At 38.1% G+C, this 72,089-nt stretch overlaps 2 pseudogenes across 2 annotated transcripts; one reads left to right on the plus strand and one right to left on the minus strand.

The window, feature by feature from the left end:
* The first annotated feature begins 8,838 nt into the window (after positions 1-8,838).
* Positions 8,839-52,887, plus strand: LOC308417706 (olfactory receptor 2D3-like; annotated as a pseudogene). Its single transcript has 3 exons — positions 8,839-8,897; positions 43,407-43,500; positions 51,982-52,887. The product of its transcript is annotated as an olfactory receptor 2D3-like (transcript).
* A 3,410-nt stretch (positions 52,888-56,297) lies between these two features.
* LOC308416276 (olfactory receptor 2D3-like) lies at positions 56,298-57,242 on the minus strand (annotated as a pseudogene). The gene has a single exon. The product of its transcript is annotated as an olfactory receptor 2D3-like (transcript).
* Positions 57,243-72,089: the final 14,847 nt, after the last annotated feature.

A 72,089-nucleotide genomic window follows, 5' to 3' on the forward strand; every position in this document is an offset into this window, starting at 1 on the left:
GAAATTCTCTTTCCTTGTAGGGTCTATGTGTGGTTTAGGTACGAGGGTTATTATAACCTCAAAAAATGAGTTGGGTAATATTCCATCTGATTCTATCTTTTGGAAGAGTTTGGAGAGTATTGGTGTTATATCCCCAATAAATATCTGATAAATTTCTGCACTGAACCCGTCTTGACCTGGGCTTTTTTTGATTGGTAGGCTTTTGATGACTTCTTCTATTTCTTTAGGTGTTATAGGGTTATTTATATGGTTTATTTGGTACTGGTTTAACTTTGGGATCTTGTATCTGTCTAGGAATTCGTCCATTTCCTCCAGATTTTCCAGTTTTGTGGAGTATAAGTTTTTGTAATAGGATCTGATCATTTCTTGAATTTCCTCAGTTTCAGTTGTTATGTCTCCACTTTCCTTTCTGATTTCATTAATTTGTATACTCTCTCTTTGCCCTCTAGTTAGTCTGCTAGGGGTTTATCAATCTTGTTGATTTTCTTAATGAACCAACTCTTGGTTTTGTTGATTTTTTCAATGGTTCTTTTTGTTTCTATTTGGTCTATTTCTGCCCTAATTTTGATTATTTCTTGCAGTCTACTTTTTTGGGTATATCTGCTTCCTTTTGTTTTAGAGCTTTTAGCTGTGCCGTCAGGTCGCTGATGTGAGCTCTCTCCAGTTTCTTTTTGGATGCACTTAGGGCTATGAGTTTTCCTCTCAATACTGCTTTCATTGCATCCCATAGGTTTGGGTATGTTGTGTTTTCGTTTTCGTTGAATTCTAGAAAATCCTTAATTTCTTTCTTTATTTCTTCTTTGACCCTGCTATCTTTTAAGAGAGCGTTGTTTAGTTTCCATGTGTATGTGGGTTTTTGTTGTCTTTGTTGTTGTTAAAGACCAGTCATAGACCATGGTGATCTGAGAGGATGCATGGGAGTATTTTAATCTTCTTATATCGATGGAGGCTCGTTCTGTGTCCAATTATGGGGTCATTTTTTGAGAAGGTGCCATGGGGTGGTGATAAGAAAGTGTATTCTTTTACTTTAGGATAATATGTTCTGTATATATCTATTAATTCTAGTTGGTTCAAAGTCTCTGCTAGTTTTGCCGTGTCTTTGTTCAGTTTCTGTTTCCATGATCTGTCCATTGGTGAGAGTGGGGTATTAAAGTCTCCCACTATTATTGTATGGAGTGATATATATTTTTTGAGATTTAGTAGGGTTTCTTTTATGAATGTGGGTGCTTTTTTATTTGGAGCATATATGTTAAGGATTGAGATTTCCTCCTGACAGATTTTTCCGGTAATGAGTAAAAAGTGTCCTTCCTTATCTTTTTTGATAAGTTTTGGTTGGAAATTTACTTTATTCGATATTAGAATAGCCACTCCAGCTTGCTTCTTGGAGCTTTTTGCTTCGAAGTTTTTTTCCCACCCTTTTACTCTGAGATAGTGTCTGTCTCTTTCTCTGAGATGAGTTTCCTGTATGCAGCAAAAGACTGGATTTTGTTTATGTATCCAGTCTGATAGTCTATGCCTCTTTATTGGAGAGTTGAGTCCATTTATGTTAATAGATATCAAGGAATAGTTGTTTCTGTTTCCTGCCATTATTGCTTTTTTGGGTTGAATTATGTCTGTGTTTTTTTCTTCTTTTAGTTTTCTTTTTTAGGAGTTTTCTTTTTTTTTACTATTCTGTATTTTCCCTCATTGTATTGGGTTTTCTACCCATAATTTGTTGTAGTGCTGGGTTGTGGTCAAATATTGTGTGAATTTTGATTTGTCTTGAAATATCTTCATCTCTTCATTGATGGTGATTGATAGTTTTGCTGGGTATAGCAGCTTGGGCTGGCACTTGTGCTCTCTTAGGGTGTGCATGATGTCTGTCCAAGCTCTTCTAGCTTTCATAGTCTCTGTTGAGAAATCGGGTGTGAGTCTGATTGGCCTGCCTTTATATGTTACCTGACCTTTTTCTCTTACTGCTTTTAGTATTCTTTCTTTGCTTTGGGCACTTAATGTTTTGACTATTATGTGTCCGGAGGTATTTCTTTTCTGGTCCAACCTATTTGGAGTTCTGAAGACTTCTTTTATGATCGTGGTCATCTCATTCTTGAGGGTAGGCAAATTTACTTCTATGATTTTGTTGAAGATATTTACTGTGCCTCTTAGTTGATACTCTTCTCCCTCTTCTATTCCTATTATCCTTAGGTTCGGTCTTCTCATTGTTCCTTGGATTTCCTGGACATTTTGGGTTAGGAGCTTTTTGTTTTTACATCTTCTCTGGCTGTTTTGTCTATGTTTACAATGTTGTCTTCTGCCCCCGAGATTCTCACTTCGATCTCTTGTAATCTATTGGAAATGCTTGCTTCTGTGACTCCTGATTTCTTTTTTTGGTGTTCTGCCTCTAGGGTTATCTCTTTTAATGTTTTCTTTATTGTGTCAATTTCCGTTTTAATTTCTCCATTCCATTCCTTTATTTATTTGGTTCTATTTTCCTCTAGTTCTTTGAGTTTTTTGAGTGTTTTTCTTCTTTCTTCTTTAAAAGCTTCTGAATCTTTTTGCTTTTTCTCTTTTTCTTGTTTATGTATCTCTATCAGCATCTTTAGGTATGATTTCAGGTCTGTGTCTTCTTTTTCTGGAGTGTTTGGAATTCCGATGTTTGCTGTAATGGGAGAGCTGGGTTCTGGTGTTGCTAAATTGTCTTGGTTTCCTTGGGATATACTCTTTCACATTCCTCGTGCCATTTTGTTGTCAGTGATATGTTCTTGCCTTTATCTTGTATCTGGTCTGTGTCCCTGGATCTCCACTGGTCCAGGTGTCAGATGGGCCATGCCCTGTTCTATGCCTCAGCGTCGTCTTGTGGGAAGAGAAGTTCCAAAGTTCTGTTCCTGGTTGCTGGCTCAGGCAGGACAAGGCTGGGCAAGGCAGGGGGTGCACTTTCTGTGTGCACTCCACAGAGATCTCTCTGCTACCCAGAAGCCCAGTTTTCCCACCCACCAGTTGCTCAGCCTCTACGAGCCGCCGTTCTGGGTGGCAGATAGGCCAGGCTCTGACTGCCCTCTTCTTTTTTAACACCTTTATTTTACAAAACAAAGATAAATGTGCAGATTTCAAGCATTTTTTGCGTAAAATTATACAATACATTTTTGTCAGTACTTTTTTCAGATTTTAAAATAATTTTTACATAAATCTATATAAATAGTCAGTACTTTATCTTTTCAAAGATTTGATACTATGCATTGAAAACCCAATAGTTACAATGAGCACAAAGTACATGCAAAACAAAATGTAACATAGAAATAGTCAAAGTTTTCTTGTTGTGTACAGATTTTTTGTTTTGTTTTGTTTTGTTTTCTTTATTTCTTGGGCTTCCTACAGTCTTTGAGTTTTTTCTGGTGCAGTGCGAGCCTCTGGGGTTATCATCCTATTATCGGTGACTACATGTTCTTTTGTGACTGGGTTATCTCACTCAGAATGATATTCTCTAGATGCATCCATTTTCTTAAGAATTTGGTCAAGTCATTGTTTCTGGTGGCTGAGTATTTTTCCATTGTGTAAATGTATCACAATTTTTGTATCCATTCATCTTCTGAAGGACATCTGGGTTCTTTCCAGCTTCTGGGTATTTTAAATAAAGGTGCTATGAACATTGTGGTGCATATATCTTTGTTGTGTACTAAGGTGTCTCTGGGCTATATGCCCAGAAGTGGAATAGCTGAGTCTTCAGGTAGTATTATGTCCAATTTTCGGAGGTATCGCCCGACTGATTTCCAGTGTGGTTGTATTAGTTTGCAACCCCACCAACAGTGGAGAAGTGTTCCTCTTTCTCTGCAACCTCGCCAGCATCTGTTGTCATCTGAGTTTTGGATCTTGGCCAATCTGACTGGTGTGAGGTGGAATCTCAGGGTTGTTTTGATTTGCATTCCCCTGATGGCTAAGGATGTCGAGCACTTCCTCAGATATTTCTCAGCCATTCGATATTCCTCAACTGAGAACATTTTTTTTATTTCTGTACCCCATTTCTTAATAGGGTTATTTGATTCTCTGTTGTCTAGCTTTTTGAGTTCTTTGTATACCTTAGATATTAGGCCTCTATCTTATGTGGAGTTGGTGAAGATCTTTTCCCATTCTGTTGGCTGCCGTTTTGTTTCCTGACAATGTCCTTAGCCTTACAGAAACTTTGCAATCTCATTAAGTCCCATTTGTTAATCTTTGACTTTAGAGCTTGAGCCATTGGTGTTTTGTTTAGAAAATTTTCTCCTGTGCCTATATGTTCTAAAGTTTTCCCTACTTTCTCATCTAATAGTTTCAGTGTATCTGGTTTAATGTGGAGATCTTTTATCCACTTACACTTGAGCTTTGTACAAGGAGATAAGAACGGGTCTATTTTCATTCTTTTGCATGCTGAGTGACAGTTGGACCAGCACCATTTGTTGAAAATGCTGTCTTTTTTTTATTGATTGTTTAAGGCTTCCTTGTCAAAAACCAGGTGACCATATACATGAGGGCTCATTTCTGGATCTTCTATTCTATTCTATTGATCCACATGCCTATTTCTATACCAGTACCATGCAGTTTTCAGCACAATTGCCTTGTAATATAGCTTGAGATCAGGGATAGTGATTCCCGCAGATATTTTCTTGTTGTTGAGGATGGATTTCGCTATTCTGGGTCTTTTGTTGTTCCATATGAAATTGCACATTGATCTATCCAATTCCATGAAGAACTGTGTTGGAATTTTGATGGGGATTGCGTTGAATCTGTAGATTGCTTTTGGTAGGATGGCCATTTTTAAAATGTTGATCTTTCCAATCCATGAGCAAGGGAGTTCTTTCCATTTTTGAGATTCTCCTCAATTTCTTTCTTTAGAGGTTTGAAGTTCTTGTCGTACAGGTCCTTCACTTGCTTATTTAGAGTCACATAACTCAAAACCATGAGTTTGCTATCTGGTTCTTAATTGGTATTGCTTAATCAACTAAAAACAGTGTATAATAGCAGCTATGGGACTGGATCTAAGTCTTGAATTCCCACATGTATTGTATAGGTACAATATATATCTCAAAGTAACAATACTAATCTTACCTTCAAATCAATAAGTAATTGTACTAATTAAAACTTTAAATCTGTGTGAAATAGATTCTATAACACTGTAATGATTATAACTTCAACTTTATATTAATAAAAGGATTTTTACCAATGTGAGACCTAACTTTAACTTAGTTACCAAATTAAGATTATGACTATACAATTGAACTTGGCTAATTCTTTCCGTTTAAATTATGACCATTTCCAAATTTCTTATAAAAACAATCTTAGAATAACTACCTTCTGTTAGGGGAAGGATGAAGAGAGTGGGGGGCATATGGCCCATGGAGGTGCGACGAGGCCTGAGGGCAAGGGAGATGCCTCTGAGGGGTCCATGTTGGGAATCCTTTCCCTGAGGGACCAGCCACACAACAGTAGAGTACGGAATAGAGTTTATTCAGGTCATGGGAGAGTTAAGAGGGTGGTAGAGGCAGAGAGAGAGAAGTAGAGGAGTAGAGGCCGGCCATGAGCACGTGGGAGAGAGGGGGGAAGGGAAATGGGAGAGCAAGGCTGCAAGAGCACAAGGGCAGGAGAGGCCAAGAGAGAGAGAGGAGGGGTCAAGCAGCTCCTTTTATAGTGTCAGGTCACTGGGGCGGAGCATACCTGGCCACTGCTGGGTAATTGAGGGGTGGGGTATACCTGGCTGTTGCTAGGTAACTGAGGGGTGGGGTTTACAGAATCCCAACATTCCCCCATTTTTGTTTAATTAAAAAAGAAAAATTAGAGGCGATGGTGGACCAGGAATAGGGTTGTTGTGATCTCTTGACTGCTTCATGCTTGTTTGGGGCGATGTTTTTAGAGTCCAGAAAAGTGGGGGTAGGGATGTTTGTCTAGTCTTAAAAGTTGGCTGTTCCCTTGTTGTCTAGGGTCTGTGGAACCATCTGAGGATAGGTCAGAAGTAACAGGTCCAGTGGAAGTGTCTGTGTCTGAGAGAGAAGGCTGAAGCATCTGTAGGTTGCTTCTCTGGAGCTGTTCTAGATGTAATAAGCACCTGGACTTGACAAGATGCTGGAACACACATATGTATACATTATAGGTAGAGATTAAGTACATTTGGTTTGGAAGAAAGATTTTTCAGGAGCAGTCCTAATGCTGCCATTCCTCCCCTTTTCTTATTATAAGAAGGAGAAAAAAGGGAGGGGGAAGCCGATGGTGAAAGGGGAATGGGGCGTCGAGTCTCATTGGCTACTTCCTGCTGTCTTGGGGCGTCGTAAGGGGGTGCAGCTGGCTTTCACCATCGGGATCCACCTGGCAGATGTTCACATCAGGCTCCTCTATGGACAGTGGCTGGTAGTCTTGTAACAGGAACTAATTAATTGTTTGATTAGAAATTTTTTGTCTGTCGTTGAAGTAGACAGAAGATTGATAAGGTTTGGAGAAAATTACTATAATGTGTCCCGGATATTTTAAAATGGCTTGCCATACCATGAAGAGGGATAGGGGAAAGGTGTGGAGTCATGGCAATGTCAGAGTCAGGGCAGCTGAATGTTGATAGTACTTACAGGAGGGACTCTGGCTGGATTTTTACAGTAGATCTTACTAACAACTTCTGTCTCCCACCTGGGATCTCATGGATCTTGTATGTGGTAAGAGCTGCAGGCTTCTCAAGAATCACCTTAAAAGGGTCCTGGTAGGGTCTAGTAATTGGATGACAACAGAAGAGTTTAGTAACAGACTCGGGGGTCTACCCGAGAAGCTGGTAAAGGAAACATGTTTGTGTTAGTAGGTTGACTGGATAGAAGAAGCAGAGGGGTTGCTAGCGAGCTTGGGTTCAGGCAAATGGGGGGGGTGGAGCAAAGGAAATAGAGGCTCCCAACTTAGCTAGATCTCTTCTCCAATAAAGGGACAGGACATGTTGGCACTACCAAAAGGAATGACTGAGAGGTACACCCCTAAAAATGTAAGTAAGTGCTGGAATCTGGTGAGGAAGGTAAGGTGTCTTCTTACCCGACAATAGGAAAATGGGAGGGAGAAGTAGGTCCCCAAAACTCCGTCAGAACCGAGTAAGTGGCCCCAGTGTCCAAGGGGAAGGAGATGGGCTGCTCACATACCATGATAGCTCCCCGTGGCTCCCTGTTCGTGATTTCAGTGGTCAGGTCAAGGGAGCCTGGGCCTCTTCAGTTGTCCATAGCCAAGCCTAGAAGGCTGGAGGGTTATTTGGGTGTGATGTCCCTCTGTCCTGCATGACACAGGGCAATCGACAGCCCAATGTTCCTCTGGATCATACTTAGGACACGGCCTCTTGGCTTGTGAGTTGCTGGAGCAAGCTTTTACCCAATGACCTGTTGACCACATCTGTAGCAGGGGCCTGGTGGTGTAGCTGTGGCTGGGGCTGGTCGGGAAGCCTTTGCCAGCATATGGTATTTGTGAGCCTTTTTACCTTTCCCATGGTACACTTTAAAGGCCAGCACCAAGACTTCTGCTTGTGGAGTTAGGGTTCCCCTCTCAAGCTTTTAAGCTAGTCTCTTATGTCGGGGTAGTTCTGGGAAAAGAAATAGGTCATTAGAAGTTGTTTACCTTTTGGGTTTTTAGGGTCTAAGTTAGTGTCTATCTGTTTGATGGATCTCGTCTGCATGCATTTTTTCTGCTCCCAAACTCGCTGGCTTTCCTCAGGAAGTAAATTATTAGTGAGTCTCATAGTAAAGCATAGAACATCAGACTATAAGATTGCGGCACAGAAGAAGACAGAAAGGGAGGAAAGGGGCACCGGCAGTGGTGCTGGAGGCCGGGTGGTGTGTCCATGTCCACATGTGAGTCTGGCTGTGGAGGGGAGTTTTGAAAAGCTTAGAATAACATGAATAGAAGCTGAGGTAGAGGTTTGGATTTTGCGGCAATGGCTCGTTGGCTGGATTGAGAGCTGTGGTGTCATTTGCCTTATTGCCTCATTGCTAAAAGGAGGTGGGTGGGGTTATAAGAACACAGAGAAGGATTAGAGCGGAGATAAATGCCTGTACACGGGGAACCTCTTTCCATTTACCAGATCTTTGGCAGTATGAGTGAAGGTCTCATAAAATTAATGATTCTAGGGTGCCATTTTGAGTCATTATCTAGCGGATACTGAGTCCAAACATTGTTGTAGAGGTGTACCAATTTAGATGTCTTTAGCTGAGGTGTCAGTGTTAGAGATTTGGAATTTTTTAGGAGACATCCCAGTGGGGAGCCTGGTGACCCGTTTTGAGACATTGAGTTGCCCATTGGGAAGGTACAGGGAGGGGGCTACAGAGCCATCCAATCCAGCGTCCCAGTGGATGAAACTCGGTAGAAAAGTTTTGCCTATGCGCAGGGGTCGCGAGTCATCACTCGGACTCCTGGTGGCTTCGCCAGATCCCGGATCTGGCAGAGAGTGCCCTCGCCAGGCCTGGACTTCGGCTGAGTGAACCGGCTGCTAAGAGCCCTGGGGAAGGGAAAAAGAGTGAAGGGCACTCCCGACGGGACCTTCTCAATGGTCAATGTCTGTCTGTCTCAAAACTGTGGCTATAGAGAAGTAACCCTCTTTGCCCGCAAAGGCTGGCCAGGCCTTTTTTGGGAAATCGGGGATATTTTCTGCCAACTGAAGTGATAATCTCTACCAATTTGCCGATGTTTGTGCGGGAATCTTAGCCATGATCTGGTATCAGGAAAAGTGGAACCATGTGGTGTGTGGCTGATCTATCTCAGCGGCCCACGTGGTGGGAGCTATTGGCACACATGGTGGAGTAGTGGCCAACAAGTGTCTAGAGCTTCAGTAATGGCGACAACTCACATGCTGGAAGTCTGTGAGTGGGGCAGCTGTGGCACATGGTGGTGGCAGCGGTAGCAGCGGCGGTGGCGGCGGCAGGGAGACGGTCACTGCAGCAGTGAGCGGAACGAGAAACAGTACGGGAACTCGAGGCAGTGGCGTCGGTTAAGAGGAATAGGCAACCGCAGTGCCAGCCATGCAGCCAAGGCTATGCCGAGCCTGATGGGGTGGGCCAGGGTGGCCGGCAAGGACTGGTCGCAAGAAAATCTAGGTCCCTATGCGGGTTTGGCTTAACTATCTCAGTAAAGAAAGAAAAATTTTAGATGTACATTTGAAAGCCACATTTGAAATCTAGAGGAATCCCACCCTTTAGAATAGGTAGTGAGCTTTAGGCAGATGTACTTATCTGGGTGGAGTCTTATTTGGTCTATTGAAGGTAGATCTGATTGTAGCTTATCAGTTTATAAGAGATAACAACATGAGTTAGCAACATAAACATTTTTAAGATGAGCCTTTATGGAGCAGAAGGAGCAAGAATTGTATGTAGTGGAAAAGGAAGTTTAACAAGAGGAAACATGAAGCATTAATGGAACCAGAGCTTACTTAAGAAAGTAATCATATATCTGAGCTACTTGTTAGAAAATAGAAATCTGTTGTTTTTTTTTTTTTTTTTTTTTTTTTTTTTTTTTTTTAGTTGTTAAACTGCAGTTACCTTAGCTGTCAATGCAGTCAGAAATCTGGCTTAGAATAAATAAAACTTTAATCTAGCAGGCAGAATGAGATTGAAAATAATAAAGGGAAACAAAACATGCACGAGACAGGCACACAGGTGAGAAAGTGCAGTTGGGGCACTGGAGGCACTCACATACAGGGAGGGGGTTTGGTACTGTGGCAGCAGGGCAAGGCTAGGTGTTCCAGCCAGGGGGCGGGCCATCCCGCCCCTCGGTGGGCGGGGAGTACCTGTGCTGCCGCCATGGCAGGTCTTGGGACCATGTGTGTGATCTGCTAGGCAGGCGGCTGCTTACTAGGAGGCCCACCTTCATGGTTTCCCTAGGGACGGCCAGCAGGGCCAGGGTCCCTGCAGAAACCCAATCGCCACCCTTCTGCTCACTGCCCCTAGGGAGCGGCCGGAGCCTGGGGCACTAGGCCCACAGCACATCAGCCTGCTCTGAAGCTCCTGCGGGAGCCGTGTTGCTGGCTGCTGCTCCTTTCAGGAAGCCCACCTGCGGGCAGGTTCTACTAGCTCCGGATTCCTGCCGCAGGCCCAAGCAACCAAGGCTGAACCTTCCGCAGGACCAGATGCCTGCCCACTGGGTCCCAGCGGACAAAAAGAGTCTGGGACAGAGACCAGGACGGAGAAAGCACACGTGGGATGGGAACAGCTAGGTCTAGCAAACAGTCTCAAGCAGAGGCTAGGGGCAGGGACAGACCTTCACACAGAACAGATAGCTAGGAAGGGAGTGCAGTTTATTGGTTTCTGATCACTGTAAATTAAGCTAAAGCATCCCAGGAAATAGGGACAAAGGCGGCTAAAACAATCCCATGGCTGAGGGTAGGTATAGCTGCCATGGGGGCGCAAAACTCGGAGGCTGTGCTCCATGGAGGCAGCCCATGGGTGAGAGTCGGATATCGGGTTAAAGCGGAGGCAGGGCTCCTCGGAGGAGGTGCTCCAGAATGAGATCCAGGCCTGGCCTGGGTCTAGTAAAGAGAGGAGGGGGGTCCCAAGGGAAAAAGTCCTAGAATGATGGTCAGTAAAAGCATCTGTCCTCAGGGGTAGTTCAGGAACACTTCCCTGGGACCTCTTGGATGCTTACTCTGACCGATGTGGGGAGGGAGCTTACCAGGTCTTGGGCTAGTGAGCATCGGGATGAGAACCTGCATTTTCTTGAGGCGCTGGCACCAATCCAAGGTTGTTAAAAGTCACAGAATGAAAGGAAAGAGAGATCTGGTTGTGAGGAAATCTAACATCCTCACACGGGGCACCAATGTAAGGAAAAGATAACGGGGCACCAATGAAAGGAAAAGTCACAGGGCACCAATGTTGTGAAAGGATAATGATCCGAGTCATGGCACCAATGTTAGGGGAAGGATGAAGAGAGTGGGGGGCATATGGCCCATGGAGGTGCGGCAAGGCCTGAGGGCAAGGGAGATGCCTCTGAGGGGTCCATGTTGGGAATCCCTTCCCTGAGGGACCAGCCACACAACAGTATAGTACGGAATAGAGTTTATTCAGGTCATGGGAGAGTTAAGAGGGTGGTAGAGGCAGAGAGAGAGAAGTAGAGGAGTAGAGGCAGGCCATGAGCACCTGGGAGAGAGGGGGCAAGGAAAATGGGAGAGCAAGGCTGCAAGAGCACAAGGGCAGGAGAGGCCAAGAGAGAGAGAGGAGGGGTCAAGCAGCTCCTTTTATAGTGTCAGGTCACTGGGGCGGAGCATACCTGGCCACTGCTGGGTAATTGAGGGGTGGGGTATACCTGGCTGTTGCTAGGTAACTGAGGGGTGGGGTTTACAGAATCCCAACACCTTCGCCTTCCAAAGTCGAGAGAATCAAGATGACAACTCTCATAACTTCTTCAACCTGAATATATGGGCATTGAGAATCTAGAAGATGGAGGGAAATGAGGAAGCCAACCAGGCCTCATGAAGAATGGTCACATCAATGTTTAGTGTAGTCTCTGATGTCAGTGATTTAGGTAGGCATTCTGATGACAAGCGACAAGCTTCACCATAGTTGTAAATTTTGTTTTATATATACATATATATCAAAAGGAAACATTTGTCTCTGTGGGCCTTCTAGAGTTATTTGGTTCACTCCACCACCCCAGCTGCTTATGTCCTGGGTGGATATGATTGCCCCAGTGTTTTGTTTTCACTTACTTTCCTCCACTTCCAGGTACAAACATGAGTCCACATCCATTACCTTATCAAGTAGTTTATATGTTAAATTCTCAATCTACACACCCTCTACACAATAATCTTACGAAAATATAAGCTAGACAAAGATGTTAGCTGCCCATTTATATGAGATAAATTACCCTCATAGAAACCCTTATAAATAATCATAACAACCTCATCAAGCTAGAGATGTGTTGAGCGCAACATACACATCAGATTCCATCTTCTTCTTCTGTCCATCTTTGCCTACTGACTCCTGTTCTGGTCCTCCAGCCTCTTTCCCTGCCTACCTCTTCAGGGTCTAATCATGTATAGCCTTAACATCAACCCACAGAGATATACTGCATACTGCATTTTGACTTATTCTTTGATTGTGAATAGATTCGGAGCTTCTGTTTTCATTCTTTGAATATACAATGTTCCCTCCTGTCAGTGATGCTGTATGATTGATATGTGCTAATATTTAACCCCCAGTATTACCTAAACATCATAATATAGAGTTCCTTTCTAAGAAGGTCTTTTAAAAGACCTGTCTAAATTCTTGAAATCTTCTAAAACAAAAATATATCTTTTAAACTGGCATATATTGTTTTCTGTCTCAGATTCTAATAGGTTTTCTTTTATTTTTTCTGAATTTCTTTTCATTATCAAATAAAAGTTTGACAATATTACATAATACCTCACTGTGATCTAGGTACTATTTGTTTATGCATGTACATGTCTGAAGTGAGTAGAGAAGAGGACTAGAATAGAGAGGAAGAATAAATGAGGCCTCTGGACAGTACACATTCTTTGTAGACTCACAAAGATCATACTTATCAGGATAAGTTCCCAACTCTGGAACCTAATTGTGAGTACAGTTTTGAAACCAACATGAAATTATTATAAATCTCAGGGTTGTAATCAACGTCATGCCTGAAAGACTAAGAAGAAGGTACTAGGAACCAGGAATGGGAGCTGTATGCAAAGATCACCAGGAAAGAGCTATGAATTGTTTGTTTGTGAGCAAGACATGAGAAAATGATTAGAGGGTATTATTCACCTAATTGCTGACCTCTGACATTCTATCCCAGGTATAACCTGGTGAACTGAGAGGCAGATTTACCCAACCCATAAACTCAGGAGACACTCTACATCAAATTGCTAACTGATCAGGTAGAGGATGCATTTGAAAGGGCCAAGAGAAGAAGTGTACCCTTTCACCCTCATCATGAATTTGTGCATTATACAGTGATTAGTTTCTGCATGTAATGCAGAGAATACAAAATTCCACCAATGGCTTTATCATAGTGTGACACCAGGTACAGAACAAATCTGCTTGATACTAAATGAATAGTATTGGTCAGAATTATTTACTCAGAGGAATGAGAAAGAAAAATATTTAACAAGACTAAATTAAGTAGGAAATAAACAAAACTATATTTCTGAGTCAGGTCATGAAACTTAAATTGGTAATTGTAATGTTTCTTTTACTACTCCCTTGTGAAATTGTTTCTGTTTTAGTCTCTATATGTCGCAATTTTGCTGTGGTGAACTAAATTTTTTTCCTGAGCATAAATCCACAGAATCTGTTTTGTTGATTTTTTTTTTTACATTCTTTTGCTTAGCATTAATATTCAAGGAAGTATTAATGTCTCTGTAGTTTCTTGATTTCAAATCCAATTTTCTCTGCCACTTGAATTTCTGCAGCCCTCTTTGTTCATGGAAGTAGAAACAATCAATAAGGTAGTATTGTAATTTTATCTCAGTCTTCTATGGGTATCTCCATTTTTTTTAAATAGGCATTTAGTGCTCTGGGCTTACACTTTAGAACTGCTTCATTATGTCCTATAAGTTTTTGTATGTTGTATATTTATTTTTATTCAATCCTAGGAAGTCCCTAATTTCTTTCTTAATTCTATCTTGACCCATTTTTCATACAGTAGTAAGTTGTTCAGTTTCTATGAGTTTGGTAACTATCTGTTATATCTAATTTCCAGTTCAAATCCATGGTGGTCAGGTAACTGTTTTATCTTTTGAGATGTGCTTTGTGTCTGAGTATGTTGTCAGTTTTGAAGAAAGATCCATGAGGTGCTGAGAATAAGATATTCTTTTGTATTTGAGTGAAATATTCTGAAATATCTGTTAGATCCATTTGGCTTATAATGTCAGCTAGCTTCAGATTTTGTTTGTTTGTTTAGTTTTTACCTGGTGACTTGTCCATTGGCAAGAGATGGTGAAGGTTGAAATGTGATTTATTTTGTAGTGGTGTTTCTTTTACAAACCTGTGTGCATTTTTTTCTCTTTTACAAACTTGAATGTTTGTATTTGGTGACCAGATATTGAGAATTGCGAAGTCTTCTTGGTGAAATTTTCCATTTATGAGTACTTAATGTCCTTTCATGTTTTTATGATTACTTTTTGACTTGAAGTTTATTTTCTCAGTTATTAAAATGGATACACCAGCTTGCATCTTAGGTGTCTTTGTTTCCAATATGTTTTTTTCCATCTTATTACTCTAAGGTAAACTTGTTCTCTGATGTTAAGGAGTTTTTCTTGGATGAAACAAAAATATGGATCCTGTTTTTGAATCTATTCTGTTCACCCATGCCTTTTTATTGGAGGAACTGAGACCATTGTTATTGAGAAATATCGATGAATAATTTTCTTGATTCCTGTCATTTGGGGGTGTTGTTAACCACTTCTGTGGTTAGTTTGAAGTTTTTATTCTAGTGTTTTTTGTAGGGCTTAATAGATATTGTTTAATTTTGTTTTACATCACGGAATATTTTATATTCTTTATATATTTGATGGAAAGGTTTGCTGGGTATAATAGTCTGAGTTGGCATCTTTGGTCTCATAGTCTGTAAAACATGTGTCTTGGCCCTTCTTGCTTTCACGGTCTCTACTCAGAAGTAAGATGTTCTTATAGTAACTTTTATGTTACACGCTCTTGTTCCTTTAAAGTTTTTGATATTTATTCTGCATGATCCTTATACCTTGATAGGCATCTCCTTCTTTAGGTTAAGGGATTTTTCTTCTATAATTTTGTTGAAAATATTTTTTGTATTTTTGACCTGGGTTTATTTTTCTTCCTTTATTCCTATTATTCTTAGATTTGTTCTTTTTATGTTGTGTCATATTCCATGGATGCATTCATCCAAAATTCTATTTTTAGATGTAACATTTTATTTAATTGATATATTCATTTCTTCTTTTGAATCATCAATGCAGAGGTTTCTTTCATCTCTTATATTCTGTTGGTAAGATTGTCTTTCATGGTTTCTGTTTGAGTTCCTAAATTTTTCCTATCTAGATTTCGCTCATTTTCTATTGTCTTTTTTGATCCTACTCTCACTCTCATATCTTAGGCAGTTTTATTCATTTTCTTCTACAATTTGTATTTTCATAGCTTTTAAAAAATGTGATCTTGCCTGCAGGTTGTTGGGAGCTCAGAAGTGCAGCAGGAGAACTCTCTACCCTAAGTGGAAGGGTGAGTCAACTTCTTCTGCCCACTGTATAATCTGGAAGAGGCTGCCAAGAATTCTCACAGGTACAGGCAGTGGTACTCCCTGGGAATGCACACTTCTGGCCCAAGGCCAGAACCAGCTCAGCTATATCAGGTCTAGGCCATGACATTGGAATTCACAGCATAGCCTGAGAGAGGAACACGTAGAAACAATCTCCTTCTGGAGACCACGGGCCAGCAGACCCACAACAGAGACAAGCTTCAGTAAGAGACAATAAGATCCTGGACTGACTTTCATACAGACCCTAAGAAAACACAAGTTTCAGCCCAGAATACTTTATTCAGCACAACTTTCAATCACCATAGATGGAGAGATGAAGATATTCCAGAACAAAACCAAATTTACACAATATCTGTTCTGATATCCAGCTGTACAAAAGATAATAGATAGAAAACCCAATAAATTGAGGGAAACTACATCCTAGGACAAGCAAGAAAATGACTATGCAAAAAAAAAAAAAAAAAAAAAAAAAAAAAAAAAAAAAAAAAAAACCAAAAGAAGAAAGATACACAAACATAATTCTACCTCTAACAACAAAAATAACAGGAAACAACAATCAGTATTCTTTAATATCTATTAACATCAATGAACCCAATTCCCTAATAAAAAGATCTAGACTATCAGACTGGAAACATAAACAGTATCTAGCATTTTGCTTCATACAGTAAACTCATCTCAGAGACAAAGACAGACAGTACTTTAGAGTAAAAGGCTGGGAAAAGAACCTTCCAAGCAAATGGCCCCAAGAAACAAGCTGGAGTCGTCATTCTAACATCAAATAAAATAGATTTTCAATCAAAATCATCAAAAAAAAAAAAATAAGGAAGGACACTTTTTAGTCATTACAGGGAAAATTTATCAGAATGAATTCTCAATCCTTAACATATTTGCTCCAAATACAATAGTACCCACATTCATAAAAGAAACCCTACTAAAAATCAATGCATGAATTGTACCACACACAATAATAGTGGAAGACTTCAACACCCCACTGTCATCAGTGGACAGATCATGAAAGCAGAAACTGAACAGACACAGCAAAACTAGCAGAAGTTGTGAACCAATTGTAACTAACAGACATCTAAAGAACATTTCATACTAAAACAAAAGAATATACCTTCTTTTCAGCACCCCATGGCACCTTCTTCAAAATTGACCATATAGTCAGTCACAACACAAGCCTCAACTGATATAAGAAGATGGAACTACTCCCATGCATCCTCTTAGATCACCATGGACTGAGGCTAGTCTTTACCTTATTTGCAGACCACTGGTGCATATTTTCAAGGACCAATACCATATAGATCCCCATAATGTCCAATTATTATCGTTCCGTGACAGCTTCCTCTGCTGGGGCCAGACTCAGTCAGTGGCTTCAGTTTCAGCCATAGATGCATACAGGAGATCCTGTAGAAGCCTTTTCTTTCTAGGGAGCTCCACTGGTTGAGTGGAAGTCTCCTGATGTTCTGTGTTGTGCAAGGTTGCGTGAGTTCAAAAAACTCAGCTTTGAGGATGGTTAGCAGCAAGCCTGTGACTCCAGGAGACTGGTACTTGTTATCTTTTGAAGACCCAGTGCTCTAGTGCTTAAAGAAGAGAACCCCAGCTGCTTAACAGATAAAGAAGATAAAGAAGCCTGTTTATTAAGAAACACAGTATCTTAAAATTTTTTTTAAAACATTTTTGTCAGTACTTTTTTTCAGATTTTAACAACTTTATTTTACAAAACTAAGATAAATGTACAGATTTTAAGCATTGTTTGCATAAAATTATACAATACATTTTTGTCAGTACCTTTTTTTCAGATTTTAAAATAATTTTTACATAAAACTGTATGAATATATTTTTTAGTCAGTACTTGATTTTTTTTAAAGGTTTGATAGTATGCATTGAAAACTTAATAGTTACAATGAGCATAAAGTATGTGTAAAACAAAATGTAACATGGAAATAGTCAAAGTTTTCTTGTTGTATAGAGATTTTTTTGTTTTGTTTTGTTTTGTTTTGTTTTATTTCTTGGATTTCATACAGCCGGTGAGTTGTTTCTGGGACACTGCGAGCCTCTGAGGTTAGCATCCCATTATCAGTGACTGCATATTATGTCTGTTCTTTTGTGACTGGGTTATCTCACTCAGAATGATATTCTCTAGATGCAGCCATTTTCTTAAGAATTTGGTTAAGTCATTGTTTCTCGTGGCTGAGTAGTATACCATTGTGTAAATGTACCACAATTTTGGTATCTATTCATCTTCTGAAGGATATCTGGGTTCCTTATAGCTTCTGGCTATTATAAATAGAGCTACTATGAGCATTGTGGTGCATATATCTTTGTTGTGTACTAAGGTGTCTCTGGGCTTTATGCCCAGAAGTGGAATAGCTGGGTCTTCAGGTAGTATTATGTCCAATTTTCTGAGGTATCGCCAGACTGATTTCCAGAGTGGTTGTATTAGTTTGCAACCCCACCAACAGTGGAGAAGGGTTCCTCTTTCTCCGCAACCTCGCCAGCATCTGTTGTCATCTGAGTTTTGGATCTTGGCCAATCTGACTGGTGTGAGGTGGAATCTCAGGGTTGTTTTGATTTGCATTTCCCTGATGGCTAAAGATGTTGAACACTTCCTCAGATATTTCTCAGCCATTCGATATTCCTCAACTGAGAACTTTTTGTTTAGCTCTGTACCCCATTTTTTAATAGGGTTATTTGTTTCTCTGGTGTCTAGCTTTTTGAGTTCTTTGTATATCTTAGATATTAAGCCTCTATCTGATGTGGTGTTGGTAAAGATCTTTTTTCATTCTGTTGGCTGCCGTTTTGTTTTCTTGACAATGTCCTTAGCATTACAGAAACTTTTCAATTTCATTAAGTCCCATTTGTTAATCTTTGACCTTATAGCTTGAGCCATTGGTGTTTTGTTCAGAAAATTTTTTTCTGTGCCTATATGTTCTAAAGTTTTCCCGACTTTCTCTTCTAATAGTTTCAGTGTATCTGGTTTAATGTGGAGATCTTTGATCCACTTACACTTGAGCTTTGTACAAGGAGATAAGAAAGGGTCTATTTTCATTCATTTGTATGCTGAGTGCCAGTTGGACCAGCACCATTTGTTGAATAGGCTGTCCTTTTTCCATTGAATGTTTACGGCTCCTTTGTCAAAAATCAGGTGACCATATATGTGAAGACTCATTTCTGGATAATCTCTTCTATTCCATTGATACACATGCCTATTTCTGTACCAGTACCATGCAGTTTTCAGCACAATTGCCTTGTATTATAGCTTTAGGTCAGGGATAGTGATTCCCGCAGATGTTTTCTTGATGTTGAGGATGGATTTCGTTATTCTGGGTCTTTTGTTGTTCCATATGAAATTGCACATTGATCTTTCCAATTCCATGAAGAACTGGGTTGGAATTTTGATGGGGATTGCATTGAATCTGTAAATTACTTTTGGTAGAATGGCCATTTTTAAAATGTTGATCTTCCCAATCCATGAGCATGGGAGATGTTTCCATTTTCTGAGATCCTCCTCAATTTCTTTCTTTAGAGGTTTGAAGTTCTTGTCGTAAAGGTCCTTCAATTGCTTAGTTAGAGTCACACCAAAGTATTTTATGGTTTTTGTGACAATTGTGAAGCATACCTTTACCCAATTTTTTTCTCCTTTGTTTTTCCTTTGAGTATAGGAAGGCTACTGATTTGTTTGAGTAGATTTTGTATCCAGCCACTTTGCTGAACTTGTTTATCAGCTGTAGGAGTTCTCTGGTAGAGTTTTTGGGGTCACTTAAGTATACTATCATGTTATTGGCAAAGAGTGATATTTTTATCTCTTCCTTTCTGATTTGTATCCCCTTGATCTCCTTTTGCTGTCTAATTGCTTCAGCCAGGACTTCCAGTACTACGTTGAATAGGTAGGGGGAGAGTGGGCAGCCTTGTTGAGTCCCCGATTTTAGTGGGATTGCTTCAAGTTTCTCGCTATTAAGTTTGATGTTGGCTGTTGGTTTGCTGTATATTGCTTTTATTATGTTTAAGTATGGACCTTTGATTCCTTTTCTTTCCAGGACTTCTAACATGAAGGGGTGTTGGATTTTGTCAAATGCTTTCTCAGCGTCTAGTGACATGACCATGTGATTTTGACCTTTGAGTTTGTTTATATGGTGGATTACATTGATTGATTTCCTTATATTAAACCATCCCTGCATCCCAGGGATGAAGCCTACTTGGTCATGATGAATGATCATTTTGATGTGTTCTTGGATTCGGTTTGCAAGAATTTTGTTGAGTATTTTTGAGTCAATGTTCATAAGTGAGATTGGTCTGAAGTTCTCTTTCCTTGTAGGGTCTTTGTGTAGTTTAGGTACAAGGGTTATTTTAGCCTCAAAAAATGAATTGGGTAGCATTCCGTCTAATTCTATCTTTTGGAATAGTTTGGAGAGTATTGGTGTTATATCCGCAATAAATGTCTGATAATATTCTGCACTGAACCTGTCTGGACCTGGGCTTTTTTGTTTGGGAGGCTTTTGATGACTTCTTCTATTTCTTTAGGTGTTATAGGGTTATTTAGATGGTTTACTTGGTCCTGGTTTAACTTTGGGATCTTGTATCTGTCTAGGAATTCGTCCATTTCCTTTAGATTTTCCAATTTTGGGGAGTATAAGTTTTTGTAGAAGGATCTGATAATTTCTTAAATTTCCTCAGTTTCAGTTGTTAGGTCTCCACTTTTCTTTCTGATTTTGTTAATTTGTATACTCTCTCTTTGCCCTCTACTTAGTCTGGCTAGGGGTTTATCAATCTTGTTGATTTTCTCAAAGAACCAACTCTTGGTTTTGTTGATTATTTCAATGGTTCTTTTTGTTTCTATTTTTCTATTTCTGCCCTAATTTTGATTATTTCTTGCTGTCTACTCTTCTTGGGTATATCTGCTTCCTTTTGTTCTAGGGCTTTTAGTTGTGCTGTCAGGTTGCTGATGTAAGCTCTCTTCAGTTTCCTTTTGTAAGCACTTAGGGCTTTGTGTTTTCCTCTCAGTACTGCTTTCATTGCATCTCATAGGTTGGGTATGTTGTGTTTTCATTTTTGTTGAATTCTAGAAAGTCCTCAATTTTTTTCTTTATTTCTTCTTTGACCCTGCTATCGTTTAACAGAGCGTTGTTTAGTTTTCATGTGTACGTAGGCTTTTGGTGTCTTTGTTGTTGTTAAAGACCAGCCATAGACCATGGTGATCTGAGAGGATGCATGGGAGTATTTCAATCTTTTTATATTGATTTAGGCTCATTCTGTGTCCATTTATGTGGTCAATTTTCGAGACGGTGCTATGGGGTGCTGAGAAGAAGGTGTATTTTTTTACTTTAGGATGATATGTTCTGTATATATCTATTAATTCTAGTTGGTTCAAAGTCTCTGTTCAGTTTTCGTTTCCATGATCCGTCCATTGGTGAGAGTGGGGTATTAAAGTTTCCCACTATTATTGTGTCAGGTGAAATGTATTTTTTGAGCTTTAGGAGGGTTTCTTTTATGAATGTGGGTGCTTTTTTATTTGGAGCATATATGTTAAGAATTGAGAGTTCCTCCTGACAGATTTCCCTATGTAAAAAGTGTCCTTCTTTATCTTTTTTGATAAGTTTTGGTTGGAAATTTACTTTATTCGATATTAGAGTAGGGACTCCAGCTTGCTTCTTGGGGCTGTTTTATTGGAAGTTTTTTCCCCACCCTTTTACTCTGAGATAATATCTGTCTTTGTCTCTGAGATGAGTTTTCTGTATGCAGCAAAAGGCTGGATTTTGTTTATGTATCCAACCTGATAGCCTATGTCTCTTTATTGGGGAGTTGAGTCCATTTATTTTAATCGATATCAAGGAATAGTTGTTTCTTTTTTTGCCATTATTGCTTTTGTGGTTTGAGTTATGGCTGTGTTTTTTTCTTCTTTTAGTTTTCTTGTTTAGGAGTTTTCTTGTTTTTACTAGGCTGTATTTTCCCTCATTGTATTGGGTTTTCCACCTATAATTCGTTGTAGTGCTGGGTTTGTGGTCAGATATTGTGTAAATTTTGATTTGTCTTGAAATATCTTCATCTCTCCATCTACGTTGAGTGATAGTTTTGCTGGGTATAGCAGCTTTGGCCGGCACTTTTGCTCTCTTAGGGTGTGCATGATGTCTGTCCAGGCTCTTCTAGCTTTCATAGTCTCTGTTGAGAAATTGGGTGTGATTCTGATTGGCCTTCCTTTATATGTTACCTGACCTTTTTCCCTTACTGCTTTTAGTATTCTTTCTTTGCTTTGGGCCCTTGGTGTGTTTTGACTATTATGTGTTCTTTACTGGTCCAATTATTTGGAGTTCTGAAGGCTTCCATTATGCTCGTGGTCATCTCATTCTTGAGGGTAAGGGAAGTTTTCTTCTACGATTTTGTTGAAGATATTTACTGTGCCTCTTAGTTGATACTCTTCTCCCTCTTCTATTCCTATTATCCTTAGATTTGGTCTTCTCATTGTGTCCTGGATTTCCTGGACATTTTGGGTTAGGAGCTTTTTGTTTTTTGCATCTTCTCTGGCTGTTTTTACTATGTTATCAATGTTGTCTTCTGCCCCCGAGATTCTCTCTTCGATCTTTGTAATCTATTGGAAATGCTTGCTTTTGTGACTCCTCATTTTTTTGGGGGGGGGGGTTCTGCCTCTAGGGTTATCTCTTTTAGTGTTTTCTTTATTGTGTCAATTTCCGTTTTAATTTCCCTCTTCTATTCCTTTATTTCTTTGGTTCTCTTTTCCTATAATTCTTTGAGTTCTTTGAGTATTTTTCTTGTTTCCTCTTTAAAAGCTTCTGAATCTTTTTGCTTTTCCTCCCATTCTTTTTTAAGTATCTCTATCAGCATCTTGAGGTATGATTTCAGGTCTGCGTCTTCTTTTTCTGGAGTGTTCGGATTCTGATGTTTGCTTTTATGGGAGAGCTGGGTTCTGGTGTTGCCAGGTTGTCTTGGTTTCCTTGGGATATACTTTTTTGATTTCCTCTTGCCATTTTGTTCTCAGTAATATGTTCTCACCTTTCCCTTGTATCTGGTCTGTGTCCCTGGATATCCTCTGGTCCAGCTGGCAGATGGGCACAGCCCTGTTCTATGCTTCAGAGTCGCTGGGTGGGAACAGTGGTTCCAAAGTTCTGTTCCTGGTTTCCGGATCAGGCAGGTCCGAGGGTGTGTCTGCGTGTGCATTCTGCAGAGATCTCTCTGCTCCCTGGCTGCCCAGATCTCCCAGTCACCAGTCTCTCAACCTTAGGAGCTGGCGGTCTGTGAGGCAGATGGTCCGGGCTCTGTTCTGTGCCCTGAAGTCGCTGCCGGGTTGAAACTGAGGTTCCAAAGTTCTGTTCCTGGTCCCTGGATCAGGCAGGTCGGAGGGTTTGCCCTGTGTGTGCACTCCGCAGAGATCTCTCTGCTTCCTGGCCGCCCAGATCTCCCACTCACCAGTCTCTCAACTTTAGTAGCTGGCAGTCCGAGTGGCAGATCGGCCGGGCTCTGCTCCGTGCCCTGGAGTCGCTGCCGGGTGGAAACAGAAGTTCAAAGTTCTGTTCCTGGTTTCTGGATCAGGCAGGTCAGAGGGCGCGCACCGCGTGCGCACTCCGCAGAGATCTCTCTGCTCCCTGGCCTCCCAGATCTCCCACTCAGCAGTTTCTCCACCCCTTGGGCTGGTGGTTTGCATCGCAGATGGGCCGGGCTCTGTTCTGCACTCTGCCGGGCTCTGTTCTGCACTCTCCTTAAAAATCTTAAAAATTGCTGTTGGTGGGCTGGAGACATGGCTCAGTGGTTAAGAGCACTGATTGCTCTTCTAGTGGTCCTGAGTTCAAATCCCAGCAAGCACATGGTGGCTCAAAACCATCTGAAAGGGCATCAGATGCCCTCTTTTGGTGTATCTGAAGACAGCTGCAGTGTACTTAGTTATAATAAATAAATATTAAAAAAATGATTCGCTTTTGGCACCTGGAACAGCAGAGATTTAGGGACACAGGCCTAGCGATACTGTGCAGTGAGTAACCAAAGCACAGAGAGGGCTAGATGGAACACGCAAAAAATGTGGCCCTCAGGTTCAGAGGAGCCAGAACTCTGGCATAGGTACTCAGGGTCCGCCTGGGAAGTCCTTGGGCAGAGACCAAATGCTCCTGGCCCCTTGGCACCTGGAACAGCAGAGATCCAGGGACATAGGTCAAGTGATAATGCATTGTGAGTAACCAAAGCGCTGAGAGGGCTAGGGAGAGCACACGTAAAATGCAGACTTCCGGTTCAGCAGAGCCGGAACTCTGGCATAGGGTCTCGGCATCCAACCGAAAAGCCCTTGCTCAAAGTCTAGACATACATGCCCACAGTAAGGCACAGGCCCTTGTAAGTGGGAGCCGGGGTTTGCCCTGGAACAGCAGTGCTTGAAGTTCAACTCTACAGACCCCCTTACACCTGGACCAGAGAGGAATCTGACACATAGGCCCAGGGAGAGCAAATCGGGAATCCTCAGAGAGCAGAAAGTACTGTGCTATCTGGAAAAGGGTCTTTTGTGATGTAGAGAAAGAGCCAGTTCCCTGCCAGTAGTTCTCAGGATCTGTGGGCACAGGGATGAGCTACCAGAACAGCCTCAAAAGAGGTTTGACTTCTGAGTCCACAAAGACAGAACTGAGTCACTGCTACCAGAACTTACTTGCTTACAGAAGCTCCAGACTCAGAAGCAGTTTTTTTCCTGAACACCCGGGCACTCAGGTCCACAGGAGCAATGGGTACCAATCACTGACAAGAAGACAACATATAATCACAGATAACAAGATGGCAAGAAGAAAATGAAAAAACTTAAGCAATGAAAACCAAGACAAATTGGCAACATAAAACCCAGCTCTCCCACCACAGCAAGCAGTGGATTGCCAAACACTCCAGAAAAAGAAGACTCAGACTTGAAATCATACTTCAAGATGATGGAGATCTTTGAGAAGAGAATGAATATGCTACCTTAAACAAGTATGGGAGGACAACCATAAACAAATAGAAGCTTTTAAAGAGGAAACAAAAAACACTCAAAGAAATCAAAGAACTATAGGAAAACAGAAACAAAAGGATGAAGGAATTGAAAATGGAAATAGAAACAATAAAGAAAACACAAAAAGAGATAACCCGGGAGATGGAAAACCTAAAAGAGAAATCAGGAGTCACAGATGCAGGCATCTCCAGCAGACTACAAGGGATGGAAGAGAGAATTTCAGGGGTTGAAGACAACATTGAAAACATAGACGAAACAGTAAGAGAAGATGCACAAACCTAAAAGCTCCTAACCCAAAATGTCCAGGAGATCCAGAACACAATGAGAAGACCAAACAATAGGTGTAGAAAAGAGCGAAGAATGTCAAGTAAGAGGCAAAGTAAATATCTTCAACAAAATCACAGAAAAAAAAAAAAAAGAAAAGAAAAACCCATTATGCTCAATCCTTACACACTAAGAAAAATTCCCTACCCTTAAGAATGAGATGACTATGAGCATAATAGAAGCCTACAGAACTCCAAATAGAGTGAACTGGAAAAGAAATTCTTTCTGTCATATAATAGTCAAATCACCAAGTGTTCAAAACAAAGAAGGAATACTAAAAACAGTAAAGGAAATAGGTCATGTAACATATAAAGGTAGACCAATCAGAACTTCTCAACTGACTATGAAAGCTAGAAGATTCTGGAAAGGCACCATACAGACACTAAAAGAACACAAATGTCAGCCAAGGTTGCATACCCAGTAAAACTCTCAATCACCATAGAGGAAGAGACCAAAATATTCCAGGAAAAAATTAATTTACACAATATATGACCATAAACCCTGCCCTACAAAGAATAATACATGGAAAACCCAACACAAGGAAGGAAACTACATCCTAGAAAAAGCAAGAAAATAACTAAGCAAGAAAACCAAAAGAAGAAAGACACAGAGACATAATTCTATGTATAAAAGCAAAAAACATATCAGGAAACAACAACCACTGTTTCAATATCTGTTAACATAAATCAACTCAATTCCCAAATAAAGTGACATTGGCTATCAGACTGGACGTATAAACAGAATCCAGCGTTTTGCTGCACACAGGAAACTCAGCTCTGAGACAAAGACAGACACTATCCCAGAGTAAAAGGCTGGGAAAAAAATCTTTCAGCCAAACAGCCCTCCCCCAAAACAAGCTGGAGTAGCCATTCTAATATCGAATAAAGTAGATTTTTCAACCAAAAGTCATCAAAAAAGATAAGGAAGGACACTTTTTACTCATTACAGGGAAGATTTATCAGGAGGAACTCTCAGTCCTTAACATTTATGCTCCAAATACAAGAGCACCCATATTCATAAAAGAAATGTTACTAAAGCTCAAAAAATACTTAATGAAAGACTTCATCATACACTCTCATCTGTAGACAGATCATGGAAGCAGAAACTGAACAAGGACGCAGTGAAACTAACAGAGGTTATGAACCAATTGGAATTAATAGACATCTCCAGAACATATCATCCTAAAACAAAAGAATACACCTTCTCAGCACCTCATGGCACTTTCTCCAAAATTGACCATATAGTCAATATATGAGTCAAAACAAGACTCAATATATAGAAAAAGATTAAAATACTCCCATGCATCCTATCAGATCACCATGGACTAAGTCTGGTCTTTAATAACGACAAAGACAACCAAAAGCCCATATACACATGGAAACTGACTAATGATGTACTAAATGATGGCATGGTCAAAGAAGAAATGAAGAAAGAAATTAAGGACTTTCTATAATTTAATGAAAATAAAAGCACAACATACCCAAACCTATGGGAAGCAATGAAAGCAGTACTAATAGGAAAATTCATAGTTCTGAGTGCCTCCTAAAAGAACCCAGAGAGAGCATACACTAGCAAATTGACAGCACAGTTGAAAGCTCTAGAACAAACAAAAAAGATGCACCCAAGAGGAGTAGAAAGCAAAAAATAATCAAACCAGATCAGAAATTGACCAAACAGAAACAAAAAGTATCATTCAAAGAATCAAGAAAACCAAGAGATGGTTCTTTGAGAAAATTAACAAGATTGATAAACTCATAACCAGACTAACTAGAGGAAAAAGAGAGAGTATCCAAATTAACAAAATCAGAAATGAAAGTGGAGACATAACAACTGAAAATGAGGAAATTCAAAATCATCAGATCTTACAACAGCCTATACTCAATAAAACTTGAAAATGTGGAGGAAATGGATGAATTCCTAGACAGATACCACATAATAATGTTAAACCAGGACCAGATAAACTATCTAAATAATCCCATAACACCTAAAGAAATAGAAGCAGCCATCTAAAGACGCTCATTCACAAAAAAGTCCAGGATCAGATGCATTCAGTGCACAATTCTATCAGACATTTATTGTCGACCTAATAACAATACTCTCCAAACTATTCCACAAAATAGAGTCAGATGGAACACTAAGTTTTCGAGGCCACAATAACCTTCATTCCTAAACCATACAAAGACCCTACAAGGAAAGAGAACTTTAGAACAATCTCCCTTATGAACATTGATGCAAAAATACTCAGCAAAATATTTGCAAACACAATTTAAGAACACATCAAAACGATCATTCACCATGATCAAGGAGGCTTCATACCTGGGATGCAGGGATGGTTTAATATACAAAAATTCATTAATGCAATACACCATATAAACAAACTCAAAGAAAAAACCACATTGTCATTTCACTAGATGCTTAGAAACATTTGACAATATTCAAAACCCCTTCGTGTTAAAAGTCTTGGAAGAAACAGGAATCCAAGGCCCAAACCTAAACATAATAAAAGCAATATACAGCAAACCAATAGCTAACATCAAACTTAACAGTGAGAAACTTGAATCATTCCCACTAAAATCAGTGACTAGACAAGGCTGCCCACTCTCCCCCTACCTATTCAACATAGTACTGGAAGTCCTGGCTGGAGCAATTAGACAGCAAATGGAAGTCAAAGGATACAAAACAGAAAGGAAGTAGTAAAAATATCACTATTTGTAGATGACATGATACTATACTTAAGTGACCCCAAAATTCCACCAGAGAAATTTTACAGCTGATAAAAAAATTTAGCAACGTGGTTGGATATAAAATTAACTCAAACAAGTCAGCATCCTTCCTCTACTCAAAGGACAAACATGCAGAGAAAGAAAAGATACCCTTCACAGTAGTCACAAACAATATGAAATACCTTGGCATGACTCTAACTAAGTAAGTGAAGGACCTGTATGACAAGAACTTCAAATATCTGAAGTAGGAAATTGAGGCAGATTTCAGAAGATGGAAAGATCTCCCATGCTCATGGATTGGAAGGATCAACGTTGTAAAAATGGCCATCTTACCAGAAGCAATCTACAGATTCAATGCAATCCCCATCTTAATTTCAATCCCATTCTTCATAGAGTTGGAAAGAGCAATATGCAAACTCATCTGGAATAAAAAAAGCCTAGAATATCAAAATCCATCCTCAACAACAAGAAAACATCTGCAGGAATCACCAACCCTGACTTCAAGCTATATTACAAAGCAATTGTGTTACAAACCACATGGTGCCGAGACAGGTACGTTGATCAATGGGACAGAATAGAAGATCCAGAAATGAGCCCTCACACATATTGTCACTTGATTTTTGTTAAAGCTGCTATAAACATTCAATGGAAAAAGGCCATCTTCAATAAATGGTGTTGGTTCAACTTGCAGTCAGCATGCAGAAGAATGAAAATAGACCCTTTCTTATCTCCTTGTACCAAGCTCAAGTGCAAGTGGATCAAAAATCTCAACATTATACCAGGTACACTGAAACTATTAGATGAGAAAGTAGGGAAAACATTAGAACACATAGGCACAGGGGAAAACTTCCTGAACCAAACAACAATGGCTTGTGCTCTAAGGTCAAAGATGGAGAAATGGGACTTAATGAGATTGCAAAGTTTCTGTAAGGCTAAGGATACTGTCAAGAAAAAAGAAAACAAAACATAGCAAAGCAAAACAAAAAAACAGCAGTCCACAGATTTTGAACAGATCTTTACCAACCCCACATTTGATAGAGGTCTAATATCCAATGTATACAAAGGCCTCAAGAAGTTAGAATCTAGAGAATCAAACAATCCTATTAAAAATGGGGTACAGTGGTAAACAAAAAATTCTAGATTGAAGTATATTGAATGACTGAGAAGGATGTAAGGAAGTGTTCCACATCCCTAGTCATCAGGGATATGCAAATTAAAACAACTCTGAGATTCCACCTCACACCATTCAGAATGGCTAAGATCAAAAACTCAGATGACAGCAGATGCTGGTAAAGATGCGGAGAAAGAGGAACACTCCTCCACTGTTGGTGAGGTTTTAAACTGGTACAATCACTATGGAAATCAGACTGGCGGTTCCTCAGAAAATTGGACATAGTCCTACCTGAAGACCCAGTCCTCTCACTTCTGGGCATATATCCAAAAATGCTCTAACATACAATAAGGGCACATGCACCACAATGTTCTAGCGTTCTCAGGTGTGCTGTCCAACTGTTAGTGTATGCTGTCTCCAGTTTTTTTTTTTTTTGGAAGTACTCAGAGCTATGAATATTTCTCTTATCACTGCTTTCATTGTATTCCATAAGTTTTGTTATGTTGTCCTTTAATTTTCATTAAATTTTAAAATGTCTTTAATTAATTAATTTATTTCTTTCTTGACTAAGTTACCATTGAGCACAGCATTGTTCAGATTTCATGTGTATGTGCAATTTTTTCTTGGTGTTCTTGTTATTGAAGACCAACCTTAGTCCATGGTGATCTGAGAGGATGCATGGGATTGTTTTGATGTTCTTGTATCTGTTAAGGCCTGTTCTGTGACAGGTAATATGGTCAGTTTTGTAGAAGGTGCTATGAGGTGCTGAGAAGAAGGTATATTCTTTTGTTTTAGGATGAAATGTTCTATAGATTTCTATTAAATTCAGTTGGTTCATAAGTTCTTCTGGTTTAACTGTGACTCTGTTCAGTTTTTGCTTCCATGATCTGTCCATTAATGAGAGTGGGGTGTTGAAGTCTCCCACTGTTATTGTGTGTAGTACAATATATGATTTGAGCTTTAGTAAAATTTCTTTTATGAATATGGGTGCCCTTGTATTTGGATCATAGGTGTTCAGGATTAAGAGTTCATCCTGATAGATTTTTTTTGATGTGTAAAAAGTGTCCTTCCTGATCTTTTCGATAACCTTTGGTTGAAATTTTATTTTATTCAACAAAAGAATGGATACTTAGCTTGGTTTTTTTGGACCATTTTCTTGAATAAATTTTTCCTAGCGTTTTACTCTGAGGTAGTCTCTGAAGTAGTAACTGTCTTTGACACTGAGATGAGTTTCCTCTATACAGAAAAATTCTGGGTCCTTTTTACATATCCACTCTAATAGTCTATGTCTTTTTTATTAATTTAGTTATTTTATAAAATATTATTATAGTTCACAAAATTTGTTAAATAATAATATAAGATGAATACACCATTTTTTTCTTTTCTTTTTGTTTCTTTTTCTTTCTAAGAAGAACTGAGGCTTCCACATTTTGGCCTTCCTTCTTTTTAGCTTCATTTGGTCTTAGAGTTTTTTCTTGGGTATTCAGAGCTATTTGAGGTTAGTATACAATGATCAGTGACTGCATATTATGTGTGTTCTTTTGGGACTGGGTTACCTCACTCAGGATAATATTCTCCAGTTCCACCCATTTGCCTAGGAATTTTAAAATCTTATTATTTCTAATAGCTGAGTAGTACATTATTGTGTAAATGCACCACAGTTTCTGTATCTAGTCCTCTACTGAAGGGCATGTGGCTTCTTTCCAGTTTCTGGCTATTATAAATAAGGCTCCTATGAACATGGTGAAGATTATATTTATATAATATGTTGGAGCATCTTTGGGGTATATTCCCAGAAGTGGAGTAGTTGGGTCTTCAGGTAGTAGTACTATGTCCAATTTTCTGAGAAACTGCCAGACTGATTTCCAGAATGGTTGTACCAGCTTACAGTGCCACCAATAGTGGAGGAGTGTTCCTCTTTCTCTGCATCCTTTCCAGCATCTGCTGTCATCTGAGTTTTTGATCTTAGGCATTCTAACTGGTGTAAGGTGGAATCTCAAGGTTGTTTTGATTTGCATTTCCCTGATGATTAGGGATGTTGAGCATTTCTTTATGTGTTTTTTAGCCATTTGATATTCCTCAGTTGAGAATGATTTGTTAGTCTACATACTCCCATTTTTAATAGGATTGTATGATTCTCTGGAGTCCTGTGATCTCTGGGTGAATGGGCCACTGGTTCTGATGAAACTCTACTATGGTTATGTATGTGACTCGAATTCCTGAACTTTCTAAGGCTTTTAACATGAAGGGTGTTGAATTTTGTCCCATGGTTTCTCAGCATCTAAAGAGATGATTAATGGTTTTGTTCTTTGTATTTTTTTTATATAGAGTGGATTACATTGATAAATTTTCATACAATTATCCATCTCTGCTTCTTTGGGATAAAGCCTATTTGATTATGATGAATGAACTTTTGATGTGTTCTTGAATTTGGTTAGAAAGAATTTCACTGAGTATTTATGCCTCAATGTTCATGAGGAAAATTGGACTGAAATTCTTTTTCTTTGTAGGGTGGTAGGTACACATATTAACTTAGAGTAGTTGCAACCACATGCCCAAATACCTGCATAAAAATGCTAGAAACCAAAGCAAACCAAACCAAACCAAAATAAACCAAATGAAACCAGCACTGAGAAGGCCAATGAGACCTGGCAGATCAAGCTATGGATCTACTGGCAATTGATAGTTGCTCAGTGGAGAGAGAGCTTTGTTGTTGCTTATTTATTAGCATGACCCTTGGTAAATCTAACAGGCTCTAGGAATGGCCACCTCCTGCCAAGCATATATGGGCAGTTCAAATAAGACTTCCATTTTACTTTTTAACAGGGACACAAAGATGGATGTGCAGGGAAGAGGAGTCGGGTCTGCTATGAGCTGGAAGATGAAGGGTAAATATGGGCAAAATGCATTGCATCAATTCTCAAAGTTTAATACACTTGAGAGAAAAAGATTTCCCTCCTTTTTAAAAATATAAAAACATAAAGTCTTGTTCTTAAAATTGTCCAACTTGGGGATAGTGAGACAGCTTAGCTGCTGAGATCATGCACTACCAAGTTTATTGACCTGAATTCAGTTCTTGAGGCCCACATAGCAGAAGGACACAACTGGTTTTCACATGATATCCTCTGGCTTCACATGTTGTGGCACATGTGTGTACACATGAACACACATTTGTCTTATTATAAGTCACACCTATGAACAAAACTTTGTCTTTTGTCCAATATAAGCATTTAACTTCAATAAGCAGCACATTGGAAATACTTTATGTCATGTTCATATTAGAGCAGTATTAAGAAAATTTAATTCTCTCCCCTATGTTGGGTCTTTCATCTAATGCCATTACTGTTTCATGGAGGGACCCATGGCTACAATTTACTATGTGGAAGATTACCTTATCTGATATCAACAGAAGGGAGACCTTTGGTTCTGTGATGACTCGATGCCCCAGTGTAGGAGAATGCCTGGGAGGTAAGATGGGAGTGGGAGGATGGAGGAGCTCCCTCATAGATCAGGTGGCAGGGTGAATGGAATAGGGGGATTACCAAGAGAAAACTGAAAAACATTTAACGTTTAAATAAATAAAATAACTAAAAACTAAGTTAATATTTTATGTAGTCTTTTGTGTATTTTAGGTGGCAAAACCACTAACTAATTGGAAAATGCAAGCTTATAAATCAAGTTACACGACCAGACAGGAAGCAGTGTGGGACTGTAGCAGCACTGGTATAAAGTAAGGAAGTTGAAGTAAAAGACCATGGGAGAACAGCTTTGTGAAGTGCACTGCACTGAAGACCATAGAATTATTGATGATGATAATTTCAGAAGTGGTCATCCCCAACAAGATTATTTAATAATGGATGATTATACTAAAGGCCATAGCAGTAAAATGGAAAAGTGCTCCCTTCCAAAAAATAAATATCACGCAGGAACTATGGGAACACACCCAGCAAAAGACTAGAAACAGTTTCCAGTGATCCATAGGCATTAAAAACCCAATTTACAGAGAACATGGGGCACAGGTCTGCTGAGGTTTCCCTGTGAATACCCAGAGCACAGAGAGTGCTTGGCGGTGCTTGTGGAAAAGGTTCTTCTCCAGCATACAGTAAGGGCTGGTACTCTGTCAAAGGGAATTGGAATCTGCCTTGAAGGCTTTGCTTGTGGACTAGACACACAGGCTCTTTTCCACCTGGACCAGCAGAGAACACAGGCCTGATGAGGTCTCGCTGGGAGTACCCAGAGCACAGAGAATGCTTGGCGGTGCTTGTGGAAAAGGTTCTTTTCTGGCCCACAGTAAGGACCAGGGCTCTGTCAGAGGGAAATGGAACCTGCCCAGAAAGACCATACTCAAAGATCAGCTCCACAGGTGCTATTACACCTGGACCAGAGGTGAGCCTGACACATAGGCCCAGGGAAGGCACACAGGGGAGTTCTCAGAGAGCAAAGAGTGCTGTGCTCACTGGAAAAGGGTCTTTTTTGCCTAGAGAAAGGGCCAAATCCCTGCCAGTAGTACATAGGACCTGTGGACAGAGGGCGGAGCTCCCAGAACAACCTCACAAGAGCTCCCACACCTGTGCCCCAAAACACAAAGATGAGTCACTGCCACAAGAACTCAATGCTTGTCCTCCAAAAACCAAACACTCAGAAGCAATTTTCTTCCTGAACCCACGGGCCCTCAGATCTACAGGAGAGACAAGTACCAGTCACTGACAAAAGACCACTTATAATCACAGATAACAAGATTTCAAGAGGAAAGCAAAAGAACTTAAGCAATGGAAACTGAAAAAACCTGGCAACATCAGAACCCAGGTCTCCCACCACAGCAAGTAGTGGATTGCCAAACACTCCAGAAAAACAAGACTCAGACTTGAAATCATACTTTCTGATGATGATAGAGATCTTGGAGAAGCACATGGATAACTCCCTTAAACAATCACAGGAGAACACACATAAACAAATAGAAGCTCTTAAAAAGGAAACACAAAAATTACTCAAAGAACTGCAGGAAAACACAACCAAACAGGCAAAGGAATTGAAAATGGATAAAGAAACAATAAAGAACACACACACACACACAACAACAACAACAACCCTGGAGATAGAAAACCTAAAAAAAAAAAATCAGGAGTCACGGATGCAAGAATCACAAACAGGCTAAAAGAAATGGAAGAGAGAATTTTAGGGGTCAAAGACAACATAGAAAACATAGGCAAAACACCCAGAGAAGATGCAAAAACCAAAAAGCTCCTAACCCAAAATGTGCCGGACATCCAGGACACAATGAGAAGACTGAACCTAAGGATAATAGGAATACAAAAGGCTACGAATATAAAGTAAAAGGCACAGTAAATATCTTCAACAAAATTGTAAGAAAATCTTACCTACCCTTTAGAATGAGATGACCATGAGCATAAAAGAAGCCTACAGAACTCCAAATAGATTGGATGAAAAAAGAAATTCTTCCTGACACATAATAGTCAAAACACCAAGTGTTCAAAATAAAGAAAGAATAATAAAAGCAGTAAGGGATAAAGTACATGTAGCATATAAAGGCACACCAATCAAAATTACACTAAACTTCTCATCAGAGACTATGGAAGCTAAAAGATTCTGGACAGACATCAAACATACTCTAAGAGAACACAAATGTCAGCCCAGGTTACTATATCCATCTAAACTCTCAATTATCATAGATAAAAAGGAAAAGATATTCCAGGACAAAACTAAATTTACACAATATCTGAATACAAATCCATCCCTACAAAAAATAATAGATGGAAAACCCAACACAAGGAGGAAAACTACACCCCAGAAAAAGCAAGAAAATAACTAAGCATGAAAACCAAAAGAAGAAAGATTCAAACACATTATTCTACCTCTAATAGCTAAAATAGCTTGAAGCAACAATTACTATTTCTTAATATCTATGAACATAAATGGACTCAATTTCCTAATAAAGAGACATAGACTACCAAAATGGATACATAAACAGAATTGAGCCTTTTACTGAATACAGGAAAGTCATCTCAGAGACAAAGACAGACACTATCTCAGAGAAAAAGGCTGGGAAAAAACTTCCAGGCAAATGGCCCTAAGAAAAAAGCTGGAGTAGCCATTCTACTATCAAATAAAGTAGATTTTCAAACAAAAGTTATCAAAAAGATAAGGAAGGACAACTTTTACTCATTACAGGAAAAATTCATCAGGATGAATTCTCAATCCTAAACATAAATGCTCCAAATACAAGAGCACCCATATTCATAAAAGAAACATTACTAAAGCTCAAAAAATACATCGCACTGCACACAATAATAGTGGGAGACTTCAACACCCACTCTAATCAATGGACAGATCATGGAAGCAGAAACTGAACAAGGACACAGTGAAAATAGCAGAGGTTATGAACCAATTGGAATTAATAGACATCTACAGAATATTTCACCCTAAACAAAGAACACACGTTCTTCTCAGCACCTGACGGAACCTTTTCTAAAATTGACCACATAGTCAGTCACAAAACAAGAATTAATAGATATAGGAAGATTGAAATTCACCCATGCATCCTATCAGATCACTATGGAGTAAAACTGGTCTTTAATAACAACATAAACAACAAAAAGCCAACATACACATGGAAGCTGAACAATGCTTAACTCAACCATAGCATGGTCAAAGAAGAAACAAAGAAAGAAGTTAAGGATTTTCTAGAATTTAATGAAAATGAAAACAAAACATACCCAAACCCATGGAACCCAATAAAAGCTGCACTAAGAGGAAAATTCATATATCTGAGTGCCTCCAAAAAGAAATTGTAGATAGCATACACTAGCAACTTGACAGCACAGTTGTAAAGTCTAGAACAAAAAGATGAAGCAGATACACCCAAGAGAATTAGATGGCAGATAATCAAACTCAGAGCAGAAGTCAATCAAATAGAAACAAAAATTACCATACAATAATCAACAAAAGCAGGAGCTGGTTCTTTAAGAAAATTAACCAGGTTGATAAAATTTAACCAGAGTAACTAGAGGGCAAAGAGAGTATCCAAATTAACAAAACCAGAAAAGAAAGGGGAGACATAACAACAGAAATCAAGGAAATTGAAGAAATCATCAGACCCTACTACAAAACACTATACTCAACAAAACTGGAAAATCTCGAGGACATGGATAAATTTCTAGACAGATACCAGATGTGGAGAGTGGGTGTGTGGCGGCAGTCCCAAGATGATGCTTGGGACTCCGGCACTAGCACTTGACTTCCTCCTTCCCCCCAAGATTAGCCACTCCCACTGTTCCAGCTTCGAAGGTGCATCCATGACATGAGATCAGGACAATAGGATTGTGCTTGGAGGCAGGGAAATTGAAATAGAGAAACTGAAAGGCAAACAAAATGGAGAAACAGAAAGAGAAACGAGAGATTCAGAAAGAGAGACTGACGGGGGACAGAAAGATTTTCATGAGGATGCTGTAAGGTTCCTGAATAAACCCCTTTGAGAAGAACGCTGGTCACAGGCACTCTTTTTCTGCTGGTTGGAGAAGGAAGTGACAACCAGATACCAAAGTGAAATCAGGACCAGATAAACCATCTAAATAATCCCATAACAGGTAAAGAAATAGAAGCAGTCATCAAAATCCTCCCAACATGAAAAAGCCCAGGTCCAGATGGGTTCAGGGCAGAATTCTATCAGACATTTATTGACAACCTAATACCAATACTCTCCAAACTCTTCATAAAAATAGAGTCAGATGGAACACTACCCAACTTATTTTTCAAAGCCACAATATCTCTCATTCCTAAACCATACAAAAACCCTACAAGGAAAGAGAACTTCAGGCCAATCTTCCTAATGAACATTGATGCAAAAATAATCATTCGCCTTGTGGTAAATTTTGGTAGTTAAAAATCATTATGTTTAATTTTTGCGCATCAAGAAAACATTTACTATTTCCATGATACATTCTCTTTTACATATACTTTATGATTATTGTAAATAATAAGATTTCAATGCATATTATTAAACCTTTAAAAATCATGTAGTGGCAAAAATATATTCATATATATTTACAGTAAAAAAAATCTTGCAAACCTAATCCAAGAACAAATCAAAACAATCATTCACCATGATCAAGTAAACTTCATCCCTGGTATGGAAGGACAGTTTAATATACCAAAATATATCAACACAATCTACTATATAAACCCTCAAAGGAAAAAAAAATGATCATCTCACTAGATGCTGAGAAAGCATTTGACAAAATTCATCACCCCTTCATGTTAAAAGTTTTGGAAAGAGCATAAATTCAAGGGTTATACCTAAACATGATAAAAGCCATATACAGCAAACTAATAATCAACATCAAACTAAACTTTGAGAAACTTGATGCAATCCCAGTAAAATCAGGTACTTGACAAGGCTGCCAACTCTCCTTCTACCTATTCAACATAATACCTATTCAACATAGACAAATCAGAAAGGAAGAAGTAAAATTATCCCTATTTACAGATGATATGATAGTATACGTAAGTGACTCCAAAAATTCCACGAGAGAACTTTTATAGCTGATAAAAACTTCAGCAAAGTAGCTGAATATAAAATTAAATCAAACAAGTCAGGAGCCTTGTCATCTGCAAATAGTGATGTTTTTACTTCTTTTTTTCCAATTTGTATCCCTTTGATTTCCTTTTGCTGTCTAATTGCTCCAGCCAGGACTTCCAGTACTATGTTGAATAGGTAGGGGGAGAGTGGTCAGCCTTGTCTAGTTCCTGATTTTAGTGGGATTGCTTCAAGTTTCTCATTGTTAAGTTTTTTGTTGGCTATTGGTTTGCTGTATATTGATTTTATTATGTTTAGGTATGGGCCTTGGATTCCTGTTCTCTCCAAGGCTTTTAACATGAAGGGGTGTTGAATTTTGTCAATTGCTTTCTCAGCATCTAGTGATATGACCATGTGGTTTTTTTCTTTGAGTTTGTTTATATGGTGGATTATGTTGATGGATTTCCGTATATTAAACCATCCCTGAATCCCAGAGATGAAGCCTACTTTATCATGCTGAATGATCATTTTGATGTGTTCTTGGATTTGGATTTTGTTGAATATTTTTCATCAATATTCATAAGTGAGATTGGTCTGAAGATCTCTTTCCTTTTAGGGTCTTTGTGTGGTTTTGGAATGAGGGTTATTGTGGCCTTGAAAAATGAATTAGATAGTGTTCCATCTGACTCTATTTTGTGGGATAGTTTGGAGAGTATTGGTATTAGGTCGTCAATAAATGTCTGATAGAATTCTGCACTTAACCCATCTGGACCTGGGCTTTATTGGTTGTGAGACATGTGATGACTGCTTTTATCTCTTTAGGTGTTAGGGGATTATTCAGATGGTTTACCTGGTCTTGGTTTAACTTTAGTATCTGGTATCTGTCTAGGAATTCATTCATTTCCTCCATATTTTCCAGCTTTGTTGAGTATAGGCTTTTGTAGTAGGATTTGATGATTTCTTTAATTTCCGAAGTTTCAGTTGTTATGTCTCCACTTTCCTTTCTGATTCTGTTAACGTGGATACTCTCTCTTCGTCCTTTATTTTGTCTGCCTAAGGGTTTATCAACCTTGTTAATTTTCTCAATTAACCATTTTTTTGGTTTTGTTGATTCTTTGAATGGTACTTTTTGTTTCTATTTGGTCAATTTCTGTTCTGAGTTTGATTATTTTTTGCTTTCTACTTCTCTTGGATGTATCTGCTTCCTTTTTTTCTAGAGCTTTCAACTGTACTGTTAAGTTGCTAGTTTATGCTCTCTCCAGTTTCATTTTGGAAGCACTCAGAGCCATGAGATTTCCTCTCAATACTGCTTTCATTGCATATCATAGGTTTGGGTATGTTGTGTTTTTGTTTTCATTAAATTCTAGAAAATCCTTAATTTCTTTATTTATTTTTCTGACCATGCTATCATTTAATTGAGCATTGTTTAGTTAGAAGAGAAAGTGGAGAATACCTTTGGACACATAGGCACAGGGAAACGTTTCCTGAACAGAACACCAATGGTTCATGCTCCAAAATCAGAAATTGATCAATGGGACTTAATGAGATTACAAAGTTTCTATAAGGCTATGGACTCTGTTATGAAAACAAAACAGCAGCCAACAGATTGGGAAATTTTTTTTGCCAATTCCACATGTGATAGAGTTTCAATATCCAATATGTAAACTAACTCAATAATTTAGACACCAGAGAACCAAACAATTCTATTAAAAATGGGTTACAGACCTAAACTCAAGAATGCTCATTTGAGGAATATCAAATAGCTGAGTAGCACCTAAGAAAATGATGGACATCCCTAGTCATCAGGGAATTGCAAATCAAAAGAAAAATCCTGAGATTCCACTTCCTACCGGTCAGAATGGCTAAGATCAAAAACTCAGATGACAGCAGAATCTGGCAAAGATGCAGAGAAAGAGGAACACTCCTCCACTGTTGGTGGGCTTATAAACTGGTACAACCACTCTTCATATCAGTCTGGTGTTTCCTCAGAAAATTGGACAGAAGACCCAGTTATTCAACTTCTGGGCATATACCCCGAAGATGCTCCAAAATATAATAAGGACACATGCTCTACCATTTTTATATCAACCCTATTTATAATAGCCAGAAGCAGAAAGAACCCAGAGGTCCTTCATTAGATGAATGGATACAGAAATTGTGTTATATTTACACAGTGTAGTACTACTCAGCTATTAGAAACAATGACTTTATGAAATTCCTAGTCAAATGGATGTGTCTAGAGACTATCATCCTGAGCGAGATAACCCAATCACAAAAGAACAGACATAACATGCAGTCACTGATAATTGGATAGCTTCAGAAATCACTAAATACCCAAGAAACAACTCATAAACCATATGAAGCTCAAAAAATAAAGGCCAAAAGTGGAAGCCTCAGTCCTTCTTAGAGAAAAAAAAAAAAAAAAAAAAAAAAACAGTAAGTGTATAGCACCTTCTCAGAGTAGGCCTAGACCTTAAATCATTAATAAGTCAAGATCTAAGAAGATATTCTTGTGGCCATTTTTGGTATATAAAAATCATTATGTTTAATCTATACCCCCAAAGAAACTTTTGACTATTTCCATGTTACATTTTGTTTTACATTTACTTAATACTTATTGTAACTAGTAAGATTTCCATGCATACTATCAAACCTTTAAAAAAATCAAGTACTAACAAAAATATATTCATATAATTTTATGCCGAGGTGCTTTTAAAAATCTGTACATGTATCTCTGTTCTTTAAAATAAAGTTGTAAGAAAAAATGGGAAAAAAAACTAATTTACAGTTAGCTTGCTTGGATAAATGATAATCACAGAGATCAAAATGAGAAATTGTTAGTTGATGAATTAGATGGAAATCCAGGTAGCTGGAGAGAGTTTAAACCTGGACCTAGGATCTTGTCATAAGCAGGTTAAGGAAAGCATCCTTTCAGGACAGTGAAGATGCCTAAACCTGGCAAGAGGGGAGAGGATGCAGAGCAGTAAGAAGGCTGTTTCAGAAAGACCTCACCAGCCTAGAATCCATGTCAGAAATAGAAGCAGGAAGTCCTGGTATGCCTCATGTCTCTAGGTTATGTGTCTGTGTTATTTTCTTCATCCACATAAGTGTTGTTCTTTTCAGTAATGAGCTATTTAATATGATTGTGTTAGTGCTTACAGAATAGTTGGGCAGCTTCCACATCTTTCATGCATTGGACCATCGCAAGTTCCAAGACAGGCTGAACATCATCATAGAAGTATTGTCCCCCAAAAATCCAAGCAAGAAAGCAAAGTTCATTTTACTTTAGTAAACTTCTTATGGGAGAGGAGGAGGGTGATCATTTACCCACAGAGATCATATCATAATTTCCAAAATCTGTCTTGTTTTTGTGTACATGATTTTAATTTTAAAATATGTTCAAATGTACATGACAACATGAAGCTGTAAATATCTACTATTAAGACAGAGTATAGGCTCCACATATACAAAGAGGGAAGGAGGGAGTGGCAGGAAAAGAGAAAGCTGTGGATGTAAAACAAACAAACAAACAAACAAACAAACAAAAACAGAAACCAAGCTTCTGTTTAACCAAACTAACTCACACAAGGCCTAGGGAGCTGGAATACAAGCTCAAGGATAGCATTAGGGAAATGGAAATTTAGAGACCCAGAATGCAGATGAAAGCAGTTCTGTTCCCTTTCAGATGAATCCAAATCTGCTTTTTTTTCTGTAGCCAAGGCTAACCTAAACTAGATTCTTTTGCTTGAACCTCCCAGTGCTAAAAGTTCATTTCTAAGTAAGTTCACATTTTTTTAAAAATAATGATACAAAGTGATCCTGTTTTTCAAAATGTGCAAGATGTTGTATAGCAACTACGTCTAAAATCAGGAAGGTGATTTCTATTGAGTCAGTGTATTTGCTGCAGTGAAAGTTGTGAGTTGGCTGGAAAGCATGAAAACTTCATAGTATGAAATTAGACGTAGAAAAATTGCCCCTTCTTTGGAGATCAGGTCTCACTGTGCGGCGCTGCCTGGTGTGGAACTTGCTCTGTAGTGCAAGTGTGCAAAAGGGACCTCACGATGATGCTCATGCTTTTGCTTTTGAAATTAAGGTTTAAATGGACCCTGTGTCAAAGATAAATAAATAAAATAAAATGAACAATAGCCTTGCCAGTCTTTGATCGGGGCAGACTAGAAAGGCTGTGGTGGTGTTCTGGGACGTGGAAACCCCTTTTTTTGTGAATTGGGCAGCTGCAGTTTGGGGAGGTTAAAATTGTCCTGAATTATTTATGCAGCGCTGGATGGAGAAGTGGGACTAAATTGGAAACTGAAATTGGGGACACCTCTTCTCACCCTGGCCGTTACCTCAGTCTGCATGACAAGGGAACGGTATTTCTTGGTGGTTTCTGGGCTCTGGTGAGCCTTGAACTATGCATGTCCATTTGGTCGCCTCACACTCGGAGCTTGCTCTGCCTCTGCCTCCCTTGTTCTGGAAGCAACAGGTGCACTTCCATGGCCTGCAATAATAAGGATCACTCAGACTAAGAAGATGTGATAAAATTATATTAAAGTTTATTTTTTAAAGCGAATAAATAAATAAATAAATAAATAAATAAATAAATAAAGTTTCTTCAAATATAAAGCCAAAACTCAGGTGAGCTGATGCATGCTCATCTTGAGTTCATTTACCATATGAACAAAATCAGAAGTCAGATGTCTTTGTGAAACCCCAAGCACATATCTTCTGATGCTATTTTGAGGAAAATTTGTTCAAGAATTGAGAGTCGGAGATTTTTGTGGTCTGGAAAATTTAGTTTGTGGTTTTCATTACAATACAAAGTGCTCTAGGGTGTTGTTGTAATGGACAGAAATGTAATAATGTTAGGGACTCTTTTTTTTTTACAGCTTTATATTATTGAACTTTATGTACAAAATCATTTGATTTCAAATAAACATTTAATGTAAAAACAAATGTTTCTTTTAAACTGAATTTTTTTTACATCTATTGTACCATTCAAATGCTTTATCATCTTACATGATTTCTTCAAAATCTGTTCTGAAGGGTACATATAGAAAAGCTTTTTTAAATAAATAGAAACAAGGGCATTTTCAGCTTTTATTATAAGATGACATAAAAAGTTTATTCAACAGAAGTAATTTCATTACTATTCAGGGGAGGGAATCACCAATTTTTTTTGTGCAAACAATGCTAGCCTTCTTTTAAGGGTTAAGAGCATGACTGCTTTAAGAGCTGACGTAAGCAGTAATCCTACACCACATCTTCCTAAAATAATCTATTTTTACATATGTGCACAGCTTTAGCAAATTAAAGCCCAGGAGAAATGCTCAGAACCCACTACACTTAGAGGCAAAACAAGAGTTCAGTGAACTCATGAGGAGAGTTTGCCAGCCAGGGAGCCTACACTGAAAACTGCAGCTTCCCTCTTTCTTATTTTAACACAAAAACCAGTAACTAAGAACTAAATACTGGATGACAAGTCACATCCACACTATTTAAATAGCCTCGCAGTTAAACACATCGTAAAGACCAGCCAAATCAGTATTTACATTTATCAATCTCTGAAGACACCATGAAAAAGCTTATGTCCCTTTAATAAACAAAATAGGGAACTGCACCTGATGGTGGTGGAATGAAATTAAAACATTAAAAATACCAGTATTTACAGCAGCATTGATCCTTTATAAATAAAGAATATGAAAATGCAATATCTTTAAAGGATAATAAAAATTGAGGTGATTTTATTTAACCACAGTGCTTGGAGCTGGAATAAAAACCTATTGGTGCTTATTAATATGCCAGTAGTGAAACCACTTTCTGTTGGAGAAAACCCAACTGCAAATATGTGCATAAAACACAGAACACAGGGAAAATTGCTCAAAACAATTCAAGTCAGCTTATCTGTATGGATATTCTAATAATGAAGGACATCACAAAGAAAACAAAGTGACACCTTCTGGTTCATGCTCAGGACACCCTCCACCACAAAATGGCATCTTTAAAATCTCCAACTGTTTCTCTTGCTTTACCACCCTAGTGCAAAGATGTGCACCGAACAATTTTCCTTGGAATTACCTAATCAAAAAGAAAAAACTAAAAACATGTTCAAGTAAAGAACTAAATTGGGAAAATGATCACTAAAATCAGTCACTTGAAAACAAATAGTAACTCCCATTAGTGAGGATGACAGTGTGTGGCTGCAGGGAAAGGTCGCATGACCTCCCACAGGCAGGACACTGCTGCTTTGAACTTGTAACATGAACTGATGCAGAACTCGCATTGTAACTTCTCAACCCAAATGCAGAAATGATTTCTGAATCATGGGTCAAAGATGGGGGAAAGTAGCAATGTAACAATTTCACAAAAATTCTCCATCTCTAAGACAGTATAACATTCCAACTTTCCTTTCCCAGAAAATGTCTCATAATTACAAAGCAGAAAAACGGTCACAAATGAAACAAGCATTAAAATTAGGTGTGAAATTTCTAGATTAACCCAATACATTTAAAAAGATGACTGTTATAGCTAAGAAAAAAATTAACTATTTGAAAAACTGCTTTTCAGGCTGAAACCAAATTGTGAGGACATCGCTAAAGCTGATGAGCACGTGACAAGCCAAGCGGACCCACAGAACTTCCGTGCTGAAATCAACAACATCGTCTAACACTGCCTGTTCTGAATCCATGATTAAAAACCAAACAACCTAAAACCAAACTCTTGCTAGAGGCTGAATTCCCTAGAAGCAACTTCAGTGTCTGTCCGCAACTCGTGCTAATTCTCAGAGTTTTTGTTTCTTGCTCTGTTTTGGAACCATGTTAGGGACTCTTAATACTCCAGGGAATCTGGTTTACATAACACTTAGGACATAACATTTAAATATTTCCTCAAAGGAAAATAGTTAAAAGCCAAACCTAGGAGACTTGGAGCTTGTACTTACTTAGTAAATAAAATATGAAGGCATAATTAGAATATGGCTAAGACTCTGATGATGAGTATGGGCTATGAGAACATTTACCCAGAAGTCAATGCTGTCCTTTATGTCTCTCCCTCATGCAAGGTCCTAGGTTCTGTCATGGAGGACACCTCCAACACTGTTTCTGCTCCATGTCTGCACTGAGGTAAGAGAGGGGAAGCTGCTAATAGGTCCATTCTTTATAATTCTATAGGGTTGACTGGAGACTGAAATGTGTTATTAGCCCTCCTTCTATTTGTTCATAGCTTTCCTTGCTAGGCTCCCAGGAAAATGCAAATTTCTTATTTAAGCTTTATGTAATCTTTTTATTTGTATCATAGTTTTGGTATAATATTTACTTTACAGGTCGGCAACCAAAGGAGTTTCCAGGGTTATACAAATAAAGAAAACAATTCATGTAGAATTAACACAGATATATTTAGTCTTACTAATTCTCTATTATACTATATAGATTCAACAATATAAAAAATGCCAACTTAATTAATCTATGTTTAAACTATAGGTTAAAACTATACATAATTTTATATGTGAATATTTGAAACAAAGTATCATGCATTCCCATAGCTACTTATAAGACACAAAGTGACAAAATTTGGTATTTTCAGGAAAAAGGGAACATTTATTTTATATAATTTAAAAATTTGAGATTATAGTATAATTATATCAATTCCCTCTTCCTTTTTCTCCCAGTACCTCTTCCCATGTATTACTAACCCTTGATATCTTCCAAATTCACGGCATCTTTTCCATCAATTGTTCTTACACACACACACACACACACACACACACACACACACACACAAACACACACTCACATACACACACATTATTTATAAATCCATATAATGTTACCTATGTCGTATATATTTTCAGAGCTGACCATTTGATATTGGATAGTCAATGTATGTGCGCATCTCTGGGGAAGACTCTTTCTATCACTTTCACATTCCCTAGTTGCTTGTAGTTTTTGAGTTTAAAGCTTGGTTTTCCCCTTCCATATTAACATTTCTATTGGTGATCTGCATCAGTCACATCTAGACAGCCAAGTTGGAAAGACTTCATACATCTGACATTTCTAGGTGACAAAATCTCATAGCAAGCACCCTCTTCTTCTGGTTCTTAAATTCTTTCTGTCCCCATGAGCCTGGGCTACAGGAGTTGTTTTGTAGATATATTAACTAAGTCTGGTCTCCACATCTCTGCACTGTGATCAGTTCTGGTTTTCTGTAACAAACTCCACCTGTTTCCAAGAAAAGTTTCCTGTGTTAATGTTGATAACTACAGTTATCGGAGTGAGGACAAATATTAGAATGTATTTAGGATTATGGTGGTTTAGCAGACTGGTGGTAATAGTGGTAGCATCTCACCAAATATCTACGACTTCACTAACCTTAGATAATTGGCTAGGTTTCCAGTACCAGCATATTTTCCCTCCTATTGAACAGATCTTAAGTCCAATTAAAGAACTGATTAATACCACTAAGGTATGTGCAGTACATCTCCAGCTTCTGAGTTATTCCCAAAATGGGTTATGCCATTCCAGTTTTTACATTTACATAATAACTGCATAGGAATGTTGATTGTTTCTGTCCTTAGCAACCTGGCACTGTACCTCTGGTATCATGAAAACTAGTTTTTTGGTGTCACTGGAGAATTTAAGGCTATATCTAGCTTCTGGGCTTTGTGCTCAGATTACATGTTCTATTTTGCAATGGTAACTTTCCTTCTATCTCTAGGAGCTGGGGTGGCAACCAGTAGCAATAGCAATAGCAATAGCAATAACTTGCAATGGTTTTGTAAGAGTCTTGGAAATTCCTGATCAACCTTTTAAAACAGAGCTTGTCATGCACGGTGTCAGGGTTTTTTAAGTTGGCTTTGGGAACACTGTCAATCAAGATGGGATGTTTTCATTTACACTGCATATACACTGCATGTCATTGTTAACTTTTATCCAGCATCTCCATCAAATGATCTCTTCTGATACTGTCCTAACCATATTGTTACTTCACAGATACTTTCCCACAATTGTCAGACATGCGATTCATACTTATTTCATTATTTCTTTTTTTGAACAAATTTATTTTAAAAAACAAAGATAAAAGAACAAATTTTAAGCATTTTTGCAGAAATGTATACGAATACATTCTTGTCAGTGATTGGCTTTTTTTCCCCAAAGGTTTGATAGTGTGCATTAAGGTCTTACTAGTTACAATGAACAAATATTACATGTAAAACAAGATGCAACCTGGAATTAGTCAAAGTTTTCTTGGTGTGTAAGGATTGACCATAATGTTTTTTTTTTTTTCTTGAACTTCATGCAGTATGTGAGTTGTTTCTGGGGTGTTGAGAGCTTTCTGAGGTTAGTATCCCATTATCAGTGACTGCATATTATGTCTGTTGTTTTGTGACTGGGTTATCTCACTCAGGATGATATTCTCTAGATGCATCCATTTTCTTGAGAATTTGGTGAAGTCATTGTTTCTGATAGCTGAGTAGTACTCCATTGTGTAAATGTACCACAATTTTTGTATCCATTCATCTACTGAAGGACATCTGGGTTCTTTCCAGCTTCTAGCTATTATAAATAGAGCTGCTATGAACATTGTGGTGCATGTATCTTTGTTGTATATTGGAGTGTCTCTGGGGTATATGCCCAGAAGTGGAATAGCTGGATCTTCAGGTAGTACTATGTCCAATTTTCTGAAGAATTGCCAGACTGATTTCCAGAGAGGTTGTATCAGTTTACAACCCCACCAACAGTGGAGAAGTGTTCCTCTTTCTCAACAATCTCTCCAGCATCTGCTGTCATCTGAGTTTTGGATCTTGGCCAATCTGACTGGTGTGAGGTGGAATCTCAGGGTTGTTTTGATTTGCATTTCCCTGATGGCTAAGGATGTGGAGCACTTCCTTAGATGTTTCTCAGCCATTCAATATTCCACAATTGACAATATTTTGTTTAGTTCTGTACCCCATATTTTAATGGGGTTGTTTGATTCTCTGATGTATAGCTTTTTGAGTTCTTTGTATACCTTGGATATTAGGCCTCTATCTGATGTGGGGTTGGTAAAGATATTTTTCTTTTCTTGACAGTGTCCTTAGCCTTACAGAAACTTTGCAATCTCATTGAGTCTCAATTGTCAATCTTTGACCTTAGAGCACGAGCCATTGGTGTTTTATTTGAAACATTTTTTGCTTAAAATTATACATTTTTGTCAGTACTGTTTTTTCAGACATTAAAATAAATTTTACATAAAACCATGTGAATATGTTTTTTAGTCAGTACTTGATTTTTTTCAAGGGCTTGACAGTATGCATTGAAAACGTACTAGTTGCAATAAGCGTAGAGTACATGCAAAACAAAACGCAACATGGAAATAGTCAAAGTCTTCTTGTTTTGTGAATATATGTATAGTTTTTGTTTTCTTTATTTCTTGGACTTCATACAGTCTGTGAGTTGTTTCTGGGGGAGTGCAAGCCTCTGGGGTTAGCATCCCACTATCAGTGACTGCATATTATGTCTGTTCTTTTGTGACTGGGTTATCTCACTCAGGATGATCTTCTCTAGATGCAGCCATTTTCTTAAGAATTTGGTTAAGTCATTGTTTCTGGTGGCTGAGTAGTATTCCATTGTGTATATGTACCACAATTTTTGTATCCATTCGTCTTCTGAAGGACATCTGGGTTCCTTCCAGCTTCTGGCTATTATAAATAGAGCCTCTATGAACATTGTGGTGCATATATCTTTGTTGTGCATTAAAGTGTCTCTGGGGTATATGCCCAGAAGTGGAATAGCTGGGTCTTCATGTAGTACTATATCCAATTTTCTGAGGTATCGCCAGACAGATTTCCAGAGTGGTTGTATTAGCTTGCAACCCCACCAACAGTGGAGAAGTGTTCCTCTTTCTCCGCAGCCTCGCCTGCATCTGCTGTCATCTGAGTTTTGGATCTTGGCCAATCTGACTGGTGTGAGGTGAAATCTTAGGTTTGTTTTGATTTGCATTTCCCTGATGGCTAAGGATGTCGAGCACTTTCTCAGATGTTTCTCGGCCATTCGGTGTTCCTCAACTGAAAATGATTTGTTTAGCTCTGTACCCCATTTTTTAATAGGGTTATTTGATTCCCTGGTGTCTAGCTTTTTGAGTTCCTTGTACACCTTGGATATTAGGCCTCTATCTGATGTGGTGTTGGTAAAGATCTTTTCCCATTCTGTTGGTTGCCGTTTTGTTTTCGTGACGATGTCCTTAGCCTTACAGAAACTTTCCAATCTCATTAAGTCCCATTTGTTAATCTTTGACCTTAGAGCTTGAGCCATTGGTGTTTTGTTCAGGAAATTTTCTCCTGTGCCTATGTGTTCTAAGGTTTTCTCTACTTTCTCATCTAATAGTTTCAGTGTATCTGGTTTAATGTGGAGATCTTTGATCCACTTACACTTGAGCTTTGTACAAGGAGATAAGAAACGGTCTATTTTCATTCTTTTGCATGCTGAGTGCCAGGTGGACCAACACCACTTGTTGAATAGGCTGTCCTTTTTCCATTGAATGTTTACAGTTCCTTTGTCAAAGAATCAGGTGACCATATATATGAGGGTTCTTTTCTGGATCTTTTATTTTATTCCGTTGATCCTCATACCTATTTCTGTACCAGGACCATGTAGTTTTTAGCACAATTGTCTTGTAATGTAGCTTGAGGTCAGGGATGGTGATTCCCGTAGATGTTTTCTTGTTGTTGAGGATGGATTTCGCTATTCTAGGTCTTTTGTTATTCCAGATGAAATTGCACATTGCTCTTTCAAACTCAATGAAGAATTGGGTTGGAATTTTGATGGGGATCGTATTGAATCAGTAGATTGCTTTTGGTAAGTTGTCCATTTTTAAAATTTTGATCCTTCCAATCCATGAGCATAGGAGATCTTTCCATTTTCTGAGATCTTCCTCAATTTCCTTTTTTAGAGGTTTGAAGTACATGTTATACAGGTCCTTCACTTTCTTAGTTAGAGTCACACCAAGGTATTTCATAGTATTTGTGACTATTGTGAAGGGTATATTTTCCCTAATTTCTCTCTCCACATGTTTATCCTTTGATCATAGGAAGACTAGTAATTTGTTTGAGTTAATTTTTTATCCAGTATAGGCTTTTGTAGTAGGATCTGATGATTTCTTGAATTATCTCAGTTTCAGTCGTTATTTCTCCACTTTCCTTTCTGATTTTGTTAATTTGGATACTCTCTTTTTGCCCTCTAGTTAGTCTGGCTAAGGGTTTATCAATCTTGCTAATTTTCTCAAAGAACCAGCTCATGGTTTTGTTGATTGTTTAGATTGAGGGTCGTTCTGTGTCCAATTATGTGGTCAATTTTTGAGAAGGTGCTTTCAGGTGCTAAGAAGAAGGTATATTCTTTTGTTTTAGGATGATATGTTCTGTAGATATCTATTAATTCCATTTGGTTCATAGACTCTGCTAGTTTTACAGTGTCCTTGTTCAGTTTCTGTTTCCATGATCTGTCCATTTGTAAGAGTGGGGTACTAAAGTCTCCCACTATAATTGTGTGGGGTGAAATGTATTTTTTGAGCTTTAGTAGGGTTTCTTTTATGAATATGGGTGCTTTTGTATTTGGAGCATATATGTTAAGGATTGAGAGTTCCTCCTGACAGATTTCTCTAGTAATGAGTAAAAAGTGTCCTTCCTTATCTTTTTTGATAACTTTTGGTTGGAAATTTACTTTATTCGATATTAGAATAGCCACTCCAGCTTGCTTCTTAGGGCTGTTTGCTTGGAAGTTTTTTTCCCACCCTTTTACTCTGAGATAGTGTCTGTCTTTGTCTCTGAGATGAGTTTCCTTTATGCAGAAAAATGCTGGCTTTTGTTTATGTATCCAGTCTGATAGCCTATATCTTTTTATTGGGGAGTTGAGTCCATTTATGTTAATAGATATCAAGGAATAGTGGTTGCTGTTTCCTGCTATTACTGCTTTTGTAGGTTGACTTGTGCCTCTGTCTTTTTCTCCTTTTGGTTTTCTTGCTTAGGAGTTTTCTTGTTTTTACTAGGATGCAATTCCCCTCATTGTATTGGGTTTTCCACCTAAGATTCATCATAGTGCTGGGTTTGTGGTCAGATATTATATAAATTTAATTTTGTCTTGGAATATCTTCATCTTAACATCTATGTTAATTGATAGTTTTGCTGCGTATAGCAGCTTGGGCTGGCACTTGTGCTCTCTTAGGATCTGCATGATGTCTGTCCAGGCTCCTCTAGCGTTTATAGTCTCTGTAGGAAAATCGGGTGTTATTCTGATTGGTTTGCCTTTATGTTACATTACCTTTTTCCCTTACTTCATTTAGTATTCTTTCTTTGCTTTGGGCACTTGGTGTTTTGACTATTATGTGTCCGGAGGAATCCTTTTTTTTTTTTTTTTTTTTTTTTTGGTCCAACCTATTTGGAGTTCTGTAGGCTTCTTTTATGCACGTGGTCATCTCATTCTTAAGGGTAGGAAAGTTTTCTTCTACAATTTTGTTGAAGATATTTACTGTGCCTCTTAGTTGATAATCTTCTCCCTCTTCTATTCCTATTATCCTTAGGTTTGGTCTTCTCATTGTGTTCTGGATCTCCTGCACATTTTGGGTTAGGAACTCTTTGGTTTTTGCATCTTCTCTCACTGTTTTGTCTGTGTTTTCAATGTTATCTTCAGCCCCTGAGATTCCCTCTTCCATTTCTTGTAATCTTTTGGAAATGCTTGCATATGTGAGTCCTGATTTATTTTTTAGAATTTCTACTTCTAGGGTTGTCTCTTTTAGTGTTTTCTTTTTTGTGTCCATTTCTGTTTTAAATTCCTTCTTCCATTCCTTCATCTCTTTGGTTCTGTTTTCTTCTAGTTCTTTGAGTTCTTTCAGTATTTCTCTTGTTTCTTCTTTAAAACCTTCTAATTCTTTATGCTTTTGTTCTCGTTCTTGTTTAAGGATCTCTATCATCTTGTGGTAAAATTTTGTGTCTGAGTCTTCTTTTTTTGGAGTGTTTGGCATTCTGCTGTTTGCTGTGATGGGAGAGCTGGGTTCTAGTGTTGCCAGATTTTCTTGGTTTTCCTGGGGTATGCTCTTTCACTTTCCCCTTGTCATCTTCTTGTCAGTGATTGGTTCTCGCCTTTCCCTTGTACCTGTCCTGTGTCTCTGGATCTCCGATCATCCTGGTGGCGGATGGTCCGAGCCCTGTTCTGTGCCCCAAAGCCGTGGGCTGGGAACAGAGGCCCCAGTGCTGGGTTCCTGGTCCCTGGATCAGGCATGGCCAGGGCACGCTTTCCATTTGCCCTTGGCTGAGATCTCTTTGCCCCCTGGCAAGTTGGAACCCCTCTCACCAGGCCTTTATCTCTGGGTGTCCGCTGGTCCTGGTGGCAGATGGTCTGAGCCCTGTTCTGCCTCATTATTTTAATTGTAGTCCTAACTGGGCAATGTAGTACTTTAAGTTGGTTTTTATTTTTTCCATATATAAATTTTAACATCCCATCAAAATTATCCAGGGAGACTTTTCCTAATATCTGTGAGTGGTTTTGTTTTTAATTTTGTCTGTGCAAATTTTGTATATGTCTAGTGCTTTCAGACACCATCATATTCTTCCTAACTAGAGTTAAATGTACATAAAAACTGCCATGCTGAGAATTGAATCTTGAAGGGCAGCAAGTTGTCATGATATCTGGGGCATAGTTCCAGCACTCCCAGGAGGTTTTAAACTTGCATTTCATCTGTTTGAAAAACAACAATGGTTATAAGAAGGATTTGGTAGATAAGAGGTGGGGTTGTTACACACTACAATTAGAATAATTTTATTAACTATAACATGTTAGATAGAAAACAATATACTCTTAGACATATACAAGTAGATGTGAGGTTTTTTTTTTTAATTTTATTTTAAAAAACAAAGATAAAAGAAAAAATTTTAAACATTTTTGCATAAATGTATACAAATATATTTTTGTAAGTGCTTGGCCTTTTTTTTCTTTTTTTAAAGGTTTGATACTCTGCATTAAGGTCTTACTAGATGTGAGTTTTAACATGAACTACTTTTACAGGACTGTAGGTCATGAATTCAATCATACTGTGTTCTTGTAATATGTGGCAAAAAGGTAAATACTTATAAATTTCAATTAGAAAAGAAAACCAGTCTTTTGTAGATGGATTTTAGTTGCTGGGCCTTTCACAAAATGCACAGACTCAGATCCTCCTGTTTGTTCTTTTCTTCATCATTTATGTGCTGACTGTACATGGAAACCTGCTCATCATTATCCTCATCTTCATGGATTCTCGACTCCACACCCCCTCGTACTTTTTTCTTAGAAACCTCTATAATGCTCATTTCTTTCTGTCAAGTATCATTGATCTCCAAGTGCTGTCTCACTTCTTGATAAAACAAAAAAAATTGCTTTTGAGGCTGTGTCACACAGGTAATTAATTGTCTCCATTCAGGCTGGGTGTACAGAGTGTGCACTGCTAGCGGTGATGTTCTATGACTGGTACATGTCTATGTGAAACTCACTGCCCTACTCTACCATCATGACTCAACAACTATATCTGCAGTTGGCCCTAGGGTCCTGAACAAGTGGATTAGTAGTATCTGTGGTAGATGCTACTGTTGCCTTCCATCTTCCTTATTTAGGACAGACACACTCAATCATTATTTTACGAACTTCCTGCCCTTCTGAAGATGGCTACAACAGATACTTATAGCACAAAAATTGGCCATCTTTCAATGGGCATGGTAATCCTCCTAGCACCTGTCTCCCTCATTTACATCTTCCACTGGAACATCATCTCCACGGTGATCCAGATGCAGTCTGGAGAGGGGAGACTCAAGGTCTTCTCAACCTGTGGATCTCACCTCATTGTTGTTGTCCTCTTCTATGGGTCTCTAATATGTAACTACATGCAGCCAAGCACCAAAAGCACAACTAAACAGCATAAGTTAATGTCTGTGTTTTATACAGTGGTGACTCCAATGCTAAACCCCATAATTTCTAATATGAGGAATAAGGATGTCAAACATGCCTTCAGGAGACTAACTCCTAGAATGGCCTTCTTTCAGAGGCAGTGACCTGTGGGTCTGTTTTTTATTACCTTGATAAAATCTTTGAAAATGGAGCAGAATATTGTGAAGCCATTATTAAATAAGTCATTTCAAGAGGGATTGCAAAACAAAACAACTACAACAAAAACATACCATGGAAATGTTGACCACTATATGCCAGAACACACACACACACACACACACACACACACACACACACACACACACACACAAAGGTAGAAAATTAGGTCGTGTTTTCTTTTTTTAATGAAAAGTGTGAGATACCATTTCAATGAGAGTCTATTTAAGTAGTCTGCCTTAGGCATGTTTTAGGTATGAACACTACTAAATTTGCTGGCAGAAGCCACACTTCACTATTTGTTGGCTAGTTTTATATCTACTTGACATGACCTGTGGTCATCTGAGGGGAGGGAACCTTGATTGAAAAATTGCCTCTGTAAAGCCTGGCTGTAGGTAATCCTGTATGAAATACTCTTAATTAGTAATATGAGATGGACCATCCCATTGTGAGTGGGGACACCCATTGCTGGTGGTCCAGGGTTCTAAAAGAAAGCAGACCAGGCAAGCCATGGGGAGCAAGCTAGTAAACAGTACCCCTCCATGGTTTCTGCATCAACTCCTGCCTCCTGGTTCTTGACCCTTTAAAGTTCCTGTCTTGGCTTCTTTCAGTGGACTATGATTCAGGATATTTTAGGCAAAAATCTTTTCCTTCCAAAATTGCTGTAGGTCACAGTGTTTCATTACAGCCATCAAAAACCTAATTCACCAGATACCTGAGAGGTCCAGGCAAGAGGATCTCAAGTTCACACTACCTAGGAAACTCATTGAAAACTTGGGGTTGTTTCTCTTTTTTATGAGCTCTTGGAATAGGGCTCAGAGGGAGGGAAGGAGTAAAGGGATGGAGAAAATGACATAGGTAGGGACAAAGATGATTTCATTTAAACCTTGGGTGTTTAAACTATACTATCCAAATATGACCTATTAATATGAAATTTACCCATGATTCTCACATCAAAACTTTAGTAAAATTGAATGTATGAGATATAAAAGACTTGAAACAATGATTAAACTAATTAAAATATATAAAAAATTCTTTAAAGTTGAAGTGACTTATGCCATCAGTATGTAAAAGGAAACAAAGCTGGTCAATGATGTCTTCTTCTACAGCTCAAAAAAGAAAAAAAAAGAATTAAAAAAATGTCTTCAAATTTGTAATGTTTAGTATGTTAGAGTAAAAATGGAATTCAGTGGTCATCAAATTAAACCACAATCTGATACTTAGAATCCCTCACAGTGCCTCTGTTGTCCTGAACATGTCTCTCCAGCTCGGCTTTGCAGTATAAATGAGTCCTCTCAGAGAAGTATTATGACTGAAGAGGGGGAAGATCAGCCTGAGCTTGAGATAAGAGTATATGTAAAAGGTGTGGGGACACACGGACAGGAAGTTTGCTCAGGAACAAAATGCTCAAGAGTCCTAATGATCTGATGATGTGATTGGTGCTTGGATAGATAGATAGACACATGGCTACAACAGAAACAATAATTCAAGTTATTAAATTAAAAAATACTTTCCACAGATGACTTTAGATCTAAGCCTACTAAGGTAAAAGAAGTTTATGTGTGTGTGTGTGTGTGTGTGTGTGTGTGTGTGTGTATTATTTTCTTAATAATCTTCATCTCATTTAATCACTACTGTAACATTTAAGTGAGAGATTACTATTTCTACATTGATTAAGAGAACAAAATGGGAAAGGTATAATTCAAGTTCATTCCTTTCATACTTGCTCACCACTTGCTCAGTGTTTCAAGATTTAGCATATCATTAGCAAGATACACAAGGGATGTGGAATGCTATTTAACAAAATTAGGGATATGGTAGTTGACTTCAATTGTCTATGAGGGGAAAAATCTTTACAAATTTTGTACTTAATAAGCAGGAGGAAAAATTAAAAAATCTAACTTGTTATTGTTGTGAGTAAACACAATTGGGTAGTGCATTAAAATTCACAATATGGGAAAAGGTTTGGGCCTTGTCTTAATGTGAAATTTCTTACAGGGAGCCTAAGACATTCTCTGATAGTCAGTGTTCCTGAGGCTTATTTTCAGGTTTTAAGTGCCCCATGGTTCAGCTATTAGGGGCACAACTTGATGAAGTTTCTTTCAACAGATGGACATTGAAGTCTGAGGAATGTCAAGATGCCATAGATTCTTTACTGCTTCTTTCGATCTTCATAAAATCCATCTCTTCTGGACTCACCTGAATGTATGTATTTAGATAAAGACAGAGGAAAAAAAGTTATTTCAAACCAACAGTTATCCCCAGAGCTCAAACTTATTCATATTTTTGTTGTCACCCTAGTTTGTGGCAGCCTCTGGGCTAGACATTGGAAATTCATTAGTGGACCCAAAAAGGAAAAATCTGCTGCACCATTTATTTGTAGAATGACATTTCTCCAGCATAACAGCCATAGTAAATTGTGACTGAATGGTTTTGATTACTTGCAAGCAACCCTAAAGAACAGGCCTGTTACCATTTTTGATAAAAGCTGGTAGAAAGGGTCATTAGGTTAGATTAGAGATGCCAGGCACTCTTGGCTATACTGTCCTCTCAATTGTGTGTAAACAGCATGTGGTTTCAATTGTCTTGTGAGGTGATAAGATCATACATACATTATGCAGAAGGTAAATTGAGGTGTAGTGCTTGTGACTCCCATGTATGCAGCTCTGAGAATGAATCCATGCTAGGTAAGACACTTTAGTGATGTGATTGCTTGGGGAAAACCCAGACTCCCAAAAGTAATGCTTCTCACAGGTCTATAAATGAGGACAGAAGAATTCATGTTACATTTTAATGAAACTTGAAATGAGCAGAAGATGATGCAGAAGCTATGGAGGGATATTGCTTACTGACTTGCTCTTCATGGCTTGCTCAACCTTCTTCTTTTTAGATCATAGGGAGTTTCCACACAATGTGAAGGGTTATCCAATATTACCAATTAAAAGAATTCTTTACAGGTTTGCTTACACCTAGTTCTTACAGAGGCAATTTTTCAATTGACTTCCCTTCTCCCCTCAGATTATAAGAATAATTCCAAGTTGATGTTGACATAAAACTAGCCAGCACACTGGGATTATGGGCATGTGCCAAGATTTTCTGGATATGCTTATGACAAAATTGGGTTCAAGGCAGGTTAATTAACTATGCACTCATTGAAATACTACATCTCATCTCTTGTAACCAACAGACAAAACAGTTTGATACCTTTGCTATTCTTGCTTGTGCTCTGGCTTCATGTGGTCACCATTTTCACAATGTGTTCTTTTGTTTTACAGTTCTTTCTAAAATGACTTATCTTCCCCTGAAATCTTGCTCCATATTCAAAGATACACTATGGTTAAAAACCCAGACACAAAGGTCACTGCTTCTGAAAGAATGCCACTCTAGAAGCTAGTCTCTTAAAGGCACTTTTGACATCTTTGTTTTTCAGACTATAAATTATGGGGTTTAGCATTGGAGTCACCACTATATAGAACACAGATACTATTTTTTCCTGTTTCTTCCTGTTTTTGGTGTTTGGCTGCATGTAGTTAAATATTGAAGACCCGTAGAAGATGCCAACAACAATGAGGTGAGATCCACAGGTGGAGAAAACCTTGAGTCTCCCCTCTCCAGACTGCATCTGGATCACAGTGCAGATGATGTTCCAGTAGGAGATGAGGATGAGGGAGACAGGTGCTAGGAGGATTACCACACCCATTGCAAAGATGGCCATTTCTGTGCTGTAAGTATCTCCTGAAGCCACCTTCAGCAGGGCAGGAATTTCACAAAAGTAATGACTGAGTGTGTTCAGCCCTCGATAGGGTAGATGGAAGGCAAGAGCAGAATTTACCACAGATACTACTAGTCCACTGGCCCAGGACCCTATGGCCAACTGCAGATATAGTTGGTGGGTCATGATGGTAGAGTAGTGCAGTGGCTTGCACACAGCCACGTACCGGTCATAGGACATCACTGCTAGAAGTGCACACTCTGTACACCCAATTTGGTGGGAGACAATTACCTGTGTCACACATCCCTAAAAGGAAATGGATTTCCTTTTAGCCAGGAAGTGGGACAGCACTTGAGGAACAATGCTATTTGAGAAACACAGATCTGCAAAAGAGAGGTTTCTAAGAAAAAAGTACATGGGGGTGTGGAGTCGAGAATCCATGAAGACAAGAATAATGATGAGCAGGTTTCCAAGTACAGTCAGCACATAAATGATGAAGAAAAGAACAAACAGGAGGATCTGGGTCTGAGCATCTTGTGAAAGGCCCAGCAATAAAAACTCATCTACAAAGGTCTGGTTTTCTCTTCCCATTGAGATGTTTTTGTATTTACCTGTTCGTCAGAAGTAATAATAACACAGTATGATTGAATTTACTACCTACAGTAGTATAGAAGTGGCTTGTCTTAAAATTGACATGTCACTGGGTATATACAGATTTGTAGTTTTTGTCTTTATTATGTTCTATTTAATACTTACGATTACTTTTATTCTAATTGTTTGTTTGTAGAGCACAGAAACCTCATCCTACATCCTCCTAATACTTCTTATAACCAAGGCTGTTTTATTTTTAAATTAAGACCACTACTCTCTTTTTAAAAGATAAAATAAATATAGTTTGTAGCCTCCTGGGAGGACTAGAAATATGGCTCAGAACAGTCAGATTCAATTCTCAGCACCAGCATGGCAGGTTATAAATGCTGTTAACATTGAGATAATATGATGTACTCTGTCTCTGAAAGAATTAGGCACACATGTGTTACATAGGCATAAATGCAGACAAAACCACGCATAGATATTAAGAAAAAATATTAAAATTTCTCCAGTTATTAATAGGAGGGTTAAAATTTATGCATAAAATTAAAAGAAAAACTTATTTTTATAAGTTATAAAAACTTAAATTGTTATGATGCCTTGTTAGAACTACAAACAAATATCACTTGTGACATATGTGAAGATTGTGTGTGAAATAACACGATCATGACAGTATTGGAAGACAACATTTGAGGGAGTTGCTAGATAAAGGTTATCTGTTACATTCTGCATATATGAAAGACAATATCAAATAAGTCAAATCAATGGTATTATAAAGAGTGTACACAGACTATGGAGAGGAAATTATGCAATGTGTACAGAGTTAGTATGTTAAATATTAGGGCATTATTAAAATTAAAGAAATTTGCATCTATTATAATAGTTCACGTAATATCACCTTGGAGAAATTATTAGGGAATTAACAATCAATTCAAGAATAGTTTTGAAATAATGCACATGGATTGGTATGATTAACATAGTGAAAATGGCCATCTTACCAAAAGCAATCTACTGATTTAAAGAAATCCCCATCAAAATTCTAACATAAATTTTTGTAGACACTGCAAGAACAATTCTCAACTTCCTATGGAAATATAGAAACCCGAGGATAAAATTAAATTTTTGGAAGAAAACAAATTGTTTTGAAATAATTGATTAAGTAAATAAATAATAATGGATTATTAAGTCTTGTCAACAACATACTTAAAACATCTATCTGATTAGAAACAAAATTTTCTCAAAATCTACTTTTGTTCAAAACATAGATGGATGTAAAACAAAGCAGGATAAAACATAATTTATTAAAAATATTTTTGTTGCAATCTTTGAATGTAAAAAGTTCTTCTTAGTGTGTTGAAAAGCATAATCATTAAATTAAGATTGCTATGTTGCACCTTATAGTAGTTTAACAGTGAATTATTGATTAAAGGCTATAAGGAAAATCTATATATCATATTAATGGGATTTGAAAAATCAGAAATTAAAGAGCTCTTCATTAAAAGAGATGGAAAACGAAACTAGTCAGTAGAGTGCTTGCTTTTAAAGTACAAGTGCCTCAGTTACATTTGCATAGTGCACATAAATGGTTCAGGAATGGTGGCACACAATTATAATCCCAGCATTATGGCTGCAAAACAAGGTAATTGGTGGGGCTCACCTGCTAGTCAACCTTAACTAGCCAGTTCCAGCTATTAGCATGAGTGTTGATAAAATATCTGTTAAAGGAGATTGAAGATGTAAGAAATCATAAAATGAATGTTCTTCTAGTAAATATTACATAGAGTGAGGTAACCCAGTTCCAGAAAGACAACTGTTGTATGCTCTTTCTCAGTTCAGGTTTCAACTCCATTTGATTAGGTGTGAATACATAACCTGCAGTATCTGCAGAAACTCATAAAATAAAAAGGAAACATCTTAGGCGTGTGTGTAGGAGCAAAAGACAGCAAAATAATAGTAAAACACCAATGGTCTGAAGGGAAATTTGAAAAGCAAGGTAGCTCTTATTAATTATGATCAAGGAGTTAATACAGATAAAGGTAAGTAAAATAACATTATGTCTAAATACTTTGTAAGCAACCATAATATTATTATTTCCCCAAAATACCTATAATATATGTAAGTCAGTATATAAATCTGCATGTACTTTTAAAATAAAAACTTTACATCTCTACTGACAATAAACCAGTGAGACCAAGACCACCTAACAAAGACTCCAATGCCAGACATTTAAGCTGTTGATCAGATTTTCCAGACTTGAAAACATTATTGTAAATTATTGTTATTGCCCTTGCACCTTCCCCCTAATCTTCTAGATATAGAAGGCAAATCCATACTGCAAAAGACACTGTGTTCTTTGGACACAGGGCCCAGAAGCCTAGAAATAGTTCCAACCATCAAGCCTTCTTCTAAAAACACAAGACTTCATGGTAGAGGTGCCATTCAAGTTTCCAAAACACACAAACAAAATCAACAGTCCTAGGTAGCTGTAATGACAATGACCTACAACTACAGCAAGCATGGTGCTGTAATACAAAGGCTGCAGTTGTGGTCCAAATGGCTTAGCAGTAACCATCAGTTCTCTACTTGGACTTAAGATCTGCTCAACAAGAGGAACAACATGGATGTGTAAACATTACCTGAACAAGGAAGGTCACCAATTGACCTGCTAACATGGTTGGAAAAACTCAGGAGACCTCAACTCCAATTTAATAAATTACAGCCAATCAGGGAATGCTGAGAGTGAGAGAAATAGTCTTCCACAGGAAGAGCACATACACTGGTTATCCAACACCAATTTAGCCCTAAAACATGTATATCATAAGTAGCACTATATGGATTGGTCACTCACACAGAGAGATAGATATAGATAAATAGATAGATAGATAGAAACATACATACATACATACATACATAGATACAAAGATACATATATAGATAGAGAAGATGCCATGAAATTGGAAGATATCAAGGTGGTAGTTATACATGAAGAGTATTGTAAGAAGAAAAGGAAAGAATAAAAGAGTATATTAAAATCTCTAAAAACTTTTAAAATATAACAATAAAAGCAAATGTTCTTTTTTATCCTGTAAATATTTGTGTTTTGCACTTTGTATCTTGTAAGTAACTATGCATAAACTAAACTATATTTTAAACTTAGGTCAAGTATGTTATAGTTTTCTTATAAAAGAGGCTCTATACGATATAATAAATAATTAGTAAGAGTAAAGATATCTGAGTTTAGCATCCATGAATTGGATCTTACTTTTATGGCCTTGAATACATCTTTTGTTGTCAGTCTATAAAATCAATATTATATCAAAACAATGAAATGCATATAATGACTAAATAAAACTTAATAGGGATTTTGCATTATTTCTGTAAACTATGTTTAGAAATGACCACAGTTATAAAGATAATGATGATAAAATGATTTTAATTAATTGAATTAACCAGTTATTTAGTACATTTGTGTTTTCCAGGAAAGATTTCTGACACACACACACACACACACACACACACACACACACACACACACAAACACACACACACACACACACACACCAAAACCAACCACATACACACATATTTACACATAATAACTAATTAAATAAAATTATTGTAGTGAAAAGCAACCTAAAATATATATAAACACCCATAGATATAATTTTGTATCTATGGTATATATGTGGAAATGATACCCTATCACAGTGATAATTTCAACACCAATCAATGAACAGACACTTAAATTTCTTGTAGAGTCTGCAGTACATACAGAACTCACCTTTATCTCCTGGGAATGTTTTCTAAGACCCCGAGTGGATGCTTCAGGCTGTGGTATCAACTCTTAAAACTGATTTCCTACTCAATCATACATATAAAATATTAATTTATATGTTAAGTACAGCAGAACATTGACAATAACTAGCAAATTAGAACAGTTATGAAACCACAGTATAATAAACATTAAGTGAATATGATCTTTCTCTTTGGAAACATTAGAGACACAAAGTAATGGAATTTATCAATTGTGTTCTACAATGGGCAAATAATGTCAGGAATAGCAAAATCCTGAATAAAGTGGAATTGTTGCACTAATAATGTGGGCTGCTGAAGAAGTGAAGAATTTGTATATACACATACATATGGAGAAATGCGGTCTAGTGTCAAAACAGGAAAGAGGTCAGTAAAATTATAAATAATTGAGAAAGGACAGGTTATGAAGCACAGGGCCATTTATGTCTCATACAAGAACAGGTACATGTTTCCTCACATGCTAAAGATGCTACAGGGCTATCAACTTTCCCTAGGGAATAAACAATGGCATCTCTGTCTGTTGTGGAGAGAACATGAAGAAGAACCAGTAGGACTAAGGAAAACAAAACAAAGCTATAAAAGATAGAGAAGGGCCTGAGATGACAAGAATCCTGATATGTAGAGAAAAGGCAGGAGGAAGAGAACCCAGGGAATTCTGCAAGTCTGGACTCTGCCTCTGAAGGGAAATGCAGTAAGTCATCATATCTTTTGTGCCCTAGTAACACTGCAATAAAAATCTCTTTTTGCATGTCCTTTCATTTTTCTCATATAACTCACTAGATGTGATCAGCCTCAAACTCATGACTCTCCTTCCTTCCATGGTGATGGGATTATAGGTATATGTCACTATTCCTGCCTCTAGACATCTTTATTTTGTTACTGGTTGATTTGTTCTTTGATAAGGTCATACATGTGTATCTTCATGACTCTCACACAGACACACAGCTGCACAGATGAGAGTTCTCCATACACACATGCTACCATCAGCATTTTTTACATTCTGCTTTCACACACACACACACACACACACACACACACACACACACACACACACACACACGTGCTCGAGAAGTAACTAGTCAGGCCTCTTGTGTATGAAGAGAATATTTAAACATCAAGATAAAGTGTGATGTCTCAGCAGTAGGGTTGTTACCTCTTCTGCACTAGGAGAATCATCTTGCTTGAAATTGGACTCTCTTCTTCACAGTGTCACCAGGGGACTGGAACCAGCCGTGTTGATTCATTAATAACTCCTACACAGACAACAATGCTTAAGAGAAAGAAGCATATTCTTGATGAGCTCCCAAACCAATATTCTTACTCTTCTTGCAACTCCCATAAAGGGAGAGGGTAAGATGTATATAAGCTGAAGGAAGCAATGAAAAGCTTAAGACTGATATCAGAGCAAGGAGAGAGCCAGGCAGAACTGCCTACTACACCAAAGGGAAGCTAAGGCCTCTGCCATTTATGCCTTTGTAGTTCTTATCAAATGAGCTTCATCAATGAAAAGGAAAGGTTGGCCTTAATTTTAAGACTGGGATACCAGAGAACAATGGAAATAGGTTTTTTTTTTTGACCTGTGGGCCTAATAAAAGGTAGGAACAAGTAGGAGAGCTAATAACACAGCCTATTTCTTCCACCCCATCTCCAGTCAACCCTACATAAGTCTGCAGACTTGATCTATTAGCAGCTTCACCTCTCTTACCTCAGTGCAGACATGGAGTCTTGGAGGTGTCCTCCATGAAGCCACTTAGGATCTTGAATGAAGAAGAGACTTAAAGGACAGCAGTGACTTCTGGGAAAATGTTTTCATAGCTCATATTGATCACAAGAGTCTTAGCAGTATTCTAATTATGCCTTCATATTTTATTTACTAAGTAAGTACAAACTCCAAGTCTCCTAGGTCTGGCTTCTAATTACTTTCCTTTGAGGAACTATTTCTAGGTGACTTCCTAAGGGTTGTGTAAACAGTGAATTCCCTGGAGGGTTGAGAATCCACAGTGGTACTATGGTTCTGTCCTTCACAGAAACACCCTGGAACACTTTGTGTTGTAATTAAAATCACAGGCTAAATTTGCCAAACCACATGTATCTGGCTTTCTTTCAAGTCTTATATAAATGTTGCTCAATATAGCATCAGAAGATGATATGGTTTGGCTTTCACAAAGCTATTTGACTTCTGATTTGATAATATAGGAACTGAACTCAAAATGAGCATGGTTTGGATCACCTGAGTTTTAGCTTTACAATTGAGGAATGTGACCCTGTTTTTTGGCTCACAATATTTATTCAGTTTCATTTTGCCGATGTTGACACCTAAAGAACTCAGAAGACCATCTAAAAGAATAATTGAATTTTCTTAACATGGCCCTAATATCAACATGGCAATGTGTTTTTCCATTGTGTAATATTAAGGTTTTGAGCATTTTATAATGTTATGCTTGTCTTATTTAATTGCTGATTTTTCTGCCCTAATATCTTGTTTCTTTTTTTGTAAATTGACCAACTTCATTGAAAAAACAAAGATAATTGTACAGATTTTAAGCATTTTTGCATAAAAGTATATGAATGCATTTTTTGTCAGTAGTTGATTTTTTAAAGGTTTGATAGTATGCATTAATGTCTTACTGGATTCTGTTTATGTATCCAGTCAGATAGCCTATATCTTTTTATTGGGGAATTGAGTCCATTTATATCAACAGATATGAAGGAATAGTAGTTGCTGTTTTCTGCTATTTTTGCTTTAGGAGGTAGAACTGTGCCTGTGTGTCTTTCTTTTTTTGGTTTTCTTTCTTAGGTATGTTCTTGTTTTTACTAGGAAATAGTTTTCCTTTTTGTATTGGGTTTTCCACCTATAATTCGCTGTAGTTCTGGGATTGTGGTCAGTTCTTGTGTAAATTTAGTTTTGTCTTGGAATATCTTGGTCTCTTCATCTAAGGTGGGAGTTTTGCTGGGTATAGCAGTTTGGGCTGACATGTGTGTTCTCTTAGGGTCTGCATGATGTTTGTCCAGGCTCTTCTAGCTTTCACAGTCTCTGCTGAGAAGTCGGGTGTGATTCTGATTGGTTTGCCTTTATATGTTACATGACCTTTTCCCCTTACTGCTTTTAGTATTCTTTCTTTGTTTTGGGTACTTGGCATTTTGACTATTATGTATCGGGAGGAATTTATTTTCTTGTCCACTCTATTTGTAGTTCTGTAGGCTTCTTTTATGCTCATGGTCATATCATTCTTAAGTGTAGGGAAGTTTTCTTCTACAATTTTGTTGAAGATATTTACTGTGCCTCTTAGTTGATATTCTTCTCCCTCTTATATTCCTATTATCCTTAGGTTTGGTCTTCTCATTGTGTCCTGGATCTCCTGGATATTTTGGGTTAGGAGTTTTTTGGCTTTTGCATCTTCTCTGACTGTTTTGTCTGTTTCCAATGTTGTCTTCTGCCCCCGAGATTCTCTCTTCCATCTCTTGTAGTCGGTTGGGAATGCTTGCATTTGTGACTCCTGATTTGGTTTTTGGGTTTTCTACCTCTAGGGTTGTCTCTTTTAGTGTTTTCTTTATTGTTTCCATCTCCATTTTAAATTACTTCATCTCTTTGGTTCTGTTTTCCTCTTGTTCTTTGATTCTTTGAGTGTTTTTCTTGTTTCCTCTTTAAAAGCTTCTCTTTCTTTATGCTTTTCCTCTCATTCTTGTTTAAGGATCTGTATCATCATACTGAGGTAGGATTTCGGGTCTGAGTCTTCTTTTTCTGGAGTGTTTAGCATTCCACTGTTTTCTGTGTTAGGAGAGTTGGGTTCTGGTGTTGCTAGGTTGTCTTAGTTTCTCTGGGGTAAGTCCTTTTGCTCTCCTCTTGCCATCTTGTTGTCTGTAATTATACATGGTCTTGTTGTCAGTGATTGGTTCTTGTCTCTCCCATGTATCTTGACTGTGTCCCTGGATTTCTGCTGTTCCTGGTGGCAGATGGCCTCAGCGCCTGTTCTGCACACATGGGCCCTCAGTTTGGAAACCAAGTCCCTAAGGCAGTGTTCCTGCCCCCCTGAACCAATTGGGGGGTGCACTTTCTGAGCACTGACCACACACCTCTCTGCTCCCCGGCTACTCACAGTGCAGTCTCACCAGGCCTGTGTCCCTGGATCTCCCCACATTAGACTTTCTATGTGGTTATTGGGAAACTAGAAAAGTAGAAGAAATCCTGCTTCCAGATTAATTCAATGAATGTTGTACATTTAAAATTAACCAGTTTACACAACCAAACAAGTAAAATAGATTGGTAAATGAAGCATCAATGAACAATATCTCACTCATTATTTTTAAATTCTACAGGTGCAGAAGTCTAAAAAATGTATAATTAGTACCAGGAAATAAACTATGTGTTTAATTATTTTTAAACTGACATTAAAGAAAAAAGGCCTCTGTTCATATATTAAAATGAAAGCAAAATTATAGCATACAGTTTTTAGAAGATAGAATTAACAGAGATATTTATTTTCTATTGTAAATTTGGTCAAAATTTAAGTACAAGTGTATACAAAAGAGAAAATAGAAATGCACTTCCAATGTTGAAAACAAAAGAAGAATAAAAAAACAACAGGAAAGAAAAGATACCAAGAAAGACACAAATGAACCAGGATACAGAATTAATTAAAATCACAAATTAATTAATTTAGTCAGTACGAACTCCGTGACACAGAGGTAACTCCTAATTAAATACAGTTGTCATTATACATGTCAAATGACACATCTGAAACAAATGTATAGCACTCCAAGAAAGAAACAAAATCAATAATGGTACCACAGAAATGGAAGACTAAACAACTTCCAAAAACCTTAACAGAGAAATTAATCACACAGCGGATATAGATAACATGCTCCATTTTACTAGCGATTGCTGTAACCTGGAGTTTCTGGTTGGGAATTAGCCTGGAGACTGGAGCTAGGCTCTGCTTTTAGGATGTGTGTTGGTTGGGCGGGGAGAGTAAATTGGAAGCTAATGCTCTGGTCCAGCCTATTAGTTTATCTGAGTTCAAACTTTGGTCAGGTTCTCTAAATTGGACCCATGCTTATCTCTTTGTATAAAGCTCAAGTCCAAGTAGATCAAAGACACTCACATAAAGCCAGGTACAATGAAACTAATATAACAAAGTGGGAAAGAGCTTAGAACATATAGGCAGAGGGCAAATTTTTCTGAAGAAAACACCATTGACTTATGCTGTAAAATCAAGAATCAACAAGAGGGACCTCATAAAATAGCAAAGCTACTGTAAGGCAAAGGAATTTGTCAATAGGACAAAATGGCAACCAACAGATTGGGAAAAGATCTTTATCAATCTTAAATCTGATAGAGGGCTAATATTCAATGTATACAAAGAACTCAAGAAGTTAGACTCCGGAGAAACAAATAATCCTATTAAAATGGGGGACAGGAGAGGGCCAGGTGACTGCCATCAAGACTCAAGACCAGCTCGCAGATGGGTGAGCCCTCAGAACAGCCTTGCAAGCGCTCTCTTACTTGAGCCAACTTGAGCCTGCCAGACACCCTACTAGCTGTCTTCGAAGGAAACTCCTGGAGCTCTAGGAGGACAGATAGTTTGGTGCTCTCAGTGATCCAGTTCTTTCAGGCCCAGTGAGAGGGCCCAGTTATGCCATCAAGATTTAGGACCAGCTTTCAGATAGCTGAGCTCTCAGAACAGCCTCACAAGAGCTCTTCTACTTGAGTCCATGGAGACAGAATGAAATCACTGCCATCAGAACTCACTACCTGCCTGAAAAGAGCCAAACTCCCAGAAGCAATCTCCTTCCCGTGCACATGAGTCCTGAAACCCATACAAGAGACAGGCTGCAGTCAGAGACAACAGATCACCTATATCACAGATAACAAGATGGCAACAAGAAAGTGAAAGAACCTAAGCAATAGAAACTAAGACAACCTGGGAACATCTGAACCCAGCTCTGCCACCACCAAACCAACCAACCAAACAACAACAAAAACAAAACAAAACAAAACAAAAAAAACAGAATGACAATGACAAGACTTACACTTGAAATCATACTTCATGATGATGATGATGAAGATCTTCCAGAATCACATGGATAACTCCCTTAAACAATTACAGGAGAACACATATAATATATATAAGTCCTTAAAGAGGAAACACGAAAATAACTTAAAGAACGACAGGAAAACACAATGAGACAGGTAAAGGAATTGAAAACAAAAACAGAAACATTAAAGAAATAAAAAAAGGACAAACCTGGAGATAGAAAACCTAAGAAGGAAATTAGGAACCATAAATGCAAGCATCACCAACAGAATACAAGAAATGTAAGAGAGGATCTCAGGGGCAGAAGGCAACATAGAAAAGATTGACACAGACAATCAGGCTCTTTTCCACCTTGACTGGTAGAGAGCCTGGGGCACAGGCCTGGTGAGGTCATGCTGTGAGTATTCAGAGCACAGAGAGTGCTTTACTGTACTTGTGGAAAAGAGTTTTTTTTCTGGCTCACAGTGAGGGCAGCACCTCTGTCAGCAGGAATCAGGATCTGCCCGAAAAGGCTGTGCTTGTTGAGCAGACACACAGACTCTTTTTCACCTGGACCAGCAAAGAACCTGGGACATAGCCTAGGGAGGTCGTGCTGGGAGTTCTCTGAACACAAAGAGTGCTGTGCTCTCTGAAAAGGGGTCTTTTCCAGCCCACAGTGAGGGTCTGGCCTCTGTCAGTAGTCTCAGAATCTGCCCAGGAAGGGCAGTGCTCCAAGATCAGCTCCACAGGTGCTTTTAAACCTGGACCAGAGGTGAACCTGACACATAGTCCCAGGAAGGTAACACTTGGAGTTTTCAGAGAGCAAAGAGCAAAGAGAGAGTAGAGAAAAAGCTCTGCCAGTAGAACTCAGGACCTGTGGGCAGAGGGCCGAGCTCCCAGAACAGCTTCCCAAGACCTCCCACACCTGAGCCGACAAAGACATAACTGAGTCACTGCCACCAGAACTCACTGCTTGCCCACAGAAAGCCAAACACTCAGAAGCATTTTTTTTCCTGAGCCCACATGCCTTCAGATCTACAGGAGAGACAGGCACCAGTCAGTGACAACAAGATCACCTAAAATCACAGATAACAAGATGGCAAGAGGAAAGTGAAAGTACTTAAGCAATGGAAACCAAGACAACCTGGACATATCAGAACCCAGCTCTCCCACCACAGCAAGTAGTAGATTGCAAAACACGTCAGAAAACATGACTTAGACTTTAAATCATACTTCATGATAATGATAGAGATTTTTGAGAAGTGTGTGAATAATTGTCTTAAACAATTGCATGAGAACTAGGAGAAATCACTCAAAGAACTACAGGAAAACAAAACCAAACAGACAATGAAAATAAAAACGGAAATAGAACCAATAAAGAAAGAGAAAAAGAGACAACCCTGGAGATAGAAAACCTAAAAAGGAAATCAGGAGTCACAGATGCGAGCATTAGCAACTGATTACAAGAGATAGAAGAGAGGATCTCAGATGCAAATAACAACATAGAAAACATAGACAAAACAGGAAGAGAAGATGCTAAACCCAAAAAGCTTCTAACCCAAAATGTCCAGGAGATCCATGACAATATGAGAAGACCTAACCTAAGAATAATTGGTGAAGAGGGCAAAGAATATAAACTAAGAGGCACAGTAAATGTCTTCAACAATATCATACAAGAAAACTTCCCTACCCTTAAGAACAAGATGACCATGAGTATAAAAGAAGCCTACACAACTTGAAATAGATTGGACCAGAAAAGAAATTCTTCTCCATACATAATAGTCAAAATACCAAGTGTTCAAAACAAAGGAGTACTAAAAACAGTAAGGAAAAAGTGACATGTAAAATATAAAGGCAGATCAATCAGAATTAAACTCGACTTCTCAACAGAGACTATGAAAGGTAGGAGATCCATACAGACTCTAAGAGCAGACAATTGCTATAATTGTTACTATATCCAGCAAAACTATCAACTAAAATAGATGAAGACACAAAGATATTGCAGGACAAAACACGATTTACACAATATCTGTCTACAAATCCAGCCCTTCAAAGGATAATAGATGGAAAAATCTAACACAAGGAAGAAAACTACACCCAATGAAAAGAAAAAAAAAACATGCAAGAAAACTAAAAGAAGAAAAGCACACAAATATACGTCTACCTCTAACAACAAAAATAACAGCAAACAACAATCACTATTCATTAATAATTCTTAACTTCAATGGACTCAATTTCCCAATAAAAAGACATAGACTATCAAACTGGACACGTAAACAGGATCCAGCATTTACTGCATACAGAAAACTCATCTTAGAGACAAAGACAGACACTACCACAGAGTAAAAGGGTGCGAAAAAACCTTCCAAGCAAATGGTCCCAAGAAAAAAGCTGGAGTAGCCATCCTAATATTGAATAAAATATATTTTTAACCAAAAGTCATCAAAAAAGATAATAAAAAACAATTTTTACTTATCACAGGAGAATCTATCAAGATGAACTCTGAAACTTGAACATCTATGCTCCAAATATAAGGGTACACACATTCATAAAAGAAACCCTCCTAAAGTTCAAAGCATATATTGCACCACACAAAAAATAGTGAAAGACTTCAATACCCCACTCTCATCAATGGACAGATCATGGAAGCAGAAACTGAGCAGAGACACAGCAAAACTAGCAGAGGTTTTGAACCAATTGGAATTACCAGCCATCTATAGGACATTTCATCCTAAAACAAAAGAATATACTTTCTTATCATTACCTCATGGCACCTTCTCTAAAACTAAACAAATAATCCATTGCAAAAGAGCCTGCAACAGACACAAGAAGATCGAAATGCTCCCATGCATCCTATCTGATCACTATGGACTAAAGCTTGTCTTTCATAACAACAAAGCAAGAAAAAGTCTCCGTACACATGGAAGTTTAACAATGATCTGCTCAATGATAACATGGTCAAGGAAAAATAAAAAAGAAATTAAGGATTTTTTAGAAATTAATGAAAACAAAAGCACAACATACCCAAACCTATGTGATTCAATGAAAGCAGTACTAAGAGGAGAACTCATAGCTCTGAGTGCTTTGGAAAAGGAAATGGAGAGCACACACACCAGAAGCTTGACAGCACACCTGAAAGCTTTAGAACAAAAAGAAGCAGTTACACCAAAGAGGAGTAGATTCTTTGAGAAAATCAACAATTTTGATAAATCCTTAGCCAGAATGACTAGACAGCACAAAGAAAGTATCCAAATGAATAAAATCAGAAATGAAAGGGGAGACAGATTAACAGAAATTGAGGAAATTCAAGGAATCTGGAAGAAATGGAAAAATTTTCTTGACAGATAACAGATACCAAAGTTAAATCCAGATCAGATAAATCATCACATCATCCTATGACACCTAAAGAAATAGAAGCAATCATCAAAAGCTTCCCAAACAAACAAACAAACAAACAAAAAAACAAAAACAACAACAACAACAAAAAAACAAACAAACCCCCCCCCCCAAAAAAAAAAATAAACAAAGCCTAGGACCAGATGGGTTTTTAAAAGAATTCTATGAGACTTTTATAGAAGACCTAATACCAACACTCTCCAAACTATTCCACAAAATAGAAACAGAAGGAACACAATCCTATGCATTTTTGAAGCCACAATGATGCTCATACCCAAACCACACAAAATCACTACAAAGAAAGAGTACTTCAGAACCATATTTCTCATGAACCTTGATGGAAAAATTCTCAATAAAATTCTTGCAAACCAAATCTAAGAACACATCAAAACAATCACCCACCATGATCAAGTCAGCTTTATCCCTGCGATGCAGGGATGGTTCAGTATATGGAAATTTGTCAATGATATCCACCATATAAACAAACTCAAGGAAAAAAAAAAACATGATCATCTCACTAGATGCTTAGAAAGCATTTGACTAAATTCAACACCCCTTCATGATAAAAGTTTTGGAAATTACAGGAATCCAAGGCCCATACCTAAAAATAGTAAAAGCACTATACTGAAAACCAGTAGCCTACATCAAACTAAATGGAGAAAAACTTTTACATTAAAATTAGGAACTAGATAAGGCCACCCACTCTCCCCTTACCTATTAAAGATAGTACTGGAAGTCCTTACCAGAGCAATTAAACAACAAAAAGAAGTGAAAGGCATACACATTGGAAAGGAAGAAGTCAAAATATCACTATTTGCAGATGATACAATTGTATACTTAAGTGACCCAGAAATTAAGCAGAGAACTTTTACAGCTTATAAACAACTTCAGCAAAGTGGCTAGATATAAAATTAACTCAGACAAATCAGTAGCCTTCCTTTACTCAAAGGACAAACATGCAGAGAAAGAAATTAGGAAAAAGATACCCTTCACAATAGTCACAAACAATATGAAATATCTTGGTGTGACTCTAACTGAGCAAGTGAAGGACCTGAATGACAAGAAGTTCAAATCTCTAAAGAAGGAAATCGAGGAAGATCTCAGAAAATGGAAAGATCTCCCATGCTCATGGATTGGAAGGGTCAACATTGTAAAAATGACCATCTTACCAAAAGCAATCTACAGATTCAATGCAATCCTAATCAAAATTCCAACCCAATTCTTCATAGAGTTGGAAAGAGCAATTTGCTCATTCATCTGGAATAACAAAAAGCCTAGAATAGCAATATATATTCTCTACAATAAGAACTCTTCTGATGGAATCACTATCCCTAATTCCAAGCTATATTGTGAAGCAATTGTGATAAAACAAAAAACAAACAAACAAAAACAAACAAACAAACAAACAAAAAAACCTGCATGGTTTTGGTACAGAGACAGACAGCAAGATCAATGGAGCAGAACTGAAAACCCAGAAATGAACCCACACATATATGGTCACTTGATCTTTGACAAAGGAGCTAAAAACATTCATTGGAAAAAGGACAGCCTCTTCAACAATGGTGTTGGTTCAACTGGCACTCAGCATGCAGAAGAATGAAAATTGATTCTTATCTCCTTGTAG

The sequence above is a fragment of the Micromys minutus genome (assembly GCF_963924665.1).
Source record: "Micromys minutus genome assembly, chromosome: 2".
NCBI classification, from domain to species: Eukaryota; Metazoa; Chordata; class Mammalia; order Rodentia; family Muridae; genus Micromys; species Micromys minutus.